This window comes from Thermobia domestica, chromosome 11 (genome assembly GCF_964235325.1).
Source record: "Thermobia domestica chromosome 11, izTheDome1.hap1.1, whole genome shotgun sequence".
Lineage (NCBI taxonomy): Eukaryota > Metazoa > Arthropoda > Insecta > Zygentoma > Lepismatidae > Thermobia > Thermobia domestica.
Genome location: NC_137464.1, coordinates 65,469,408 through 65,541,496, shown reverse-complemented (window position 1 = coordinate 65,541,496; position 72,089 = coordinate 65,469,408). Strand labels below are relative to the sequence as shown.

Sequence of the window (72,089 nt, the reverse complement as noted above, 5' to 3'; positions counted from 1 at the left end):
TTGTAAGGTTTTTATTCTCTCTTAAAAAATATATATAAGTCGTCATTCCATCCCAATCTTCTTCAGTATTCACATCAAAACTCCTCAGTTCACACAATGAGAGACAAAGTTGGCGTTTGAGATATCGTAAGTTTTCAATCTGGTTTGAACATGTGGAAACCAGTGCTTTAACCGTGAGACCACTACAAAGGTCGATAATTACCATTAAATAATGAGACTCGAGAGCAGCCGCGTAATTGGAAAAGAAACAAAATCAGTTATACATAATCCAGCATACACACTGAGTTTATGATACTTTATGCAACCAACGTATTGGTCATTCATAATACTTTGCCAACAGAATTTACAGATTATTATTATTATTTTTTTTTTTTTTTTTTTTTTTTTTTTTTTTGTTCTTCAACGTACTCATCGTACCTGTAGTTTATCTTCGTACACTCCAAGTTGTGATCAATTTAGTTGGCTTGGTGAAATAATAATAATAATAATAATAATAATAATAATAATAATAATAATAATAATAATAATAATAATAATAATAATAATAATAATAATAATAATAATAAATTATGATGGTGACTGGAAGCTTACTGAATCCGTTAAGAAACACCTCATGAAAGTTCTGTTAATCTATTAAATATTCCTGATTGTGAAAGTAGATGATAAACTTTGTATTTTTAAAGAAGCTAGGATATATGATGTGGACGTAGAGTGCTTTGAGTAGAGTTGCCTATAGGGTAGAGATGCAAGTTTGCTATAGTTTTGTCGTAACAACAAGGTATGGCACGAGCTTGCGTAGGCTGTTAGCGGAGGTCAAGAAGAAGGAAGAGACGTCATCAGTCACGTCGGTGAGTACGTTATGCAGTTGGTTCATGGTAAAATGTAGAAATTACCAATAAATTTACGCATGTTTTTGTTTGTGAATAAGTCATATTTTCTGCATGAGTTTGTAATACAATCTTATATATAAAAGAGAACGTACAAATCCTTTGTTCCCTCATCACGCTAATACGGCTGAACCAATTTCTTTCATTTTTGGGGGGTTATTAGGATTTGGACCCTAGATGGTTTTTATCATATCACTTTAATTTTTAATTACCAGTGTCTTGAGATAATTGACCATTCAAGTGTCCATAACGTACAAATCCTTTGTTAGTTCATCATAGGTAAAAATAAACGTATTTATATGCAACCCGCATGACCGTGTCACTCGGCGGGTTAACATAAATGACAGGCGATATAATGTTAACATTTACTGCAAGCATATTTCACGGGTATTAAACACATGAGATATGGAGTTGTGCATTTAAATTTTCATTTCAACCCAGCGAAGCGGGTAATATATGCTAGTTAATAATAACGCGAAATACTTAGTTGCTGTATAGAGAGGTTTGCAGTGTTAAAGTGCACGTGAGTCACAACATATCTTGTGGCAATTTTGGTGCGCAAATTCAGCTGGCATCTTTCCCCGACGTTTAGGAAAGTTGCTACATCAACATGTGTGTAAAGATGCATGTGTACATTTCCTCGGGTAAAGATGCAAGTTTAATTCTTGCCCGGGTAGTCACGAAGTTCTAACCTCGCGATTAATACCAAGAAAGTTGAAAATGAAAATATACAGAACTGTTATTCTCCCGGTAATATTTTAAAATTCTGAAGGAGCGAACGTTTGATATAGCGACTATGAGTTCCATAAGCCTTAGAGTTAGTTATCTTCGTATATAATGCACATACACTTCTATACATATTCCATAACACATCGTATGATCATTGTGTATTTATATTTTTCCAGGTTGTCTTGGTCATGAATATTTAAAATTGCTCTTTGCCTGCATATAGAAACTACGAAATGCAGGATGTGCTCCAACTGGACGAGAGATACGAACACTAGCATACAACTTCCCTCAACGTTATGGTGTGAAGCATAAATTTAACAAAGCGAATGGAATGGCTGCATAGGATTGGTTGTAGTCTTTCATGAGATTTCCTACGTTAGTAAGAAGGAAGTTACAGAATTTGTCTAGCGACCGAGCAGAAGCAATGAATCTTGAGAATGTTGGGAATTATTTTAAACTTCTTTTAGAAATCTGTGAGAAACACGATTTACTCAACAGAGCAGGTAGTATTTTTAATTGTGATGAAACAGGATTACAATTAAATTCTAGTAGCAGCAAAAGGTTATAAACAAGTTAGCAGAGTTAGCAGTAGTACTTTCGTCAGCGGAGAAAGGTGAAACAATTTCATTGATTGCTTATTTCAATGCAGAAAGCAATTTTCTGCCAATGTTATGTCACAGAGAAAAATAAGAGACCCGAGTGGGAAGATGTTCTTTCTAATGGTTCTAGAGAAGTAATGAATCCAAAACATGACTATGCAAATTCTGAAATCTTTATGAATTGGTTGCAAAAAACACTTTCTGAAGTGCAAACCCCCAGGAAAAGTCTTACTCATTCTGGACGGTCACTCTTCTCATTGCACTAATCCTAATATGCTGGACTTCGCAACAAAAAATTATATTATCATACTTTGCCTCCCCAGTCACTACACTCATTATTTGCAGCCATTAGATAAGAACTTCTTTCGTCCATTGAAGTATTGTTTCTACATAGCTGTGTCACAATGTCAGCAAACACAAACACATAGAAAATTATCTAGGTCACAATTTCTTACCTTGCATCGTCAAGCCTGGGATAAAGCTGCAACCCATAGAAACAGTACTTCAGGTTTCCCAGCATGTGGGATCGTGCCCTACGATCCTAATATCATCCCTGATAAAGCTTTTGCTATTTCAGATTTTAGTGTTGCTTCGACTAACGAACGAAATTCTGCTTCTCCCTCTCCATCAGAGGACAACACTCTTTCAGAACACCTTCCTCGAGATTCTGCAAGTCTTAGCTGCTCAAATGACTTTTCTCAATCTTCTATTCCTGGATCTTCCGTTAATATTGTTGGATCATCCTCCGTTGGATCATCCTCCTTGCTTCCGTTGGATCATCCTCCCTCCCTCAGAAAACACCTTTTGAAGACATATCTCCAATTCATCCCGTAGATAGCGAACAAACCCCAATTGGTAGGAGAGGGAAACCAAAAAGAGCAGCACATATTTTGAATGACACTGAACATACACTCTCAAAACGCATTAGGGATAAGCACCAAGTAAACGTTGAAGTAGCAACAATGGCCTCTTTCACTTTTGGAAGAAGTTTTGGTTGCAAATTGAAGAAACTTCCTAAGAGATCAGCTGCAAAAATAGGACTATGTCTAAATAACAGAAAGGATGTTCCCTTTAGTGACTTTACTGTATATGCGGTTGAAGTTATTACAATCCAGAAGGTCCAAACGTGGCATGGATCAGATATAGATCTGTAATATGTGGTTGCACGAAAATTGAACAATATTTTCTGATACATGTGTCGCATGCCAGAACTGAGTTCAAATGTTATAAATGTAAGTACTGATATGGTAGGAAATGCCGTTTTGATCATACTTTTTTCCCATGACTAGTAGATTTAATTTTGTTTGAGTTGTACGCGTATTTTCCAGTATTTTATACTAACTATCAGGTAAACATGAAGACTCAATATTGCATTGGAAAGTGAAATCTTTAAGTTTAACGTCCCACGCTTATGCCGGTTAGGCTAAAGGAGACGGTGATAATGAGAAATGAGTGAAGTGGTGGAATGAGAAAGTGGGAGGAAACGGGAGATCCCCGAGAAAACCCACGAGCACGGTGTCAATATTGCATTGGAATGTAGCTAATACTTATTCTACGGATATAAACTAATCCTATAAAACATATTAACCTTGAAGTCCCTACATAATATTGCTTTTATTTTAATTCATGAAGTTTCCTTTTGTATAAGAAGTACAATGTTTTCAAACTAACTATATTTATATTTCTATGTATTTCTCTATGCTACATATAACTGTGTTGGGTCATGACAATCTTGTTGTATATGTTTGTACTGAAATAAAAGCATTAACATATTTCTTTGTTAATTGTAACTACAATTTTAATATCGTGGCATTTTTCCCCGAAGCACTAGGCATCTCTATCCAATATATCGGGGTAAGATGGCAAATTTCATTAGTCATTTCTTCAATAAATTGTCAGTGCACCATAGAAGTTCAACATGAAATATTTACAGCAACCCTAACAACACAATTACATAGCAGGCATATGCCTATCATGTTCCCTCAAGTGCATGGGAATGTGTTCAGTATGTGCCTTATGTATCTCTGAAAGAGACATCACATGGATGATAGTCACAGTCTACGTCTGCCCTACGCACATGCTTGACATGTACCTGGGGAATGTGCCTAGTATGTTCTAGGTATGTTTCCCATGCCGTAAGCGTCAATAAACCACAAAATTACTCCTCCAAAATATGTTGAATCGCCTATATGTGTAACGTTTTTACATTAAGGTAAGTCTAAAAAACACTTTAAACAAGTAAGAAAAATATAGCCCAGCGTGGGCGCGAACCATCAACTCTTGGATTACCAGCCGGGTGCTCTTCCGACTTCGCCACGGAAGCAATGAAGAGAACGTCACTTGTAGAGGGATAAATTGTTGATGTCTTTTGAATTTGGCTAATCAGAGTGCTCCTTTAACCGCTTATATTCGACGATAACCGTTTAGGATCAGATAAAATCTGCTTGCCATGTAATTTTATAACAAAATGACGAGTGTCTAATTACTTTATTTCATGGCTCTTCCACATTCACTTTCAAATGATCGGCGACAGTTGCCATCTAATAAAGTTGATACGTTTATTGCTTCTAGTACACAATCGCTTAGAAAAAGAAGCAACAAATACATGAAATGAGGGAGATGAATTTAAAACACCTAAATGACGCATGCCTATCATATCTTGTACCGTTAGCAGTGTTGGGAAGTAACGTAACGCAAGTAACGTGTTACTTTTTAAGTAACGTTTCCTAGTAACGCGTTACATTTTTTCCAAAGTACTGTAACGGTAACGCGTTACAATTTTTTGAGTAACGTACATAGTTTGCGTTACTTTTTTCGCGTTACATTTCGGATGAGTAACTACAATATATGTATATTTTTTTTTCGGAAACAAATGTTTCTTTCCTGTAAGTGAATTTCTTAGAATGAAACAATCGAGCATGAACTACGTATGTCAGTGACCGACAGTCACATACACACAGAGAAACAGATAAGTTGGTAGTGCCACTTGCTGTTTTTTGAAGTTGAGGAAAGCTTTAGGGAAATCACGTGTACTGATTGCAAGCACCTGAGATTTTGTCGTACATTTTGACAGCTCCAAATCAATAAATTCAGTGAGTGAATTAGGAGTGCAATGATACCAGTAGTCTATTTCACTTTGATTGGTGTTGTTTTTATAAAGATGGAGCACGAAAATATTTTATCGTTCGAACATTCGAAAGAATACTTTTTTCTTAAGAGCTGAGGATGATGGTGGACAGAATTTAAAAGTAAAGTGTCTGAAGTGGCCCTGCGGAAAATATTTATCAACAACTAGGGTGCCATAATTAACGATTTCCAGTAAGGTCTTAATATGAATAAACTGTGTTCTGATGAGCAGGCCTACTTTATTACTAGAAAATAGTTTGCTGATGGTATGTAATATTGGATTTCTTTTAGATCAGTTTGCTTATCCTAGAGTCCCGTTAATTATAGAGTAGTGTAATGTTTCTCTATATTCTTTATTTTTAATTTTACATAACAACATTGTTATTATTATTATATAATTAGTTTAACAGAATAATAATAACCAACCATTTTTCCTAACGTATAGGGATGAGCACGAGTCAAGCTAAAGCTCGACTCGACTCGAATTCGAGTCGAGTTTCGATTCAAGTCAAGGGTAATATCCTCGAGTCGAGTTCCGAGCCGATTCAATTTTTCGCGTCGAGTTTCGAGTCCAGTCGAGTTTGATAAATGGCTCGTTCGTTTTAACTCGTCTTGAAATCATGGCCTGATTACACTGGAAACCGAAAGCCATGAGAAATGTAAGCTAAACAGTAATATGGAATACTTTTAGTGTCGCTCACGAGAGGGGACACGGCTCGCATCTCGTCTCGTCTCGATAGCGAGACCACAAGAAATTTTTTATAACAAGCTCAGCTCGGCTCGGCTCAACTGAGAAGATGGCTCGAGCAGGCTCACTTAGGGTGAACCATCGGCTCGATCTGGCTTGGTAGGGATGAGCTATTTGCTCGGTTCGGCTCAACTGAGCCGAGGGCTCTAGCCGAGTCGGTTGGGTGAGCTGTTGGCTCGGTTCACTTCTTGGTTCGGGTCGATAGTGAATGAGCTGTGAGCCGAGCTGCTCGAGTCGTTGACAATTCTAAACCCGGGCCGAGCAGTTTTGAAGATATTTGGCCAGTGCTCTCTAACTTTTAACAGTGTTTGGCTCGAGCCCGAATACTCAACTTAGACCCTCAACCCAAATTCAGAAGCTCGTGAACAATGTTCTTGACTCCTAGACTTCACGACTACCGAGGTTGGCAATCAACTAGTTTTTTAGTATTCAAATACAAACCGCCTATCTATCTTTTTATATACAGTGTTGTTATAATAATAATAATAATAATAATAATAATAATAATAATAATAATAATAATAATAATAATAATAATAATAATAATAATAATAAATATACGTTGTAGTAGTAGTAGTGTCATTGATAATAATTATACTGTCTATGTAATATACTTAAAGAATGTACTCGAAACTACACACCGGAATTGGCTCGAGTCGACTCGAAACTCGACCCCAATTCGAGTTGAGTTGGAGGAAATTTTTTGAGTCGAGTTCTCGGGTCGAGCTCAATGATGTCTGTTTCTAGTCGAATCGAGTGTCAAAGAAAACTCGCTCTAACTCGCTCGTCCATCCCTACGAGTAATGCAGTATGGCATTTTATCAATGTTACATTATATGAAAATGTTCATATATCAAGTAAAAATTTGTCCTTGCATTTACATAAAGCGATTCAGAACGTGCAATAATAATAATAATAATAATAATAATAATAATAATAATAATAATAATAATAATAATAATAATAATAATAATAATAATAATAATAATAATAATAATAATAATAATAGCGGTAGTAATGGTAGTACGGAAAATTGAAGTCATAATTTTTTTCACTTTGTTTAAAGTTTCGGACCTAAAAGTAACGCGTTAGTAACGCGTTACTTTCGAAGTAAAGTAACAGTTACTTTTGGGGGGTAAGTAACGCGTTACTAACGCGTTACATTTTAAGAGAAAGTAAAGTAACTTGTAACGCGTTACATTTTTACAAGTAACTTACCCAACACTGACCGTTAGGGTATCTGAAATAGTATGTACCTAAAGAATGTACCTAGAACATGACAGATATATATCCCAAGTGACGACATAAAAACAAATGACTGTTAGAATGCGAAACTGAGCCAGATATATAAATGCTATATTTGTGGTATAAGGTTGCAAATATCAATTAGGTGTAAGAAATGCCTAAAACTGTAGGTAGCTAAAGTACATAGAATACTTAGCACATGAATATCATATGTGAAAAATGTCGGGAACCTAAAAAGTAGTTGGGACACCTAAATTGCACATGTCTAGCACATCTTGTGATGTTAGTGAATTGTGCGTTAAACCTGTAGCTATTCATTGCAGTACAGTTTGTCTTTTATCATCGCATTATTCAAGAGTTACAGTCCTCAAAATGAAAAAGTATGGCGTCTTCCCCCGTTCTACTAAACAGCTTAACGTAGAATCCGAACGAACGTCATGAGCTTCCACCGAAAATCGAATAAGGGTCTCTCACGCCAAAGGCGCGTACGCTAACAGCTTAGCCACGAGGGAGCTCACTGATAGTTTTGACTGTAAGTCTCAAATATTTATTTCTGTCTGATTCATTATTTCCGTCTGATTCATGTATTTAAATTATAAGATATTACCATCTTTGATCAGAATATGGTTTGGAGATTTAAAAAAATATATATATATTTACTAGCAGAAATACCAATTCTTCACATAGAAGGGAACAAAATAAATGGAAAATATTTTTTTAAAAAAACATAAATTTCTAGTTTTAGGAAACTCGTTGCCCCAATTGTCCCAAGAGGAAACTCATCGAGCACCATGAATTACCCACACCCAGAGACTATAAATTGCCCGCTATGATGCGCTCATTTTGGGTCTTGAGTAAACCATCCCTATGGCGGTACTGACTTCGGATGAATATCTGAACAATGGTCAGGCCTGTAGCCAACCCAAAAATGTAGGGAGTGGTGGTAGAAGTTAGGGAGGGCCCTCCAGCCATATTATAGTTCATCACCAAATTATAGTTCATTTAGAAGCCTACCATGAAAATTTTAGTGGAGGGCAGTAAAATTTAGAGGGACGGTCCTCATGCCTCCCGTGGATACGGGTCTGACAGTGGTTAACATTCTCGAATTCCACTTTAAGCAGTAAGTGCCATCTCATATGGGATTGATGCTGAAAAGGCAAGTTCAACTTCAATCAGCTATCTGTGTCATCATCCATATGAAATTTGTGCACAGCCCATTACATATGCCCATCCTTTGGTACGAAAACACTCAGAATCAATAGTTACGAGCACATATAAGTGAAAAAACAACTCTGACAAATTTCATCTTATTCTGTCAACGGTTTCGAAGACAAATTCTATAATTTAAGGACGGAGGTAAAGTCAAAAATTGGAAAAGCATACAAAGAATTTGTAGTTAACTCCGAGAATTGCATAGCAGATGATCCAACAAACTTTTGGAATTTTATAAAAAACAAAACAAGGCATTTGACTAATGGTCCCCTTATGTATAATGGTGAAAGTCTACAGTTTAACAGGAATATTGCGGAGGCTTTTGCACATTATTTTAAGTCTGTTTACAATCATGAACCTGTGAGCTATAACACTGATGCTCTAATGTCACCAGAACCTAGAAGTATATCACTCGATATTTTCCAAATCACTGAAGTAACAATATCAGAAATAGAAAATACCATTAAAAGGTTGAAATCTAGAACAGCGTGTTACCCTGATGGTATCCCACCCTACATAATAAAGGGAACTATTGATATCATAAAACATCCTATACATATTCTATTAAACATATCCGTAAAATATAATGTTTTTTTCCAGACCGATGGAAAGAAAGCTTGATATGTCCTATTCCAAAAACTAGCAATGATAAAAATATAGAAAGCTTTAGACTAATTGCAATTCTATATAATACACAATCGCTTACTTAATCATGTTAGATCCAGCATCTCTGTATACCGACACGGATTTCTCAAGAATAGATCCACTTCAACTAATTTGAAAATTATAACAAACTTTATAGCTTCAGAACTAGACAAAGGAGGGCAGGTAGATGTAATGCTGTACAGACTTTCAGAAAGCGTTCGATTTAGTTAACCACGACATTTTACTTGAAAAACTAGCTCTTATGAATCTTTCTAAGCAAGCATTAGTACTTTTCACATCATACTTACGTGATCGTAAACAATCTGTAGCTTACAAAGGTCATATCTCCAACAATTTTAATGCTACATCGGGAGTACCGCAAGGATCAAACCTTAGACCTTTATTATTCCTCATCACTATCAATGACATAACTAAGCACATCAAGAAATCGCATACTTTACTCTTTGCAGATGACTTAAAATTATATACTCAAATTAAATCACTTGAAGACTGTATAAACCTCCAGGAAGACTTGGAAAATGTAAAACACTGGTGCCACGTGAATAAATTTAGTCTAAACATAACTAAATGTAAAGCTATTACATTTACTAGAAAAGACCGAAATGTAAATTATGATTATACTATTGACGGTATAAATCTTTGTAGGCCGGAAACCGTTAAAGACCTTGGTGTTACCTTCGACCCAAAACTGATTATCGCAAATCACATTGAAATTACAGGTATTGCAAACAATGCTTATAAGTCTTGGATTTGTTTGTAGTGTAAGTAGAGACTTCCGTAGCCACATGACAAATTTGAAACTATATTATTCGTATATCAGACACCAACTAGAATACGCTTCTGTTATTTTGACTTATCATAATGAAAAATATATCCAAATGATTGAAAGAGTACAGTGCAAGCTTTTGAGATTACTAATGTACAATATTAAAAAACTGGACTGTACCCAGGATACATATCATACCCAGAACTAACAAACAATTTCAATATACTGACATTAGAGCAACGTAGGTATGTTAATGATTTAGCTTTTCTACATAAAATAATAAATAATAAAATTGATTGCATAGAACTAAGTTCTATTATTTCTGCGTGTTCCGACATCTAGAACGAGGTTGAGCAATAGTAGTACCATGTACTGTAAGAAAGCACATACTGACATCCTGTATAAATCCCCTTTATGGAGAATGAGCTCTCACTACAATAATATTGAAGAAAAGTGTGAAATGATATACGTATTCAATATGTCTGAAAAAATGTTTAGGAATACAATTTGTAGTATGATGAGCTGAGTTAATTAATGAAACAATAAAAATTTCTGTGTTTTTCTTCTGTAAAAATAATGACATTTCACCATATATGTAAACAAACACTGTAAATGGGTAGAATGCCTGTTGTGTTGTTACAATAAATAAATAAATAATGATAAAAAAGATCAGTCAGTCGGTGGTGTTTCACTTTTTAAACCTTTGTGCCTTACTCAGTCAAAAATTTGCAGCCTCTATTCCCTCTCTCCCTTATCATCCACATATAATTTTTTAAAGTGAATGGTAGAGTCGTTTTCTGTGAAGAAAGACAAAATATGTACCTTTAATCTGTGGGTATTTGAGAATGCGTTTTCGAAGCGTTACCCCCTTGAGCGAACGCGACCAAGGTGGCTATTTGGTAACTTTACTTTCGCCAGAGTTATAAATCATACTGTGAGCCAGTCAGGGTTTCCAGGTATTTTTTGTCAAGCCCAGGTCTATATATAATAGCAGAGTTCCAGTACTCTGCAAAAAGAATCTTCAAAGCAGCTGTTTCTTTCTAAAATCCCCTTGCCTGGCAACACGTCTTTCCTTTTTGTCCTTCCTTTAGACATCTTTTAGACAGCAGGCGGTCTATTGTTCCGAAACGTCGAAACTGAGCTGACGTTTTCTCCGCGCTTTTTATTGTTTTCGCGTTTGTGATTAGCAATCCACATTTAAATACACGGTCAGCGTATTCCAAGAGTACACATGAGCAATAAAAATCGCTTTGCATACGCTACAAATAGCCGGGGACTTATACCGAAAAGACTAAAAGAAAAGTATAAAAATTATAAAACTATCCTTTCCCTAAACTTCGATGAAGAGTTTGCAGAAATTCTTGCGAGTGAATTAAATATTATACGTAACACTCAGGCAATGGCGGCGATTGGATGTTAAAGTGTGTGTGTGGAGGGAGAGGGGGGGGGCAAGACATGATCTGAATATTTGTGTATCAGTCTTAGTTTCTCTTGTTGTTTCTAACACTTTGTTTGCCGATAGGTTGTCTAACTAATAGGATACTACCTTTTTCAGTTAAAATACCGTATATCGTATTTCATATTTTATTAAGTAAATTGACAAGAGCAACAGAAGTAGATACTAGCTCTTTATTTTCTTAAACGACGAAGTGTAAAAAGAAATTTGATTCCTTGCTTATGAACATCTTAAAACTCTGTCTGGAAAATTGCGTGATCAGATTATTTAAGAAATTTGCAAAATAAATAAATAGAAAGGATAATATTAATCAGAGTAATGAATAATGAGGCTAGTTTTGTAGAAGTTACATTGAAACCGGGGATTAATGAACAACTTAATTTTTAATTCCATGCATGCTATTAAATGTATATTATTACTCTTAGAAAATGAAAGACAGTGAATACTTCAAGCTTTTACGCCCGATGGTTTAGAAGATGTGATAAGTGATTCAGTGGGTTTACTCTTCTATAGATAAAAATTAATGAATCATCTTAATCAGGGGTGGCGATTAGGGGGCAAGAGGGGGCAGCTACCCTCCACTTTTTTGAAGTGACCCCTTAATATATTATTTCATTTGGAAATGTGAAGTTTTGTGTGTATTACAGATTCATATAATATTTGCCGTTGCGTGAGTACGTATTGGTTATTTGTCTTTCCGTGGAGTTAAAACAGCTACAGGAGTTGCGTTTTAAAGATAGTGTCCTATTAGTTATGCAACCTTTCGTCAAACAAAGTGAAACTATGTAAAGTTAACTTTCGTCAAGTCAACTATGAAAACTAACATTGATATATAAATATTCAGAACATATCTTTTCCCCTCACTTTTAACGTTCACCACCGCCACTAATCTTAGCCAGTTCTCAGTTGAATAGTTACCACACACGCCTTTGGAGTACATAATCCTGCATTCGATCATGTGGAACACAAACCTTCGACGTAGACTCAATATTTGAAATTCTCGTTGTTTCGGATTTAGGATCCCGTTCAGCAGCGAACAGACTTTCATCTAGAAAATATTGTTCGGGAGTACAAAATCAAAATATGAGGGGCTGCACTGAGATACTATTTTGATATATTGGGAACTGCAATTTAATTTTTCTTAGCTGCGTGGGAGGGGGCACTTAACCTTAACCAATTCCGAGAGGCACAGCTTCTCCTAAAAGTATGCCTGGAAAAAACAGTGGCAGTGAGTTTAACGTGGGATCAGAACGACATAATTACCCGCCGTGAATCAAACCCGAAACTCTCGTGTCGAAGATGCTTACGCTAATCCTTGTGACGATTGGTAGTGCTAATTGAATAAAAGGGCATAGAACTCCGATCTAGCAAGCGAGAAAATACGAGGATGTGAGCCGATGTAATCAGCGGCGCAAATCTGTCTTCTCCATCGGAGGTGGGGGGACAGGTAAGACCGTTCCCATAATTTTTTTCGCGATGTCCAAAATATTTATGAAGTTGAAAAACAATGTTGTAGAGGATCAGAGGAGTAGAGTTGTCTTCAACGTTGAAAGGCGGGCAGATTAGAGGCTTAATTTCATCTCACGTTCCTTTGTGGCAATCGGACAAAAATCATCAAATTTATCCCCAAAAACACATTTCAAATCGGATTATTGGAGGAGACAGTCCCCCTCAGTTCCAAGATTGGGGGGACATGTCCCCATCATCCCCCGGATTTGCGCCAGTGGATGTAATGTAAAAGAGGTCTGAAAGATCATAATATTTCATGATCTATAAAGTCATGAAATTTAGTTTAATTTAGTATCGGCATTTATTATGATCCTCTTCCTCAGTCAAGAAGATCCATAACCTTTCATATATTTATGGAGCAAGTTTGCCACTGGTAACACATTTATTTCGACATTATTATTATTATTATTATTATTATTATTATTATTATTATTATTATTATTATTATTATTATTATTATTATTGCATAGCGTAGTCGTTAATGCTGTCGCCTTTGGTGCGAGAAGCTCCGAGTTCGATTCCCGGGTGGGGACACTCAGTCTGAAAGGTGTAAAAGTCTTTTCAGGCCAGTCATCCTATGTGAGGTTTATCCTGGGTTTTCCTCATTCACACAGGTAAATGCCGGGATAGTATCTAGCGTAAAGGTCCCAGGACGCTCTCTTCCTTCCCCACGTAACCAGGTAATGTGATCGCCGAGGGACATCATTCCTCGTACGTGATAGGTTATAATAGCTATAGATGTCAAAAGCCAATAAACATAATTTGCAAGTTATTAATATTATTTTGTCGTAATATGTAACCAATATTTGTAAATTCCGTACTAATATTATTAGTACGAATATGTAAATGGACCATGATTTTTTTTTTTAAAATCTCATGACTCTTTTCAGTCATCTCATGAGCCTGAATGAAAGTTCTGAATGCAGATTGAATTGCTACAATGTAAATGTAAAATAAAGCACATCTGTAACAGCAAATACGCCAAGAAAACAAATGAGTAACGAGCATCGCATCACTTCCTTCTCCTGTATGGAATCTTTACCGTCGACTGTCGTCAGAAGTGGAATGCAGCACGGTTCAACATGGCGGCGGATTCAGGAATGGATACGTGTCCGTCACCAGAAATGCCTGATTCTAGAAAAAGGCCGCTGGACGGCGATGTAGAAAACGGAGCAACAAAAAGATCGCACTATGCAGGAGGTAAATAATATTTTTTAAAACTATATACATATTTTCTTCAGAAATATAAGTATACCATAAGTTACGGTTAAGGTTACCAGGCTCTGCCCTTGCCTAAACTTCAGTCACGTATTTGTCTGATTATAATTACGGTGATTAGAAGTGTTAATGATGTGTGGAAGTGAGTGCATTTCGGATAGCAGAAACCTAAGGATCATAAATGACAGTATGTATAGAATGTAATAATATGTTGTCAAATGTGTTCAAGACCGTATTGCTTCAGCTGCACTAACAACAAGCTTACGTGACAACGTATATTTTCGTTATATATTTATAAAAGTATTTGGTATAAATGTTTTATATAACAGTACATTACCGAAGTTATACTTGTAAATTTAGCAGGAGATTATTTACTTGTCTTTATATGTTAATTATTTTTTAGCATGTTCATTCATAAATATTACTCATCAGTACTAAGTTTATTCAGTCTGCGTAAGATGAATTGTAAATCAAAGTGTGCCAATTTAGAGCAAATATTTTTGATATCATACTGTCATGTTTAGAAAGCTTTAGTACAAGCCTATTAAACCTCTCCTGATCTAAGAAAACCCGTGTGGATATATCCAAACTGGCCGTATTTTTTTCGAGGCAACAATTCCCGGTGTATACTGTGTTGTATAATTACAAAAGATGAAAATTATGACTCGAATGTGTGTCGAAAGTTATCAAAAGTCAATTAATAGCATTGTTCTGTGTTACTAATAAGATATATTATGTTGTCAAACATTTTGTCAAAAAAGAATATTAATTTAATACCTATTTACAATCATATGTTTAAGGTTCAGAACTTGTTTTGGGGACTCCCTTGTGTTCGTAGTGCGGCAGAGCCTTAGGTAAATTATGTACAAGTAAAATGAATTATTTGCCTAGTGACGTATCGAAGCACATATGACCTTGACGTAAAGCACGTCCTTCGTAATAGTATACGTGTACCGAAAGTTTTAAATGCTTGTAGGGTTGATGGTTTTTCTGATATTTGCATTTTCGTCCCGTCTTGTGTCATGTAATGTTTAGTAGTGGTATATTTATTTTCCTTTCTTTTAAACTTTCGTTTTAGGTACATGAACTACTGCCAGGTATTTTTATGGGGGGTTAAATTCCAAAGTTGGGCGTCCGTTTCCAGCAAAATTTTTAAAATTTACAGGAAAGATATGGATAATTTGATCGTTTGTGTGCTTGATAATATATAAGAGTCTCGAAAAATCTGTTTATTTGCTATATATATGCGGCTATAAACATGGGACTATACGGCGAGCGGAGGGAACTACTTGGCGCAAGGTAACCAAACAGTTGCATTGTGGGAAAGAAACGAGCATTTATGGTATCAACATGGCGAATGTACAAGGGCAATGAACTAACAGTTTTAACATTTGTGAAGCAATACGTTGATAAAAACAAAATCTTTTAAAAGTTTGTGAAAAGCACGGATTAATGAACCTAATAACAAATTACACAAATTGTGTAGAGAAGATAACAGCGAAAAAACGTGGTGAAAGCGGACGCCCAACTTTGGAATAAATGCCTTTATGGGTAGCGGGCGTAGCCCTGAGTTCCATTCGTATGGAGGCATGCCTTTGGTGCACGTGGTTCCGGGTTCGATTTCGGTGAGATAGCACAAACAAAAAATACCTAATTTCATCGCTCATCCGTCTTTAGCCTAACGGGCATAATAAGTGTTTCGTGAAAGTAAGATTTTTTTTTTGGGGGGGGGGAGTGGTCAACCAGGATTTGAGAAGTAGTTGGGGGAGTAGTTGAAATAAGATGTAGGGAACACTTAGGCTATATACAAAACGAAAAGTAATGACTATGTCCTAACTACATATTGTCCAATTAAAATTCTTGTGGTCAGTCATAATCCCTCGTTGGGCAAGGGTCTAGAACACAGGTCCCCCTACCCATTTAGCTGTAATAAGGACAGAAAACAACATGCCCTGCGGGGCTCTAACCGACCTTCACTCGCTTACGCTTACTCGGCAGTTACTATGTGAATTAAATATCAAACTTCGGTACAGAAAGGAACCAACCTGACTACTAACTTGTATGGGGAGGGAGGGACCTGTGTTCTAAAATTTTCCCCCTCGTTGGCTATAACTGTTTTAATCAGTGGCATTCATTGATACTTTAAAAATCAACAATGAGTGGTGCGTTGGCTCAGTGATAGAGCGCTCACCTCTTTATAGAAGGGTTCGTAGCTCGGTCTAAGACCATTTGATTTTATGGTCGATGATATCGTGTCAGTGGGGTTTGTCTTTTTTTTTTTTTCTCCAGTTTCCTTCCATACTCATTCCACCAATTCTTTCATATTCATTCACTTTGGTTAATTGTCTGTGCCCGTTAGCCGATAGGACACAACCGCTGGACGAAAAACGACAGATTTCATCTAAGTCTGATTACTTTATATCCGTTTTAATTTACAGTTCTTTCTGGATGAAAACAGTTCCGGTCTCAATTATCCTTCGTAATTCGTTAGTAAGTTCGTCTGCTTCGAATCTATGTACATGCTGTAAAAATGATTGGTTCTCTATCACTTGACAGAAATTACATCGAAGTTGCAGAAAATAATTTTTGATACGATGACAGTACCTAACATATAGGTAAGATTAGATTAGATTGATGAAATAGGAGGTCCAAGTAATGAATTCTTTGTAATGTCAACGAGTAGACTTGTAGTTTGGATTTCTGCTTTGCAGTTTTTTTAAAATTAATTAATGGTAATAGTATGAGAACCCCCTGATCTGCGTTTCTTCTGTGTCCTATTACCACTTCTACATGAAATACCATAAATTTTCTACGTAGTGCAATACTAAGAAGTATCCATGTGCACAAGACATGCGATATGCGTTAAATCCCCCCCCCCCCCCACACACACACATAGTCATAGATAAAGTACAAGGGCACTACACATGCAGATATAAAGTACAGGTACGTTCTTTTTTATTTTCGTATCAGTCGATAAGTAAATAAAAGTCGCTTTGAAGTTTGTACATATTCAATGAATAATCCCTGAAAGTATGAGCGTCCTGCTCCTTCGGGAACTGATGCATCTTCATGTATACTATATCCTAATTAATAATAATGAAATAAAATATAAATGAAAGGTGGATTCGAATAAGTTAGTTGAGTTTTGTTCTCGTTGTTTATTTTATCTTAGTGGCTAATAAGGTTGATTACAATATAGGCCAGGGGTCGGCAGCCTCTTTAGGTTTGAGAACAGCAGCAACGACCAACACACAATATGATACAGGTCACTGCGGGCTACCTCTCACTACTTATCAGTCGACGCCTTAGGCATCTCTGATATCGTACAAGTATTAGAATGACTTTTGGAACATTAGCTAGGGGTCACAGCCGTTCAGTGGTAGAGCGCTTATCTGGTGCATAGGGTCCCTGGTTCGATCCCCGGCAAAGTAAATATGGTGACAGACAACATCGTACTCCTTGGGGTACTCCTATATTCTCATTCAACCAATTGTTCCGTTGTCATTCACTTGCCTTAATCATCCGTCTCTCGTAGCCTAAAAGTTAAGCGGGAGGTTAAACTGAAAGAATTCATCTTTTTTTTTTTTTTAATTAATATTTGATTGCAATATTAAAGTTACGATTGGGTTTAGCTTGGTGTACTTTTGTTTCCCATTTACACTGTTTCAATAATGAATCTTCCCCGGCGGGAGCTCATGTGGTTCGGATTCCACGTTAATCAGTAGGTCGTCTCACATAGCCTCGCTGCTGAAAGGGACGCTAAACTGAAATTCAACTCAACTCAACTCAATAATGAATTTTCGTTGTGGCGTATACACATATTTTGGAAATCCCGCTTAGTAGTTCATAATCTATTAACTGCTCCTATTACTGTGATTTGCTTACGTGACTCTTCACGTGATCAAATCACTTTTAGTGGTAACATTGAATCGTTTGCTAAAAACTACCGTTATTGTTCCTCATTTCATTTCAATAAAAAGATAAAAATAGTAGTTAACAATAAGAACAGTTAACACATTCTTCCGTTACATCCCGAGACATTTTGTCACCCAGAAAGATTAAAAGTCTATGCTTCATGTTACTTTAAGCTGGCTTAGATATTTACTGTGCAGTTAACCAGTTTTACCATGTCATCGCGTGCATAAACCTTAAAATCGATTACTTTGTTCAAATAAATAATCTGTATTAATATATTGCATTGTGTTTAAAGAATTAGGCTTCTGTTTTTCTGATTAGTTTTCGAACATCGCATGCAATTTCTTCTGAAGTGCTCAGATTCAGGGTTGGCAAAAACCATGGTTTTTATTAAAAAAACCAAAAAAAACCTGTTTTTATGGTTTAAACCAGGTTTATTTGGTTTAAATAATTTGCTCTTTGTATTCATATCATATATGGACAGAAATAAATTTGTTTCGCCTTGATGTTATTATGTAACAGCCGGGTTATGCTGGAAGGGGTCACATAAGCTTAAAGCGGAATAAAAACTGCTTCTCGAGTTACATCCGAGAGAAATTGTCCTCCATTTGAACTCGGAACCAGGACTAATTGGCCACAAATGCGATACGTCTGCCGACTCACTCACGAAGAAATCCTGATAAAAAATACGTTGTACTGACCTTACATGCTTCTTAATATAACTGTCAAGAGTTATTTCAGGACAAAAAGATGAACAGTTGCACAAGTGAAACCATTATACAGAATTACATATGGACAATTTCAAAGTACTACAGAAGAACTAATTTAGTTCAAGTTAGTTAACAACGACTTTTATTGGTCCAAATTAAAGAAATACAACGACTTAATTTGCATATCAGTTAGGAAAGTGACTAAAGATACGAATTATTTGAGTCCACTTTGGCTCAGACTCATTTATACATAAATAGATACCAAAGATACTTCTCATTTCACTAAATGCCTCTCGTGGGGTCTGTATGACCCCCCCCCACACACAAAGTACGATGTATTTTATCAATAGTAAACATTGAAACAAAACAATATTTAGAATTTTTCTTTGATTGCAATTACACAACAATAATAACAGCTACAAAAAATCACAAAACGAACATTTATAAACTTATATAAAAAAGTTGCTTTTGTAGTATAATCTTTTTGAGTAATGAATGGGGAATTTAGGTCTGAATATAATACGAATAATGTACGGGAGTGAAAACTGATAACTCACAAATGTGTGTTCATCAAGATTTTACAAACACTTACACTTTTACGAACATTTTTCGTTTTTTGGTTTAAACCACCTTGGTTTAAACCAGCCAACCCTGCTCAGATTACATCGTCTTCTGTTTGGAGGGGAGAGGTTAGAGGTTCAGGATGAAAAAGAAATCTCAATTTATTTGACGGTTTAATGTCCCGCAATTATCACCCATGCTAAGGAGACTGTGATGGTGGAATGAAAAAAGTGAGAGAAAGCTAGCAAATCCCAAGAAAAGTCACGTACAGGGGTTATTTACCAGAAAGGCTACTTGATGGGAACTGGGATCGAACCCAGAAGTCCACATGTCAGAGGTGACCCACTGTAGCCCCTACTATCTCACTTATTTGTAGTCATCGATCAATTTGCAAAGACAAAAGCCCATTAATTGGGAATAAGATTTTTGGAAAAAGAAAGAAAGAAAGAAAAAAAAGGTACAAGTCACTGATCTTGATGCTTAAAGATTTTTTTTTAATGCTAACTGTACATTGCAGGGAACTGCTATCTAAGTTATGTACTTGGGACCGTGGTGCCTCAGTTGTAGAGGGTTCGATTCCAGCTCGAACCAAGAGGGCTTTGTGGTAGGAAAACAATGTGCGCGTTTGTTTTGTCGGAATTATTCCGTTTCCTCCCACTTTTTCATTCCACTATTTTATTTATTATCATTATCACCACTCCCTTAGGTTCGGTGCATAAACATGGGACGTTAAACTAAAAGAAAGTGGATTTTGATTATAATAATAGTTACCGTAATCGTCGTTTTGTAAGACCTTGAAGTATAAGGGTCAGTTCGATTTTGTAATGGTTTGAAGATACATTGGGTTAATCTTTTGTAAATAGGGAGTAGAAATTTCGGTCAAATAAAGGAAAACATAAAATGTGATCAAAAATATAATGACCAAAATAATAGAAAATATAATAGGCCTAACTGAAAGCAATCGAAAATGGAATATCTAATTCAAAATAGATATTCAAAATGGAATATCTATTGTGGGGGTGAATTTTGATAACAGTAGGTGGTTTAAATGATTGCGTAAGATCTGCTTTGATTAATTGGAAGATGAAAGAAACAAAGCAAATTTCTGTTTTAAAGAAGATACAGAGAAATGTATATATCGGAGCTGATACATTGTCGGACGTCGGGAACGTACCTTCGTCATAGGTACTGTAATAGTATAAGATGCAATCCGTGTGATGTAAAATCAGTTGGAAGAATATATGTAATAATCAGTAGGGAGCTTGCGTATAGAGAATTTGTTAGCAGATTCTAATATTAAACCATTTGAAGGATGAAGGCTAATCATAGATCGCTTGATATATGAAGTATTGTAGATGTCTTATGGTAACCGTTCGAATAGTGTTTTGGGTTGAGTATTTGCATTTGATGCTAAGAGACTTGCAGGTTTTTAGAACCTAACAAGTAACGACGAATTTTCGAGAAAAAACAGATGCAGATGCAAAGATGGCTACGGATTATATAGAGGTTTTCAGGATAGAAGAGGAGGCAGAGACGTATGTGAGAAGATTGTTAAGGTACTATCAGTCCTACAGAGTAAGACGAACGCATTTTCCTATATTTGCTGTCATTGGTCATCCGTATTTTTGAGTTATTAAAAGAATTGGTGATACCCAGTGACATGTTTTACATGGAATTTGATGAAATTAGACAAGTTTTCTTGGACATGTTCAGACCACGTTGAAGAAAGATACTGCTTGTACAATCAAAAACAACCACCTAGGCAGTTGATAAATCAATTGAAGAGGCAGCCTAACAGGTGCAAACTCGATGCACAGAGCTGGCCATCAGAGATAAGGTAATTTGTGATGCAAGGAGTGAAAGTGTGCAGAACATTCTACTGGATGTGTCAAATTTGACTTGGAGTTTTGTAGTCACGCATTAGATATGGTAAAGCATTGGGTACAGCAGGAACAGAGAAATTCAAGCAAGTCTTGTGATAATTTGCCAGTATCACGGTAACAGCAACGCCTTCAAATAGTTGTTTAGCTTGCGGCATTAGATATGCAGCTACCGTATGTTGGGCTAAGGGTGCTTGCTGTTTTTCTTGCGAATGGCTAACTCGTTACGCTAGATGTTGTCCAAATAAATTTTCTGTAAGAAATAGGTCAAGGTTTAACGAACAGAAGAGGGCGTACACCTCTCATCGCTTACCGTCTGGAGATGTTACAGATCATACTCACGTTCAACAGGAGGTACCACGCGAACCATAGGGAGTAATTGTACTATTGAGGAGGAATTTACTTTCTTCATATTCAATCCAGTCTGTATAATTAAATCAAGTGATAAGAGCACGATAATTCTGAGGATACCGATGAGGAACAATTCCACAAAAAAGATGGATCGAAGGTCGAATCCGTGGTGATAGTGTCAATGGTGATACTGTTATTTTTACTGAGACGACTGCAAGATGCAATGAGGAGATTGCTTGATAATAAGTCATAGTTGCTGTTCTATATGTCTGGTTTGAAGAACAAGGGATAAGTTCCAACACATTACGAAAATGAAGAAGAAACAAACTTATGATTTGCGGAATTGTTGTTTCTCTCTGTTCCCACTTACGTGGGGTTAACGTTTTGATGAAGTTTTCTCCATAAAACTCTGAACCTACTTCATATATATTTCACTTCATTTAATCGTTCTTCTTGTAGCCTTACTTCACCGTTTCCTTCTTCGTTAAACTCCAGACATTCCGTTTTCTTTCTAATTTTTAGGCCTTGATCTTCCAAAAGACTTGTCCAACTCTCTACTTTCCTTTCAACTTCTCTATTTCTATCCCATGGGCAACATTGTCGTCAAACTATACATCAAGGGGCTTATCCTTTATATCTTGATTAATATTCATGACAGTGTTGAAGTACGGGCCTAAGGCTAAGGTAATCCAGCCCTAACAGGGTTTTGACATGTTAGTCCCACACTATTTCTTCCTTGGGTCATAGCTCCTGTATACATATCTTGGATTATTATTACATATTTCTCTGGCAGTCCTTTCTTCCTTAGACATCTCTGTACTTCCTGATGTATCATTCTGTCGTAGGTCTTCTTGAAATCAATAAAAACCATATTCAATTCTTTTTATTTTTCGTCGTGCTTGTCCATAGTTCAAGTTAGTATAAAAATTGCAGCTGTTGTACTCTTTCTTAGCTTTCATTCAAATTGTTCGTCTTCTATGGATGTTTCTACTCGTAATTGCCCTTCTACAATTTTCTCCTAAATCGTCATCATATATGATATTAGTTCGATTTCTCTGTGGTTTCCACATCCTTCTGCATTTCCCTTCTTCTTGAAAATAGGTACAATAACCCTATTTCTCCATTGACTTGGCATTTTTTCATGTTCTTAGATGTTTTGCATCAGATCTCTTATAATACCTGTAGCTTCTAGCCGCAAACTCTTCCGTTCTTCTACTGTTATGCCGCCTGGTCCTATCGCTTTTCCCGTCTTCATTTTCTTTGACGGTTTCTCTACCTTTTCGTGGGTTCTAATGTTGCTCCCCGGATTTTCTTCACTTAAAGAGTCCATCTCTTTTTGATCCTAGCTTTGTTAGTAAGACCAATTTGGCTTCGTTTTTCACTTCTTAATATAAGTAGTATCCTTTGTTCCTTGTCTTTTTTGATAACTTGTATAATTCCTTCACTCCATCTGGTGTTTGTAGTTCTCCATACATTTCATGCCAGGATTGTACTCTTGCCCTGGCCACTGACCTCTTTGCTACCTTATTAGCCACCTTGAAGCTACGTTTATCCTCTTCTATTCCAGAAGCATCCCACTTTTTTCTTGCTTCTCTCTTTGCATTAAATCTTTGCTTCAAAAATATGATTTGCAGATTACGGAAATTAAATGTAAATATTCGTGGGACGTTATTAAATGTAAATGTATTAATTATAAACATCGGATGGAAGAAAACTAAGCACATGTTATGTTTAAAGGAAACCTAAAGGATGTATGTATATGTCGGAGCTAATATATAGTTGGATATCGGAGTATACCTTGGAGATGGATATCGTATTGATGTAAGATAAAATCCGTGTGACGTAAGTTCTGTTGGAAGAATATACAGATGGTGATCAGAAAAATGGAAACACCTGAACGAAATTGCAACTTACCAGATTCATATGGTGTCGGGCCACATTTCGCCTTCAGAGCAGCCTTGATGCAACGTGGAATGGAGGTCGTGAATGGTAGCAAGTGGAATTTTACACCATTCCTCGTGCAGGGCATCGGCCAGTTCTGTGAGAGAGGATGGAGGTGGAAATTGTCGCCGGAGTCGTGTTTCCAAGACGGACCACAGATGTTCAATTATGTTGAGATCTGGGGATTGGGCGGACCAGGGGAGGTGTTGAACTTCATCCCGATGTTCCTCAAACCACGCTGCAACAACGCCAGCTGTGTGAATGGATGCATTATCATCCTGGAAGATGGCGTCATTGTCCGGGAACAACATCCGGACCATAGGATGCAAGTGGTCTCCTAAATTTGCGACATAATCGTTGGCAGTGATTCGTCCGCTAAGTGTGACCACATGACCCAATGAAAACCATGATATGGCGGCCCACAGCATTACCGAGCCGCCGCCATGTTTCACAGTTGGGCGGAGACACTGCAGGTCATAAGCTTCTTTGGGCGTTCTCCACACATAAACACAGTCCGTGGTTGGGAATAGGGTGAAGGGTGACTCATCCGACCATATCACACGTTTCCAGTCCTCAACGGTCCAAGTTGCATGGTCGCGGTACCATTTGCGGCGTGCGAAAGCGTTATGGTCCCTAATGAGCGGTTTGGCCCGTGCAACACGACCCCGTAAGTTCATGTCATGTAATTCGCGGCAGACTGTGATTGTCGAAACAGGGTGAGGGAGGTGCTGATTGAGTTCCTCCGTCACTTGCTCTGCAGTGGCACGACGGTTCTGCGTGACATGTGCTTTAATACCCGGCGTGACCTGTCACTCATGATTTTCTTCCGCCCACTGTTCCGCTTCCTCGATGTGGTTTTCCCGTGTGTTGTGTAGGCCGTCATCACCTTCGACATTGTCCCACGCGACACACCTAACACAGTAGCCACTGCCGTCACACCCACCCCACATAACTGCGCACAAACAATTTGCCCTCTTTGAAAATCTGAGAGGTCTCCCATTTTACACTATTTCCGTCTGCTGCAGCCACTGGACACTGCTGTTCCACTGCGCCTGACGTAGTATGGAGACCGACCTAACACACCACCACCAGCGGTCCGGCGCTGCGGGCGCCACGACACCACTGCCAACCCATACATCTGACGTGTTGCCAACTACAGGTGTTTCCATTTTTCTGATCACCATCTGTATATATACAATAACATTAGTGAGCTTATATATAGAGAATTTACTAGCTTATTTTAGTATAAAGCCATTATGATGAAGGATGAAGACTAATTATGGATCGCTTGATATATGAATTATTGTAAATGTCTTACGGTTTAGCATTTGAATAGTGGTTTGCTTTGAATATTTGCAATTGATGCTAAAAAGACGTTCAACTTTTCGGGATCTAAAAACACCATCTACTGAAGCACATGAAAACCAACAAACTGAAAAGAGGAATATTGACTTGGACGATTTTTCTGTGAGTGTGAGGGCGCAGTGGATGAGTTAAGCATAATGTATTTCTGTCAGTCCTTCCAGCATAATTTGTTTCCGGAGGGGTCCCAAAACAACGAGCTACATATGAAACTTACAATGGTTATATTTATTATTGACTGATTAATATTATAATGGAAGAAAGAATTGCATTGCTCCTGAAATTTCTGAAAGAAAGTGATTTAAAGAGCAAACGGATCAGAAATAAGGAAGGTAAGAAAACCTATTTATAAGGAAATAAAGTGAAACACATACGCTAACGTATACTTTGTTCACTTGAACCAAAAATGTACCTTTTGGAACTTTGCACTTACGTTCACAGCGGGAGCTGCATGACAGAAGTATTTGATTCATTCATTGAAAGAATCCTGGGTCAAATTTTACTTTTCGTCACATGAATAATAATCGTCAGAATTAGTGGCTGATAGTTTCCAGGGAAAGAACTTTGAGAAAGTATGAATATTTTCTCGAGTCCTCAGAGTGAGCAGCGTAATTTTTAATGTGAAGTATTATGTACAAATATTTCCAGCTTCATGAATTATGAAGGAAGGTACACTCAAGTGTTCATGTTTTTAATGCTTTCCTCAATTTCCTTAAGAATGTTAAGGATAGATAAGAACAAAATCCAACAGTATTCCAAGTTGAAATGAATGGTGTGACTAAAGCAGAAGGAAGAATATTCATGCAAAATGATGATTTATGATTCTGATACTGGCTTATTCTTGTCTTCTCGTTCCAAGTTGTGCACATTTTCAAAAGAAAAAATCTCTATCAACAAGTTTCGGCTTTTCTAAGAATGCTTAAAGTAGAATGAAACAAATATACCTGTACAAAGTTAATATTTATTTATCTTTAAGTGTAATTTGTGATACTTCTTAAAATATATATATAAATATTTTAATGTTGGGATTTCTAAATATTGCTTGTTCCATAGAGAAAGGACGAAGGAAATGAAGAAATGTAGCTAACATAGCATTTGACATATTTTTATTAAATGAAAAGATTAAATTACAGTTCTATATATACAGTATAACCTCATTTATCCTTCCTAACTGGGACCAAAATCAATCCAGAAAATCAAAAATCGGATAAACCGGGTAATATGACTAATAAGCAAACAAATCCTTAAGTAAGCAGACTTACCGTTTATTTCGAAATTTTTCACATAATTTCATAACAAAGAATTGGTTCATTGTTTTCTGTTTCAAACACGTGTAGCGTTTGAATGAACAACTGAGGTGCTTTCTTAACTCGACAAAAAGCATTTTATTAACATGTACAGTATTACCATAATTTATTGTACAATCTGTGCAGGAACTCTACATTTGATCAAAATAAAAACCGAATGTTTGGCGTACTTATAGTTACATTCTTGCTATCATAGTTAAAAATTATTATCTATGTGAACATTAATTTTTTTTTAAAAAAGTCTACAGATTTGTTCCGGAGATCCGGATCAACGAGGGCTGGGTAAACGAAGTTGTAGTATTATAACCAAAACCATATCCACGAAGAAATTTGTTTTATTCATTTCGAATTTTTTGTCATCGCGAATTCTGTCAAGGAATTTGATGCTTAAAATATATAAAACGATAATCATGCCTGTTGTGCTTTTTTGGTCCTTGCTCTGCCTACTCTGAGGGAAGAACGCTGACTGAAAGTATTTGAAAGTAAGATACTGGGGCGAATATTCGGACTCAAAAGGAACGAGAATGGGAAATGGCGAAAATTTCATAATGAGGAACTGCTAAATTTATATCGTTTACCAAATATTGTTAGGGCCATCTAATCTAGGAAGCTTAGGTGGGCACGTCTTGTAGCCAGAGTGAAAGAAAGTAGGAAAGCTTTCAAAATTTTATCTGGAAATACAGTCGGAAGACTTAGGCGCAGATGGGAGGACAATATTAGGATTGATCTCGCAGAAGTAGGAATACAAAGTAGAAACTGGATCCAGTTGACTAAGGACAGAAGTTAGTGGAGAGTTTTCATGAAGTGACATTGAACCTCCAGGTTCCGGTATAGATAGACATGTGTACAATTATTGTGTTATTCATGGTTCCCGCTCGTCCTGGAAAACCTGGAAATGTCCTTGAAATTTACAGAAATATTGAAGTCAGATTTTTCATAATTATAATAAAGATTTTGATTGATTGCTATTTTTATTTGCTATTCCCGTTTTTATGCTGAGTAATAATTTGTCATGATCCTGCATGTGTGGGTGGTTAGTAGGCTTTCTTTCTCCCATCAGAGTGGTTCTCTGGGAGAACTATCCTCTCTTTGTTTCATCCACTAGTCTGTTAACTCATTCTTGGATGCTATCTTCACTAGCATTATCCTCCAGAAACTGTGCTTTGTACCAGTATCAATCCTCCATAATCAGTGTTATTTTCACCCAATGGGCTACACCCAAAGAATGTGATCAGCTGTTTGTTTTGTGTGGAAAATTTACTGAGCAGTTTAAAGATGCATTTGCTGGGTATAAGTTGGACCCTGAGAAGCTGGATTGTTTTTACGCAAAACTGTTGGATGGTTTGAAAGAATTTAAAAGATTTGTGTTTAATCATAAAGAAGTTTCAGGTTTTGTCTCATGGACAGGTTGCTGTTGAACGAGGCTACAGCATAAATAAAGATTGCTTGTTGAAAATATGAACGAGAAATCATTGGTCGGTTTGAGATTAGTGTATGATAATATTTCTCATACTGACCTTTCTTCAATCAGCAACACTATATGGCAGAAATGAAGAAAATAAGGAAATCAAGTGCAGAGCAAGAGGAAAGAGAGAAGTGAAAATGTACAGCAGCTGCAGAGAAAGAAAAGGAAATTGATGGAAACAAGTGAAGCTTTGGAGACTGAAGCAAACCAGCTTGCACATGAAGCAGAGCAGAAGTCTTGCTTTACCTTATTGACAAAGTCAAATGCTATGCATAAAGCAACTTCGCTAAAGAAAAAAGAAGTTGTGTCTGTAGATGAGGAGATCGCACAACTCCTTACACGGTTGAAAAACTTTTAATATAATTCCTTTTTTTCTTCTAACTATATCTTACACTATTACACAATGAAGATGCCATGTACGAAAAATAGATTTTTATTGTTTGTAAATTTGTTCGGTGCACAATTAAAATGTAATGTAGAAAGAATGAAAATATGTGTGCTGGATGTGGATGGATCGGGTAGCTATAAAAGGAGTTGGGAGAGAAATAAAAGCACATTACGCTCCGCTTTGTGTATTTAATTATTGTGTATTAATACTGTACTTGCATTAATATTCACTGCATAAGCTACTGTACTTTTCATTTCACTGTTGTGAGTTTTGAACCTACAATTGCAATCCTGTTATACCTTCCTGTGACGAAGTCCTGGAAAATTTGTGATTTGTCCAGAAATTGTTCTGGGAAAGAGAGTGGGAACCCTGGTTATTGTATATTGTATCTTATTGTACTTCTCGTTTTAGGTGCTGATGGAACGTATCATTTTAAGTTGCTTGTACCAAGTGTAGCTGCAGGTGCCATAATAGGAAAAGGAGGTGAAACAATTGCACAACTTCAAAAAGATTGTGGAGCTCGCGTGAAAATGTCTAAGGCAAACGATTTTTATCCAGGTAAGTGCAGTGAATTTCATATTTTCGTCCTAATACGTGGAAATGGAAATTTTACAAGGCGTTAAATTTTTTGAGTCAAAAGTAGAATTATTTGTCAATTTGACTCATCAGAAATTAGATTAGCTTAGTTAAACGTGCATAATAGACTTGTTCGATTTAGTTTAAAGAATAAGGTGTTGTATGACAAATTAGTACTCTTTCCGTATTGATTGATTAAATTGTGAAAAGTGGCTGTGCCTCGTTGTTTGGTCAGTCAGAAAGTAAGTCTCCTCAGACAAAGTAGCTTATCGTTGTGACAGTTTTTAATTGTTTTTTAATGTTGCATAGTATAGATGCAACGAGTAAATTAAAATAAAGGATCTTCAGATTAGAGGTGCTCGCCAATAATATGAGAAATAAGTCATAATTGTTTCTTCACATTGTTGGCTAATAGATGCAAGAATTGTGTAAATTTGAAATCGCTCACAAGAAACACATTTTAGATGTAATATAATCATTGTTCTTATTTATGTTGTAGTTATTTTTGAAATTTACTCACAGTAATTTCAGATGCTTGCTCTGCAGTCAGCGGCTGGTAAAGGGATTACGAGTTAACAAAATTCGTACTTTACAATACTTAGTATACATTGAAAGCATACACTTGGTTAAAACAAAAACAAATATTTGTTAATTCTTCAATGATTTTTTTTTTTTTTTTTTTTTTTTTTGCTAAATACTGTGGAATTCATGTTTGAAAGAAATCAACTAACATTGGCTTTGTTTTTACATAAGTGTGTCTTTTTAATGTTTAGTGTTGTTAAGTGAGTAAATTTCCTTAATTCGTAATCTCTTTAACACCTGAAGAACACATCAAAGCATGCAGCTGAAATTATTGTGAATGAATTTCAATGACTGGAAGGCAATTATATTAAGTGTTCAAAATTCATGTTGTTGTCTAGTAGGTGAATAACTGTGCGAAATTTGTGATTATCAAGTAAGATATTGATTCACTTGAAGGGAAGTAAATTAGAGTAGCGTGTGATGTAACCTGAAAAGAGGTTTACCAAAAATCAAATTGTGATAACTTCTTCTTTGTGTGTATATATATATATATATATATATAAAGGGGGTAGTTAAAATTAAAAAGTTACAGATGCTCTTGGATTCAGTGCACTCCGGATACTGGAATAGAAATTTGTTTGATCGTTAATGTCACTGAATTTAATGTATAGACTTCTAAAATGTGCTTTAAGGATTTATTAACAAAGGGACGAATTTCTGGAAGATTTAATATAATAAGAGAGTACGAATGATACATTCACTGGGAAGTAATTTCAGATGCGCAAAATCACTTGAGATATGATTGAATTGTATTCAGAACCACCCTACTCGTATTTCTCATGTTTCACTCCCAGGTCGGTTAGTGATCTCGGCTGCAGTGAAGAAGCCAGTTTTATTTCTTGGAGCTAACGGAAGAACAGAGACTTCTTTGAAGCTTTTTTGTTTTTTATCGAAAAGAATAATTGTTAGATTGCTTTGACCTATATTCCAATACAATATGTCGGAGGGAGGGAAACGTAGCTACTAGAGGATTGCCTCCTCCCTCTGGCGTCGTCACTGCTCAGCTTTGGTGCAGGAAACAAAAGTTCATTGTTTGGTATACGTACACGTTAAAATTATCAATCATCAACTAACATCACTAATGCTTTAGCTTTCTATTAACTACAGATCGTTTCCTTAAGGGTTTGTAGGTGGTAACTTTTCATCAAGACAGGAGCAAACATATTTATGTAACTGTGTCAAGTTAAGTTGTAAGATAAGAGGAGAGGGGGGAGGAGGGCAGGGTGTGTTTTTAACATAGACCACCCATTGTGTCAAGCACTGATTCCAAAGCACCATAGAAAAGAGGAAAACACAAAAAGAAAGAAAAGGTCAATTGTCACTTGGTTACGTTACGTGTTATATAACGTGACAAGGAAGGAAAATTTTAAAAATACTTGGGCGGGAGGATTAATAAATTTACTGAAGAACAAAAATGTATTTGTGTTTTTTCTGAAGGAGCTTGTAGAATTTGGTGTTGGAGAATATTTATGATCACAAGAAAATTTATGTAAAGGTGATAGAGTTTTTACGCTATTTGATTCAATAGGATGTATATTAAATAGTTATTAAAATTGTTTTTTAAAATAAATAAATAAAAAAAAACTATTTATTTAACTGGTACGTTTCGGCAAGTAGTTACTGCCATCCTGGGCAAAGCCCTTTTAGAAGACTACATTTGCGTGACGAACTACATCATCATTTCATTATCCTTTCCTATATTCGTAACTTACACACTTCCAATACTCTTTCAAGTAAATTCTCCTTGTACTTTCGTGACTTCTCTTTCTTTTCACTAACCGGTATCTTGTAAAACTGGCAATTTGTAATTAATAAAATCTTTCTCTAAAATTTTTACCGGTTTTTGGCCTTTACTGATAAACATAATATTGCAAAGAAAACTCACAAAATTTTAATTTTATCTAGAGAACCTTAGTACCATCTGACCTAAAATTTAAAGTCTGTATCGTTACTTTGGTGCACAATACACTTAACCTGAGTTTACCTGAGTTTTTTTTTTTTTTTTTTTTTTTTTTTTTTTTTTTTAACTTTGCTGTGTAGACCCTTATGTAATCAACCAATAAATTTTAAATCTTTGCCTTTACTACCTTGTTCTCGCTTTACCCTTCAGATCGTGGAAAGCTATTAAGAATGGTAATAACTATTTGCTGAAATGAACGCAAAAGGGTATTTTTCGTAAAGACAATTTTAATAAGTGTGGAGTTTTGGTGGTTACTGTGTTAGGTAAAAGAGGGTTCTGGACATTTCAGAAGCAGCGATAATTATTAAGTAACAGAAGACGACTTTGGGTTTCCTCAGTAGAAAAAATTGGATAGCTGCTGCATTTTGTTTTATGCATTTTATAGTATTTAAGAGGGTTGTCCCGTAAGATCCGAGCTTCACCCAAAAGAATTATAGAACCCGCAAGTGTGATCTATTTTCAATGAAGCCCCTTTCAGATCTATACACATTTACCAGTTCTTTGATCTCGATCTCGTAAAAACATTTATCAAGATCATTAAAATGTCGTCCACAACACTACTGATGCTATAATCACAGACAAAATACTTCTCAGTCAATTCACTTTTCCAGGTTGTGGAGGTATGGTAATCTAATGGTACAAGATTGGGCAGGTACGGCAGATGTTCCACAAGTTTTAAACCACATTCACGGGTAGTGGTGGTAACTGTCTCAAAAATAGTCGTGTTAATGGAAGATTATCTTAAAGAATAATTATTGGTCAAGCGAGTCTTTCCGCAGCGATTGACCTTAACGGAACAGCACAATGATCTCTGGGATAATGTAACCATCTGATTGATAGTCTACCAGCACTATGTTTTGTGCAGTCCAGAAAACTAACAACAACACTCCCAGCTAATAAAATGAACTTCACTTCATTGATACGGGAGAGTCAGTATTGTTTCACTAATTGGACTACTGTTTTTTCTTACGTGTATAGCGTTAGGTCCAGACCAAAAGTCACTCGTCGTCAGAGTTCGGTCATTGATCAAATGTTTTGGCATCCAACGTTCAAAATCATTGCTCATCTGCAAATGGTCTTGGACAGTTCATTTAACCGTTGTCTACCATAAACATCTTGTGCAATTTGTCTCCATTTTGTTCTATCACTGCACCGCCCTGTCATGGGGAAGCTCGTCATCAGTACTCTTGTTTCGCCCCTAAATGCACTTAGTCAACCTTTTGCTATAGCCTGGATCATCTCGTAATGCTGTCATTATGCCTTCGTGGATATTCCTGAGTTTTGTAGATGCGCAATAACTACTCAGCTTTTTCCTTTCTATTTTTCCGTCATACTTCCTTAGCACCACTCTAGTCTTTAAAAAGAAACATTAAATAACGAAAATCGGCACATTGTATCAAAAATATATATACTATAAATTTCTTGGGTCATTTTCAAACTGTAGCTGATTCTAGATCAAGCTCAATATTTACGGGACAGCCTTCTTCTTTCTTATATTCTTTCTCTCTCCGACCATGAATAATTATGGCTTGTAAACACTATGCTTGTATTTAGCACTTCCATTATAAATATGCATATGTTTATACATTTATTTAGATAGCTGATTATTAACAGTGTATAACTATGCTGCCAAATATTAAGCAGTATATTTATTTATGTTCCTTATTTCGTCCTAGGGACAACGGAGCGCGTATGTCTAATAACAGGTAGTGTAGAAGCTATAATGAATGTTTTAGTATTCATTATGGAGAAGATAAAAGAAAAACCCGACCCAAATGCGAAACCAGCAATAGATTTCGACAGTAAAACAGCTGCTGAACGTGAAAAGCAGGTACGTTAATCAAGCCAAGTCCAAATTTTTTTTTCGTAAGTATTGAGTGACAAATGGATCTCAAAGAACTTTGATGGTTTGTAGCACATTTAAGCCAGGAATACGGGGTTGCTAATGTTTAGTCCCAGGTTTCAGCAGATTATTTCCTCTAGATACTGTTATTTTTAGCAACGTTAGCATGATGTTCGTGATTTTTATCATTCATTTTTATTTCTAACCGTCACCAGTAGCCGTGTAAAAATTCTTGACGGTAATGAAAAGATTCAGTATGCGATTTTCATATTGTAGCTGTATAACAACGAATCGGAAATATATGTTCGCAGTGCTACGCAATCTTCATATAATTATAAAATATTGAATGGTCAGCGGAAGCAATAATATATGCCCATTGTACTGGAATTTAGTAGGAATACACGACATTATTCTTTATTGATGTGTCACCCAAGCTACACTTTGTTTCTTGGCATGCACGCATCTTAGGTTCAAAGGATTGAAGGTAATTCCTAGGCTATGTGAGCTTGTGCAAATTCTTGTCGGAGTTTTCTCATCTTCTATTTTTGTCATTTCATCAATTCTTATATTCATCACTTATTTACGTTTATCATCCGACTCTTTTCATGTTCCAACAGTTAAAATAGTGATTCCGGAATTGTCGTTTTCTGGAAACAGAACTAGTTTCCAGCATAAGGGAACCTTCGCCCTATTCATCTTTCTTATAAAGTTGGCGCCGTGTCACCATATGGAGGTAGGATTGGATTTTGTCATCTTCCATATGTTATATAATTGTGTGTGTGTTTTCACTACAGACTCCATAACATGAAAAGATTGTGTCTCCATTCTGATATGTTTTCAGGTAACTGTATGTATCAATTTTTAACAAAATTGCTCAGCACGTAATTGAAATAAAACACACCACAGAAATGAGTGACATCGTATCTTTCTTGTCCCCAAAGCGTTTAAGAGCAAGTGTTTTTTCCGAAGATCGGTTCTTTTAATCCAGAAAGACAATTTGATTAAACTTAGTCTCACCAAAAAGTTAGGCTACATTATATATATATATATATATATATATATATATATATATATATATATATATATATATATATATATTGGATTTGCAGCTAAATTTTACCTGTGACAAATAGATCCAAAAGATTTGTCTTTAGACCCTCATGTAAGTCAGAATCTTGATATTTTCGTGACTGCGGGGCACGATGGCGCAATGATATTGCGCCCACTTTTGGTGTAACGATACCTTGGTTCGATCGCGGGCCGTGGAAGGTTTTGAAGAACAATATCGTGTCCATGGGTTCTCTCGGGGTTTTCCCGTTTTCCTCATCATTTCATCAGTTATTTCACAATCATTCATTTTCATTAATCACTCATCTCCTGCAGTAGAAATTTCGTTTATATGACTTTCAAAACATTTTACAAAGAAATCCTTTTGGAATATAAAACGATAAAAGGTTTGTCTTCGTTAAATTCATATGATTCAGCATTGACATTCTAGGCGCTACTTTTAAGAATTATTTATATATATATATATGATTGAGATAGAATTGACTGTGTTTACATCAGGTTACTTGATGGCGAGTACAGATATCCATAAAAACAATTGAAATGTCAGTCTCGCAGGAAAATGCAGAGGTGAAAAGAATGCTTTTCAGTTAATAAATCCGTCATTGTCATTCCGATTCTGGCTTCCTGCAGAGGTATACGGATAAAATTTCGCGGCCGAAACATCGCCGCCCAAAATCTTACCTGGCCAGGACCTCGCTATAACAATCCTTTGAGAGTTTCTGGGGCCAAATAATAATAGTCTATGTATCCTAAACTCAGGTAATTGTCCTTCAACACCTCTGATCTAATCTATTGTAGTTAAATTGGTTAATGTGAATTGTGAATTCTAACGGCGGATCAGAAATTATGCCAAAGATTTAATATCCCAATAAGCTAACATTTATTTCAGCGTTTTCGAGAATTCGGCTTTCAGTGAGGAAATGGGCAATTTACACAGTTCTTTCACGGCATTCAAATTGACGTCGTTTACCTGATCACGGGAAAATAGACGAACGATTTGAAGTGAATTTTCTGTTTACTGTGCTCAGATTTATTTTCAAGTTGCCTTTTTTTTTTTTTTGTGTGTGTGTGTGTGTGTAACCATGCTTGATTTGAGAAGAGTTCCTATTCGTTATGAAAAAGTTACTAAATATTAGGGGGGGTGGGGAGCAAACGTCTGGGTCCGTATCTGAGGAATCTGTCTCGTAATAATACATATATTTTTTGTCGAGACAAAAAAAAAAAAAAAAAAAAAAATATGTCCGTATCATGGATGTCTGTTAATGGAGTTTATTTCTTTTTATTTTGTGAATAGAGTTACATACATACAATGATACGATACAGTACACACAACGATATTTTGTATATTCTACACTGAAGAAATCGCTGTCGCGAGATTTTGAACGACCGACGTTTTGGCCCGCAAGATTTTGAACAGCGAGATTGTGGTCCAAGAGGTTCTGGCTGGGAGATTTTTTTACTCGAACCTCCTGCAGTGTGTGTGTGAGGCCTCGAGAACTACATTTTTTAGCTCACTAATCATTTTCCAACTTCTATCTTTTTCACATCCTGACGTCTGGTCCTTGATTTTCCTTACTTTTTGTCATTTTCATGAGCAGAAATTTTGGAAAGTGTTCTTTGTGCATGTATATTCAAGAGTAGCATAGCTTTTAAAAATACTTTCTGGAACATCTCGTGATCTAATTTTTTCTTCTTGGGCCGCGGTGGCTCAGCGGTAAAGCGTTCACCTCTAGTGCTTGAGGTCCCTGGTTCGATCTCAGCTCGCGCCAAATGAGCTTTGTAGGGGACAAACACTGTGTGCGTGGGTTTTCTCTTGGGTTCTCCCTTTTCCTCCCACTTTCTTCATTCCACCATTTCATTCATTATTTCATCATCACCGTCTCCTTTAGTCTAGCCGGCATAACAGTGGGACGTAAAACTCAAAGATTTCATTTAATTTTTTCTAATTTCTTCTTCGATCTTTTCTTATGTTCCTGTGAATTCTTCGTCAGGAATCTCATCTGTATTGCTTGGATTCTGCTGTACGATCCTTTAGTCTTTCCATGCTTCCTCAGTATACGTTGTTACGAGTGTGAAGTACGTGTTGTAGTAGCATGTTAACTTCCTCAGGAATGTCCCAAACTCATATCAGATATACCACACATTAATTTTAAAAAAAGTTTTGCTGCTATTGTCTCCCACTAATTACTCCCGTCACACAGATTTGCCATTATTTTTGAACTCAGATATTTGAAGGTTTCTGCTGTTTACAGTGGTTTTCCTCTTAGTTTTATTTGCATGTCTCGGTGGTATTTGTTTCTTAAAATTTTGAGCGTTAGTTTTCTCTGCTGATTCGAAAGCTATATTTTGTTGTATACTTGTCTAAAGTCTGCATAACCTTTTTATTTGTCAAGGTTCTCTCCAAAGCATTATCACGTTTACGGAAGAAAATATATTTCTATCTGTTTTATATTCTTCTGTTTTAGTGTTGCTCTACTTAATAATAATGGGAGAGCTTAGTACCTTATTTAAGACTATACCTCTTTTAACATTTGTTCTTTTTTTCCATAGTTCGTTTGCACTTTACACGGTTAGTTTTCATAAATTTGAAATTCGAAGAGCAAAACATTGTTACCGGATCGATAGACGTAAAACTCAAAGATTTCATTTCATTTTTACCGGATCGATAAGCGAACTCCGGTTTCCGGCGTACCGTAATGGTAACCACTATTTAACCCTGACAGCCACAATTTTTCACTCTTGAGGTCTGTGCACATCCATTTTAGATCACATGAACTATGCTAGTGATTCCCAACCTTTTGTGATTGACATCATTTTACAGAACGCCCACAACATCGCAACATAGTTGTCTGATTTGTATTAATAGTAAAATAAATTACGATCATGTAAGACTAAAGTTTCTATAAAGTAGTAACTCTCTGCAACAACTGAACACTGTTGCTGTCACTGGAGGCATTGACTGGTACAACCTAATTTTAATTGAATCATTAAATGCTTCATGAGTTTTAAATTTTAAAATTTCGTGGCACCATATGGAACTGCGCGACACATCGTTGGAAAACCACTGAACTATACTATAACTCCTGGTTTGCTTGTCAACCTTATATCTTTATTAATGAACTTACAAATTGGTGGCTCAGTGGTAGAGCGCTCTTAACAGTGTAATACGTCCCTGTTCAACTTCCGTCCACGTTAGTTTGTGATGAATAACATTATGTCCTTGGAATTTTCTTTTTCTAAGCTTCCCCATTTTCTACCTCGTTGTCATTCCAATTCTTTCTTAATAATTCACTTATAGTACGTTAATGCAACCGCTTTGCCGTAGGCGTGTTTAATATTTTGCACAGTCTCGATCGCGCAGTACCCAAGTTGCTGGGACACTGTTGTTCGTAACTTTGTTCGCTCATTTCCATAACGTGACACAACTCACTTGAAAATACAAGCCCTTCCAGTTCACCTGTTAACACGACGGACTTGTCAATCACACTGAAGCTACATGAGTTGTTGATGTATGCGCGCTGTGTGTGTGGCAGAGGGAGGGGGAGACAATAGTATTGCCAATTCGTAAGTTCTGACACGTCTTATTAATTTTTATACACCTCGCTTGTCTTGCCGTTAATAGGAAAGTGAGTGAGAGCAACACGAAGAATGTTCCGTTGCCTTAAGTATTAGAGATAATGAAGTTTGAGAACTTGAACTTTCATCTAAAAATATTTTATTTATTTAACTACATTTTGAAAATAACCGGAGTAAAAAATATTGTCTGACTGTTTCGAGAAAGAACTAAATAATCTTTGTGCTGTTGTGTACTTCTAGGTGAAGGTTTTGGCATTTTTTACATTTATTGAATAAATTCGTATTGTAGCATCTTAGTGTCTGCAGTAGAACAGAAATGTAGTAAGAATAAATAAATAATACCAGAGCAAGGCTGAATATTAAAGTTGGGGGAAAATCTCAGTAGTTCGAAAATTGAGAACAAGGTTATTGAAGCGAAAAATGTGGACTTTTCAAGTGTCTAAACTTTAATGTATATTTTATTTTTAGCATGCGTTTAATGAAATTACTTAATTACTTAATATCAATTTTACAGTTTCCATATATTAACTAAACGTAGTCTCTATACAGAGAAGATTAAATTTTTCTATTTGCGTAAATTTATTTCATGTTATTTTGTACCATCTGTTAGAAGATGATTTACATGTTTATAAGGTTGTTGTCATTTTAGGTGAAAATTCTAGTTCCAAATAGTACTGCTGGGATGATCATAGGAAAAGGTGGTAATTATATTAAACAAATTAAGGAAGAGAGTGGTGCTTATGTTCAAATTTCCCAGAAAGCCAAGGACCAAACACTCCAGGAGAGGTGTATTACTGTGATAGGTGAGTAGCACAAATCGTAAACTTACTGAACAGAATTTTAACAAGAATTCTTAAGCAAACAATATCTTAAGTATTAGTTTAGACACTGAAAAACCACAAAAAAATACCCTAAACAATGCTCACAGAGTAGTAGTTTGTCCTACAAAATGATTACTTTTAATATAATAGTTCAAGATCAAGAACTGAAGTACATCAAAAGAATAAGAATGAACATGACACTTATAGATCATTTTTAGATCCTTTAGGAAGTGAAAAATTGGGGTCCAGCGATCAGGTCTTTCAATGTACGTTAGCATCCTTCTTATACACTGACAGGGTATTTACTAGTCAGGGACAGTGTTCACTTCTGGCAGGAGCGACGTGATGCGAGAAGGTGAATTTGCTTTACTATATAATTGTGTGTGCCCTTGCGCCATATATAAAATGCTGGAATGAAAACACAAACACTTTTAGTACTAGAAACAGTAAAGCAGTGTATATTGTTGAACATCATCTGAATAGTTTCAAGGAATCGATTTGTGAGCTTCATCTAGTAAGGTTCTTCAAAAATGGTCCTACGTCAACTTCTGACTTTCAAATTCACTGAAAGAGGGTGTGGAAGGTGGTATCAGCGTCGTTTAAAAGTGAAAGGTTGGTGAAAGTAAACATGTTCAGAAAAGAAAACTAGCTTTATCCTGTGAATGTAATGATTTACGGCGATTTGCTCCTAAAAGCCACAAGAATGAATGCACCATAGAGCTAAAATTTCGTGCAGCAGAATTCCGACAGTTGCGAGTATTCAGGAAGTCTATTCCCTAAAAAATGTGTTGACTGAAGAACTCCCTGTTTTGGATCTAGAAGTTAGCAAAGCCCGATTCCTAAGTTGAATTTAGAATTCGTTCAAATGAAAAGACACCAATCGTTTCCACATTTTCCCAAGACAAATACGTGGATGCCTCGTAGCACATATTTATTTCGTTGCAGTACCCCGTTCAGAATTAGAATTGTTCAAAGTCTGAAACAAAATTTACATAAAAAACTAATGGAAAGCGAACACAATGCGTTATATATATATATATATATATATATATATATATAATTTTGTTAAATTAGAATATAGATAGTAACATTTTAATTATAACATTAAAAATTATCGTGAAAACTCATTTATTTACCGGTATCCGAACTTGTAGTAATCACAGAGACTGAAAAAAAAGTATGGTTGCCTTTACGACTGTTTTAATGGCTAGCACATGTGTCTTTGGTGCACGAAGTCCCAGGTTCAATTCCCTGTGGGAGAGACTTAAAATTTGAATGCACTAAGGTGGCTCACAATTCCACCTTAAACTGAGGTTCACGTCTCGTATAGCCTCAATGCTGAATTGAACACTAAACTGCAATCCAACCAACCAACAGAAAGTATGCTCCTGTTGTCAGGCGTCTCTTTCCGGCTTTTTAGCTGAAGGGTGTTGGTTGCCGTTCTCTTTCTCCTGCGGAGGAAATCTTTCTAATGTTGTTGAGCTTTTTTGTTCGGGGTGGGGGGATACTTTAAAAATTACCCAGCACACTGTCGTTTAACAAGTTGATGTTTCTGGCTGCTACAGTCATATTTTTCCACAACAGTTTGTGTTCTGACCCCGAATAGATTTTAATTCTTTAAGGTCAGCATTAGAAATGCACTCCTTGTCGCCTTTCTCTTACACACAATCCTCGTAGTTGTTTATTTCCTGAAAGTTCTTAGAAAATTTTAAACTTCAAACACTAATAAACGCTTCCGTACGCTGTACGCATTTCAAACTCAGAAACTTGATTTGAATTCGAATAAAATTTTAACTCTTAAAATTTGGAACGTTATAAGTTAGAAACGTTCGAACTACGTGGCACTGTTTGATTTTGTGAACAAGTCTGTCTGTATTGAATCTGGATTTTGGTCCATAAAGATAGGTTGCTTCCCAATTGAACATTGACGTTACAGTAGATACACTTTCTTCATGTACAGTTTAGAAGGTTAAAGACTCAATCTTCCTTCCTTTGGAACCATAAACGAACACCTTTTAAACTCAAAAGTCAACAACGTACCTTCCTACCAACGTAACCTATCTGTCAGTGTCCTTCAGGACTATCTTAGGTCCAAAACTTCCCGGAGTTGTCCTTTGTGTTCGCTTCATCGGAAGGAAGAAAATAGGTTGCATAATTTCTGAGGCTCATTTCGACCCTACTATCCTCTTTCATTTTGTTAAATTTTCGTAATAGTAAAGTTAACATTAGTTTCCTTCCCTTCCTTCAGTGTTTATTAGAATATTTTAAGTTTCAGACTAAAAACAAGTGAAAGGATATAAAGTTCATACCTACACTTACGAACGGTAGAAATCAATGTATTCCCAAATAATGCCAATACAAAAAACAATTTTATTGGCTACCCTGCGACCACCATAAATAAGCTTGACGCTGAGTTTATTACATTCTGCGCCTCCTACAATGTAAATGTATACGAAAGAACCATATAGTATATATATATATATATATATATATATATATATATATATATATATATATATATATATATATATATATATATATATGTCTGTGATATATTATGCACAAACTATGTGTATCATGGAAGGAAAAAGCTATAAAAGCAGATAGAAATGAATGATTAGAACAAAAACGACCAACTAGAAGTAAAGAGCTGGAACTAAAAGGAATGCAGATTTTAAGATACGATTGAGCAACACTGTAAATAACTGATGACTTCAAGTGTGAAATGTGCAGTTGCTACTATTATTATTTCAGTTCTTATCGTGACCTTGTGGAATATTTGTAAAGCCTGAAGAAGTCAGTTTAATATATCGTCGTTGATACTGCAATATGTCTTTTGAAGAAGAAGAAGAAGAAGAAAAAAGGTACCTGTTTTCCATTGTCTTGCAATCCAAATTGCCGACAGCAACTTTCTGAAGGACGTCTCACCAGTAGCAAGTTATTTCCACACTATCAACACAACGAATGTCAGAGGGCGTCGGATTTTGTTACAATTATTTTTTTCCTCCCTCTCTCTTTCTCTCTCCTGAAAACTTGAGATATGGCATATTGCAGTAACAGTGACGATATAGATGTATGAAGAAGGGATTAACGAGTACAGCTACAACAATTGATTTCGTGTACATTTGAATTATAGTGTCAACAGTAGTCAAAATGTACACAACTCACTTCAGTAATTAAATATAATAATAAATGGTTGTTCAAAAGCTATGTAACCTTATGAGAAGACATTTCTTCTAAGTATTTTGTACATTTTCTACATTAAGTGCTTGAAGTGACTGCCGTTTTGTTCTAATTTTAGTGTATACAGTCATATGCACTAATAAAATACAGAGATACAACGTTGCTAGTATCATCTACTTACGAGTCTTAATATTTGGAAAGAAATGTATGACCTATCTGTGGTACATACTAGTCATCCTGATGGTTTCGATGCATGAGGAGACAAAAGCGCAAAATTATCAAGTTAAGGTCACTATTCAAGTTCCTGGACCAAGAGAGCATTGACTACATAGAAATACTACTCGAAGAAAGTTCACCATATTCCCTAGCAGAATCCATTGTTCAGGAAATGAGTGATGATGAAAACACGCACATCTAAACATAATCTTTACTCAGAAACTGGCTGATGCAACAGGCAGTTTGAATAGTGTTACTAATATCACAGATATAGAAGGTACTATGTGTATAAAAAGGAACTCTTATGATGTTGTACATATAATTAAATGTGATCTTGAAAGAGACGAGAAATCACCCAGAAGAATGAAAGAAATATTAAGGACAGAGTTTGATGTTATAGAAATTTATTATAAAAATATTTTTTTGCTTTCTCTTTTTGAATTGGAAAGTGCCATATATTTCAAATATTGTATGTGAAATTTATGAAATAGAATTGACATCAAAAGAAAATATACAAGTGTTATTAGTAATATTTGTACATAGGGACAGCCAGGAGAATGACATTTCCATTCATCTTTCCTCTCAAAATATATAAAATGATTACGAAACATGTAAAAAATACAGATTACCAGATTGATATATTTATAAATAATATGACTCTCGAAAAGAACTCATTTTTAAAAACTTTTTTTTTTAACTTTCTACTGAAAGACTTAAAAAGGCCAATCTGTTTGCAAACGACCCATATATATTTGGTCTAGGAATTAATTCGTGCGGTTGGTACGCACACATTGAAGCTGTAGTACAAACACAAAATACATAAATACCTTAAGAAAAATATTGTCTATCGCTAGCCACCACTTTCGCCCATCTGTCAGGCAATGTACGGATTCCGTGGCGAAAGAAGTCCTCATCCTTGGAAGCGATCCAGTCAGAGACCCATGTTTCGATATCTTCTGAAGAAGTAAACCGCTGTCCAATCAAATCGTTGTTCATGCAATCGAACAAGTAGTAGTCCGAAGGAGCAACGTCTGGTGAATACGGCGGGTGGGGTAAAACTTCCCATCCGACATTTTCTAAATAGGTTTTGACCGGTTTTGCGACATGTGGGCGAGCGTTATCATGTTGAACAATAAGTTTATCATGTCTGTTCTCCCATTCTGGTCGTGTTCTGGCCAGAGCTTGCTTCAAACGCATTAATTGTCGTCGATAACTTTCTCCATTCATAGTTTCACCCGGTTGCAGCAGCTCATAGTACATCACACCTTTCATATCCCACCATATGCACAGCATAACCTTTGCACAGTGAATATCTCGTTTTGGTTGTGATGGACCTGGTTCACCTGGTTTCACCCAGGCCTTTTTTCGTTTAGGGTTCTCGTAATGGATCCACTTCTCATCACCCGTAATAATTCGATGCAGAAACCCCTTTCTGCTCTGTCGTTGAAGCAGCAATTCGCAAATGGTTTTTCGTCTTTCAACGTCTCTGTCTTTCAATTCATGTGGAACCCAATGTGACATCTTTTGAATCATTCCCATGGCTTTCAAGCGTTTGGAGACTGTTGTTTGATCAACGCCTAATGCTGCTGCAAGTTGTTCCTGCGTTTGACACGAATCCTGCTCGAGCAATGCTGTCAATTCTTCGTCTTGAAATTTTTTTGGCTGTCCAGCTCGCTCTTGGTCTGCCAAGCCGAAATCACCACTTCTAAACCGTGCAAACCACTTCTGACACGTTCGCTCAGCTAGAGCATGGTCACCATACACTTCCACCAAAATACGATGACTTTCAGTCGCACTTTTCTGCATGTTAAAGTAATGCAGCAGGACACCCCGCAAAAACACTTTATCAGGCACAAATTGCGCCATGTTCACTTAACTACAAACTGGTGTTGTTGACGCTTTAATCCACTGCCCTATACTACGAACGATACGCGATGACAGGGGTTTGCAACACGTGTGTGGATACACGGAACTGTGGGACGCTCCGTTCGTTGCGCCATCTCTTGTCCACCCGCACGAATTAATTCCTAGACCAAATATATATATACCAGGTGTTTGAAAACAACACCGACACCGACAACGTTTGGGAGGTGATTCCTGACACCAAGATGCGACAAAGGTATGTCTCATCTTGGGTACACAAATGTTTCCTAGAGATCCTCTGTGGCTAAGCGGTTAGCGTTCGCGCCTTTGGCGTGGGAGACCCGAGTTCGATTTCCGGCGGGAGCTCATGTGGTTCGGATTCCACGTTAATCAGTAGGTCCACGTCTCATATAGCCTCGCTGCTGAACGGGACGTTAAACTCAAACACAACAACAACAACAACAAATGTTTCCTTTCGGAGTTATCGGCTGCCGAAAACAGGAAAATGTTCCATTTTTCAAGTTCCATCGCTCAAAAACTATTGGACCCATCGTAATCGGGTCAAGACTTTACTTCGGAAGTAATATGTGCGCTATTGAAAAATCCATGTTTCAGAATCCTAAGGTACTCACGTAACATTTCTCATACAGGGAGTTTGATACGAGCATATAATTTGAAGTACTCACCAACTACCTCTATAAAAACTGTTGCGGAAGTACCGCAGGATTTTGAAACTTACACACACACATATATATATAGGATAGGGCACATACTAGTTCCTAAGTGAAGTCTTGACCCGATTACGGTGGGTCCCATGAGGAAGGTTGAAAGTTTCGGTGGGCAATGATGGTTCCCGAAGCGGCCGGTAGAGTTCGCGCGGCAATAGGCCACTATTCGTTTCTTAGCGCTGAATAGGTCGCAGGGGAAATGAAGACCTCGCTTTACACTTCTGGCCACCGAGATCTCCTGATCTCACCCCATGTTACTACTTGTTATAGGGTTATGTTAAAGAAGCTGTTTACGTCCCACCTCTACCAATAACTCTGGACGATCTGCGGAACCTATAGCTGCCGTGCACTCAGTAACAGTAGGTACACTTGCTCGTGTGTGGGACGAGTTCAGCTACCGCATAGATGTTTGCCTTGCAGCAAACGGTGGACACATTGAACATTTATAGTGTATTGCAAAAAAACTTTGAAACTTTCACTTTCCATTGGTGTAAAGATTGTTCATTTTGGATTTGTACTTTAATAAATACACATCTTTAAAAATGGGTCCATCATTTATAATAACCCTATATATATATATTGGCGGATCCAGGATATGATCAAGGGACGGATTAAACCATAGTTTGGAACTTTATTCAGTGTAAAGCAGGATTGAAGCCCATTTTATCCAGTGTATACCTGAGCATCAAGGGGGGGCGGGGGGCTATAGTCCCTATAACTCCCCTTGGATATATATAAACCATATGTGTTGTGAGAGTTCTTCTAACGTGACTAACCTAAAAAAAAACAAAAGAATACGTACATCAAAAACCATTCTCTTGTAAAAATTTTGCAAAATGCTTCTAATTGCGTAACTTACAAATTCATGAAAAAATTCATATGGGACCGAAACTTCTATTTTGTACCAGTTGTTGGGAAAGTTTGTGTTCTTGGATACAAGCAGTTCTGACGAATTATTGCTTCCTAAAATCCTATATTTGGTTTGGTTTCACTTTGTGGTGGACAAACACCGTGTGCATGGGTTTCCTCGGAGTTTGTTCCGTTTCCCCCCATTTTTCTTCATTCCACCATTTCATTCATTTCTCATCATCACCGTCTCCTTTAGCCTAGCCGGCATAACCGTGGGACGTGGATTTAATTTAATTTCGTTATTTATTTTGGTTTCAGTTGGTCTATATAGGAAGGGCATATAACACACTGGCAAAAACGTTATATCAGTATGATAACAGACTAAACCATACATATTAGATTTATTTTGTTTAACTAACTCACTCACTCTACGGTCTATGGAACCCGGAGGTTCAATGCCGTGTTCACAAAAGCTCTCCACTGACTTCTATCCTTAGCTAACTGCATCCAGTTTCTACTTTGTATTCCAATCTCTACGAGATCCATCTTTATTGTCCTCCCATCTGCGCCTAGGTCTTCCTAATGGTCGTTTTCCAATTGGTCTTCCAGTCAAGACTTTGAAAGCGTTTCTATTTTCTTCCATTCTAGCTACACCTGCCCATCAAGCCTCCTACACTTGATGACCCTAACAATGTTGGGTAAACCGTATAAATTATGTAATTCCTCGTTATGAAGTTTCCGCCATTCCCCATTCCCGTTCCTCTTGGGTCCGAATATTCGTCTCAGGATCTTGTTCTCAAATACTTTCAGTCTATGTTCTTCCCTCAGAGTAAGAGACCATGTTTTGCAACCATACAGAACAACAGGCATGATTATCGTTTTATATATTTTAAGCTTCAAATTCCTCAACAGAATTTGCGACGACAAGAGATTTTGAACCGAATAGTAACACGAATTCCCTGCTTTTAGTCGACATTTAATTTCTTTGTGAATATGATTTTCGTATGTTAACATTGATCCTAGATATTTGAAACTATCCACTTTATCAAAAGTATTATTTAATATTTTAACGCATCCATAATTTGCAGTATTACGGTCCCGACGCACTTCCATTTATTTAGTTTTCTCTGCATTTACTTCTAAACCCATGTCCGTGCAAGCGTTTAATAAGATCTCTGCATTTCTTTCTATTGTTCTCCTATCATCCCCTATTAAATTTACATCATCAACATATGCCATAACCTGGTGAATACCGTTCAACGCTAGGCCCTGGTTGCTATCTTTGATTTTCCTTATAGCGTATTCCAGAACAAAGTTAAATAATAATGGCGACAACGCATCTCCTTGTCTCAGGCCAGTTTTGACGTGAAAGCTCGTGGACAAAAATTTTCCTACCCGGACTTTACTTTGGGATTCATTTAAACATATCTTAATTAATCTAATTAGCTTTCTCGGTATTTCAAGTTCTGTAAGAACGTTGTATAATGTTTCTCTCCTAACCGAGTTGTACGCCTTTCTAAAATCAATAAATAGTTGATGTACCGGGGTATTGTATTCCCACTTTTTTCGAGTATTTGGCGAATGGTAAATATTTGGTCGATAGTTGATCGATTTCGTCTAAATCCGCACTGATAATCTCCAATAATTTCATCTGCGTATGGGGTCAATCTTGCTAATAGAATATTTGAAAGTATTTTATAGGATGTTGACAGAAGAGAAATGCCTCGATAATTATTACAGGCAGGTTTGTCGCCTTTCTTGTGAATTGGAACAATGATTGATTCTTTCCACTCTTGTGGCTATTCTTCCTTGTTCCAAATAAGGAGAATGAGTTTGTGTATCTTGTTCCACAATTTTTCGCCTCCAGCTAAAGGTAACTCAGCTGGAATTTCATCTACACCTGGAGATTTGTGTTTCTTTAATTTCTTTATAGCGGTTTCTATCCATTTCCTTGATTAGTAGTCATTAACTATTTTGTAATAGACATATATATTCTATGCAATCTTTAAGACTGGTTTCCCGAAAGTTGTCATTTTGTGAATGTACTTTTTGTAGTTAATTGAATTAAAACCTGTCAATTACATTATGAAAGAAACAGGAATAATACAGTACGTAGTATTAAGAAAAAATCTAATTTATTATTTTTTTCTTGTTTTTAGGTGAAATGGAATATAACAGGACTGCATGTCTAATGATTTTAGCGAAAGTAGTTGAGGATCCTCAGAGTGGTAGCTGTCTGAATGTGAGCTATGCCGATGTCACGGGTCCAGTAGCCAATTTTAATCCCACGGGTTCTCCATATGCTAGTACAGGTGGTAATCAGCAAAACGCCATTCAAAATAGCGCTGCTTATAGTTCGACAGGTAGCTTGAATACTGCCATTTCCCCAGGTAGGCGCTTGCTTGTTAGTGTATTGTTTTGCTTGTATTGTAACTAAAAGTACTCTAAGATATACAAGGTTTGACAGTAAAGTTCCAATACTGATGCATGACGTTCCATTCTGTAACAGCTAATAACAGAGTTTACATATCATGTAAGATTAATGCTATAATAAGCTTATTTTACAGAACATGTGGCGATTTTGTAAAGAGAGCATCTGTACCATTCTAAACATCGGTCATCGAACGCACCCGGATTTCCGTTGTCATGGACGCTTACATGCAACAAAGGGCGATCATTGAGTTTTGCTCTAATGGCCTATCTTGTGGTAGTATGCTTGAATAGTAGGCCCTGACGGAAGTTACCTTTTGGGATCATCAGAAACGTCTTCACCTCCACTGTCGAGTATTCTCGCGGTAAAGATTTTTGATAATCTGTTAAGTCTCTGTTGTTAGTTTCCCTAACTTTCAGCAGATGTAATGTTCGCACGTTGTTCCATGCAAGAATGAATGATAATGGGAGCCAATATGTCTTCGATGACTGATGTGTAGAAAAACCAGGGTTTGCCCAAGTGGGCCCAACCCGAAAAAACCCGCCGGGTTTTTTCGGGTTGGACCCACCTGAAAAAACCCACTTTAAAACCCACCTGGGTTTTTGACCTTTTTGTTAGTATATTATTAGTACAACTAAGGGGATCACATTGAAATTGATTTTTATCAGATCTTGGACTTTCCTTGGATGAATTTAGTGATGAGCAAATGCAAGACCAAGACCGGGGTGGTCTTGGTCTTAGTCTTGCACACCCAGTCTTGGTCTTGGTCTTGCTTGCAAGAGTCTTGCAAGTCTTGCTTTTAACAAATCTTATGCTTTTCAAAGGCAAATTATACTCTGGATATAAGAGATAATAAATTCTATAATGTGCCAATAGTAACGGAAATACAACGTTTGTTTCTAAATATAATATAGTTTACCTTCTAGTAAGTATGATGACAGTGTACAACATAGGCGACGACCTTTACTTTTTTTCAATGGATGCCCACGCTTCATTACTTATAAGACAAATCACAATGTTTCCATGAAACACTCCACTGGTTCCCAAACTGGGGAGGCTACCCCTGAGACGCACAAAAGAGAATCAAGACGGAACAGATTAGTGAAATACCATGAATTGCAAAATTATTTTTACACTCTAAAGGAGTCAGATATTTTCTTTTCAACCACGATTAGCTAATCTTTGTATGGAACAAATTTCTAATTGTTTTATTGATTCTAATATGTACTCTATGGGGCAGACATATGGACATTACGCAAAAGTGAGAAAAAAATGGAGGCTTTTGAAACATGTACATGAAGAAAAAAGGAGAGAATTAACTGGGTTGAAGGAAAAACGAATGAGAAGGTATTAGAAATAGTAAAAGTAGGAGAGAAAAGAAGGATTTTAGTTGTAATTAAGAGGAGGAAAAGGAACTGGTTGGACATTTGCTGAGGAGAAACTGTATTATGGGAGACGTGTTAGAATGTATGGTGGAAGGAAAGAGAGGGAGAGGTGAAGGAGACTGTATTTGGAGGAAGATAGTAAAACAGAAAATTGCTACCGTCAAGACGAAGAGACTAGTTTAATGCCACCATAGATCGAAGCTTTTCAGTTCCAGCAAGTAACCTGCCAATAATGGCAGAATAGCTATGATGATGATATTTTTTAGAAATATTGGCCAAAAAAGAGAGAGAGAAAATTAAAATAATAATGATTATTAATCAAACGTCTTAATATTTTAGAATAACTTGAGTGAGACCTGAAAACGACTCAACTGCCTGTCTTTTGTGTAAACTCAATTTATATCAATACTTTTGACCTACATTAGAAATACAAAATAACGGCATCAAACTCCAAGTTATTTGAAGTAATTGTACAAAATCTCACTCACTTGTGAATATGGGTTATTTATTGTTGCATAATGTTATATCGCTCAATCCTCGATGTGCCGTATACCTAAGGAGGCTAAACGTTATACTGATAAACCATTATTCAACGTATAAGCATCCGACCATGAAATCAAACTTGTGGTCACATGCTCTAAGTTTTTGTCAATGTCATGAAAATGTTATTTCGATATTAAGCACAATTCGATATGAGCACACATTAAAAATTTCTTACGTATGCTTACGCCTCGGAGCCAAGGCCATACTCATGTAGTCGGCACCTGTGTTGTACGGAATTACTGATGTTCAATACTACATTTCTCTATAGTTTTGGAAGAGGAACACCACGAACGTGTTTTGAAATTAAACAATATATCTAAAGCCTGTGACAAACATCTTGACATTTCAGCTAAACAAATAAAACGCAAGCTTTGACTCGACGTTGCCGAGTGCTAAGAGGTGTAGCTATGGCTAAGCAGACGAACTACAGCACGATCAGGTGCCAGAGGTTAGACGTGGATGTGTACGAAATAAACGTGGCAATACCGCTGGCCTCTCATTTGTTAGCAGCATTTAAAGGGAACTTGGAGCGCCGCCTTCAAATGCCAAGATGTTTATCACGCCGTTTAGTTTAAAGTCCCAAGATTTTGCACCGAGGCTAAGGGAGACGGTGATTATGAGAAATGAATAAAATGGTGGAATGAAGAGAGTAGGATGAAACGGGAGAACTCGAGAAAACCCACGTGCACGGTGTTTGTCCACCAAAAAGCTGACATGGCGCAATATAGGATCGAACAAGGGACCCCGTACACAAGAGGCAAACGCTCTACCACTGACCCGCTGCGGCCATAACATGTTTTAGTTTACTTTTTGCTTATCCGCTTCTTATGGACACAAATATTCGTATGATTTCCCAAAATCCAATCATGGGCTGCCGTAAATGAATCAAATGATGACCAAAGTAAATCAGACACTGAAGTTCTTATACGTTGTAACAATTCATATTATGCTCCCGGTCATCTTCTAAACGCAGGAATGCGTCGTAATTGAGCACCAATGATATATTTCTTTGTGTGCAACAAGCTTTGATTAGAATGACACCTGTGTAGTTTGATAACGAGTAATAACTACAGAAAACGGGAACAACCAATTCAGGAAAAGAAAAAAAAAAAACATACCGGACCTATATACTACAGGGGCAGCTCTACTCACATGGATAGCATTGCTACTGGGAACACATTCACTCTAGCAAAATTTTTACTGAGGCCAAAAAAAATTCAAGTAATGATTTTTTACCTTCCGTTTTACATCTATCTAAAAAAGTAAGTAGTATCAGTACTTGTGCAAGACTCTTGCGTAAGAGTCTTAGTCTTGCAGGTATGGTCTTGGTCTTGCATCGGGATTCCTGGTCTTGGTCTTGGTCTTGCATGCAAGACTCTTGCAAAAACTGCAAGACGAAGACTTTTGCCACCAAAGTGCTCATCACTAGGCGAATTAGATGCTTTCATGTTAAAGTATACAAAAACATTCAACGTTATACCTATATAAAGTTCTGAATGCATTGAACGGATAAAAAAATCTTACTTTAGGTTGAGATAATTACAGAACAAATTAATGTATGGATTGTGTTTATAGCCTACTTGAAGTAAAATATGCAATTTTATATTTTAGAAAATACTTTCCGTGAATAGTGTGCTCGCCAACTCGGCGACGCCGGGGGGATGTTATCCCCCATACATTTGACAAGTTTAAGGCCTGTACCAGCAGTAAATATGCAAATACATTTGTATTATTTCATACATTTGATGGTAACACAAGTATTCTTACGTAAAATTTTGTTTTCCAACAACAGTAGTGTAGTTCCGTCATTACTTGCTACTCTTCAAATAGGCATTCTGTAGAATCAACACCAGCAATAGCGTAAAAAATTCTTTGCAGATTTATGAAGCTTAATGCTCGGAGTTCCGAAGACACTGTAGCCCTACTATTTCAAGTGCTGAATTCAAACTTCCGTACTAATGGAAGTGTCGATGTACAGTAAAGAAAGCTACATTTTCGGGGAAAACACGTCGTGAAAGAAGTGCTCGGGAAATTCCCGCAACTGAATGCACAAAGCATCGGAACTGAATACTTCAACAATAAAACTATTTATTTTAAGCTGGAAGATATTTAATTTCATTTAAGGCAGTTTGAAACACTTACTTTATAAAATGTGAATTATCTCTGTGTTAATTGTTTTAAATTCATTTTCAGGAAAGAACCGTCTTGGTAGTACTAGGAAAATTCCCGTAATTGAACGCGCAAAGTATCGAAAGTGAACTTCAAAAACATAACCATTTATTTTACGCTGTAAAATATTTGCCATGAATCATATCTTTGTTTTAATATATTCGATATTCATATTTGGCGAACGTTACTAAGGCTCCTGGGATGACTTGATCTACACTTGTTCGTTTGTCTGCTTGTACCACACACACATTACAGGGTAAACTTTCGGTCTTAAATTTTCAGGGTACAAGCACGAGACACATTAAATTTCCTGTATAGATTTTGGCGGTATACCAATGTAAAATTTCAAAAATGTCGGCAATTTTGTTTTCAAAATAGCGGGTATCCACACTACAAGGCACAAGTTTGGGTCTTTTGAATATACATTTTCAGAGTAGAAGCACGAGACACTCTAAATTAACTGTATATATATTTTGGCGGCCATCCAACGTAAAATTTCAAAATGGCGGCCATTTTTCAGCTAGAGGGTATCTACGCTACAGGATGCAATTTTCGGATTTTTAAGTTTAAATTTTGAGTATAGAAGCAAGACGTTCTAAATTTGCCGTGTAGATTTTCTCGGCGATTCAATGTAAAATTTCAAAATGGCGCCCAGTTTTTCAAAACAGTAGTGAACAGAATGTTGTTGCAAGTTGCGACAATGACAATCTTGAAATACAAATAAAATTTTAACACTTTTACCCCAAAGACATTGAAATATTTCGAAAAAACCCAATTAAACCCGAAAAAACCCAATTAAACCCGAAAATACCCGAAAAAACCCATATGGGCCCAGGTGGGTTGGGCTTTTTCAAAAATACCCGGGTTTTTTCAAACCCTGAGAAAAACACACACGCTCTTTTTACCAAATCTTCACATATGCAAACTAAGTGTATCACAGCATTATGAACAGCACGATAAATAGTCATTGGCAGTTATCGAGTAACAGCATCAATCCCGGAACTTCATTGCCAAGCCTTATATATGTTAATTGTAGTGAGAGGATTAAGTTACCAGTGGTATTATCATCTTGAATTTGCGCACATGATAGCCAATTTTAGATAAAAGGAAATAAAATGACTTTAGTTCCATTATAGGCTATCATAATCAGTCAGTATATTTCAAGCCTTAGCTGCGGTCTCATTAAGACAAAGCAAAACAGTTATAATAGGGACTATGTATGACAAGAACTCAAAATATTAAAAACTATTGAACTTGGTCATTGATTAACTTGTTATATTCCAAATGATACACATTAGTTAATCAAGGCGTTCAATAGTCATGTTCATACATTACGGATTGGTTGATGTTTTCAGGATTGATTTTTTAAGTATACTGTTTTATGTCTGCTTTGTAAAACTTCACTTGTATCGCCTTCAGTTGCTGTTATGTGTGAGAAAGAGCCTGTAAACTGAAATAAGGTAGTACTTTTTGTATCAGTAAGTATAGGCTAAACATGTAGGCTTATGTATCGAATTGGATACTGCTACATCTATTTTTCAGAGCTTGGCTCCTATGTCTTTTAGTTCAGGTGTATCTGATACAGCCCGCGCGCCACTAGAACACTCTGTACAGAGGGATGACGGGGTAAAAAGTGACAAGAAGGACAACTGTTTTAAGAATCCGGGGGGAAGGGAGTAAAAATGGTTTAAGCTTGACCTTTCCGTGCAGGAGGGATCAAGTATCGAGGGTTGGCAGCATGGTGCAGTGAGTTTATAGTACATGGACCTTCGAAAATTTTAACAAGAGAATTACCAATTGGGAAGCGCAATCATATTTTCAAGTAATGAGTTAGTGTTTGTTGCATACAGTGCTCTTTATTTATGTAATTAAGAAACTGTGCATAACTGAAGTAAGTGAACATAATAATTGAAATCAATTGTTGTTGAAAAATAAATAATTCGGTACACCAAATCTCGTGCAGTTGTTTACTCTCGCAGTAAGTTGTTAGTTAAACATTTTAGTGATAGTGGTGTGTCGGTTGCGGAATTGTTATTCTAGTTTGTGTTCGTGTTTTTGTTATTGTTGATATACTATCGTGCTGATTTTGTTAAATAATTTGCGTGTGTTAGGAATCATTGCAAGAACATGGGAGAAAGAGGTAAAAAAGCAAAACAATACACATTGAAGGGAGAGAAATCATTAGTTAAGGTTATCGACTTCAGTGACCAAGAAACTAAAAGTAAGGAATGTATTGTCCCTATCACTCGTGCCAACAAACGTAGAGCAATTGCAGCAGGTACTTCTTTGTTTACAATTAACAAAATTCGCAAAGAATCAGAGGAAGGAATTGGGAGGTCACTAGAAGAAACTGTTCTCTTGGAAAACATACGAAAAGTAATGTCTTTCAGGAGGTTTGGTTCGGAGATACTACCCCAGACGGCGAGATTCCCTCCCCCCAGAATTTTTTAAAGACATGGAATCAACATGTGTAACACATCAGTTTTTCCTCTAATATACACCTCCACCCCCAACAAGGCGTTTTTTGCAAGTAACCGTAAAAGTAGTAATTTTTTTTCAAGTTGACTTGTAAGCATGCATCAGTGAAAGTCTCGCCAAATTGTATTCATTGGTTCTAGGTTAAGTGCAGTATTATTGCAACTTGTATGCTTTCTTTATCCAAATCTTAACAGTTGCTTATAACGTGTCAACCCTGAATCTGTTTTTGAGTACAGCATGTTCATCATACGATATCTTGTGCCCGAATGAAACGACCTCCCCGTGCCAGTGAAATCGACAGCGTGATACATGAGTTTTTTTTTTTTTTCTTTCGTGGTGGGCGGGCAGTAGCTTTACGTTGTTCTGAAGCAGAATAATATCTTCGATTCACACGCACTGAGTTCATGGTACCACTGGTGCGCTGGAGGCCCTGGTTCGATAATCCCCGGCCAAGTAAGTTTGTGGTGGACAACTTAGTGTACGTGGGTTTTCTCAGGGTACTCCCGTTTTTTCATACATTCTCATTCCACCGATTTTATCATCATCATTCACTTGCCTTAATCACCCTTAGCCTAACGGGCATATTCGTGGGACATTAAACTGAAAGATTTCATTTCATTGAGAGTCCATGGTTTTCAGTTTTTCATGGAACGTTCCTGTTATATGGAAAAGACAGTATAGGTCATTCTGGGATGAGTTGGTATGACAAAGCTGTGTTTGTTGATATTCAGTTCTAGTTGTGTCTGTGAACGTAGCGAATGAGTACCCTTTATCCGATAGTTTGAGTAGTGTCCTGGGAATCATCTATCAGATGTATATTATAATTAAAGTTCTTTATGAACAGAGTTGACCTTTCGAAGTAGGATGTATTATTGTGGTATAGGTGTACCACAATAAACAAGTTAAGCAAGCTTTGATGCTAGTTTTAATTGGTTGTTCGCAAACCTTGCAGTATTTAACAAGATTCTGATCCCATTTGACATCCTGTTTGACAACACCAAATCTATATAAAAATGAAAGTGACTATGTGACTTCATAGCTTTTGAACCAGCCGACCGATCTCGGTCAAATTTTCAACATAGATGAGGTTCGAGCCTGGAATGGTTATCATCATTTCACTTTGATGGTGCAACTTAAGGGATATATATATATAAAATAGAGAATGACCGATATTAGTATCGAATACATAGTTTTCGTAGTCGCTGGGATGAACAGTGACATTTCCGACGCCGTTTCAATCCAAATTCAGCCTCGCAACTTGGGTGAGAAGGAGTGGGATATATAAAAATGATCGAAAATGACTGGTATTAGTGTCGAATCCATAGTTTTCGGGGTCGCTGAGACGAACAGTGACACTTTCGATGCCGTTTCAATCCAAATTCAGCCCTCGTTTTAGTATTCTTTCCGTGCGAAGAACGGTCATTTTGCTAGTTTCATATATAAATAAGGAAAAAGGAAAGTATACAAAATAAAGTTTCAACACTGTAATACAGGGTGGCCCAAAAGTAGGTATTCTGTACCGTACTGATCAGCTCACTGCATTTTATATCATTTTTTATTGTTATCCATCAAATAGACTTAGTTTCTTTATTATTTGTTCTTAATGTGTTTTTACTTACATCTTTAACTCGGAAGAGCCGAAGCAAATAAACCCATACTCTAGAATGTTATACTTGATCAATGCAGGGGTGGATACCTACTTTTCACCCTGTATTTATCAAAGTAACATAGTTAATACATCACCCTCTTCAGAATGAAACAAGCTTTCGAATGGTACCATGCACATGTGTTCATAATGTACGAGAAAAAGGAAATTTCTCTCTCATAAAAGGGGAGAGAGAGACTTGGCGCTCCCTAGAGCGGTTCCGGCTACAGGTACCCAAGTATAATCTACCTTGAAAAATACTATGGCCTATACGTAATGCGTATGCCAAGTTTCGATTTAATATTAGAATAGTTACGAGGGAAAAATATACTATCGGAGAATCGAACCCAGTAACAACGCTGTTATTCTTCTAATATACCAGGTATTAACACAAATTACACCAGCCAATTACCATTCGTTAATAAAAATGCAACAAACCCACATAAACAGCATCTAAAACAACACTCACTTCCTTATTTGGTTCAAAACTAAATCGTATAAAGTGTTTCGGGATGTAAGGAAGAGAAGGGTTAAGATGCTATAATGTTCATTTCTTAATATATGCACATGAGCTGTGAGCCTTAAGTACTGACAAACAAAACAGATCAACCTTCCTTCCTGTTCCTACCTCAAAACATGTTGCTTCGTTTCAAGCGCAAACTTCAAGGGACATTATCACCTTATATCATCGAACGAAAAGAGCAGAAAATGTGTTTCGTTATAACGTTTTAACCTCTGAACGTAAGACAAAAGAATCATTTTGAAACAAGCTTGTAGTTCTAGGGGATGATAATTGATGATACATGTGCATAACACCGTGTTTGTACCGAAGCTTGGAATTATAAAGTTGCTTTCTTTCATTTGTGGCTCTTGACTTGAGGTAGTTTCCTAGTTTATTCCTGATACGTTTTGAAGGAAGTTAAAGAAATTTTAAGTCAGGACGGTTAGCTTTCGCATCCTGAGTGTAATAGGGAATTTTATTTCTATTCTATATTATATAGGTAGAATACCTACCTCTTCGTTAATATACAAAATTGTCTTTTTACTTCCTCCTTTCTAGAAATCGAAATATAAGCGAGTGCCTAGTGTAAAATGTGTCCCACGAAACGCGGCTGGGTCTTCACGGATTTCCTTTGTGCGACTGGGGAGTTCCATAGTTTCATTCTAAATGTGTATAATAGAACATGAAGACTTAAGTGATATTTTAAGTAGGAATACGGCTTTAAATGTACGTACACAATTTAATAAAACCCAATTTTACCCAATAAACCTACTAGGCTTTTTTAACCGTGGGTTTTTTACAACCTTGGATATAAATGGATACATGTACAAACGGCGTTAGAAGTACTTACCTATCTTATTAGTTTCCAGAGTTAATCTTTTTGGAATAAATAAACTAACTTAGGGTGTGTGAAGTGTTTTAACATGTACAAGCAAGATGTAAGTTAATGTTAGATAAGTTGTTCAAGATTTTCGTTTATGCATGTGCGTATGTATTATTATTATTATTATTATTATTATTATTATTATTATTATTATTATTATTATTATTATTATTATTATTATTAAGTTGTATATGCAGCAGATCATCATTTAGTTCATAGTCACAAGGCTTTTGAGTTTGACACTTGTCATATATAAAAATGGGAGACTTACAACATGTAATTAAAGCTCCACATTCTTGCACTGGACTGATTACACGAAATGCTTGTTTTCTTTGGTTTAACACAACAGTCGACGAGTATTGACTTTTAAACAAGACTGTGATAGAATTCGGACACATACTTCAAATCCATTGTTTTCTGTAATAAAAATAAATTTCGAAGACTTATCTGGAATCCATGTTAAGCCAATAAGTAAGATTTTATTTTTAAGAGGGGAAGAATAAGGGTAATTACTGATATACGAAAAGTTACAATAAATATATAAATGAAACAGGCGCCTCCAAATTATCAGTAGCTTGAAAATAAATTTAAAAACGAAGAAACAAGCCAAGTATTAAAAAAAAATAATAATAAAAAAAAACTGTTCAGTACTAGAAACAGAGGAAGTTACCGTTGTTGTTTGGAAAAGTATCAGCGATGTTTCGTAATTTAAAGTGTTCTTGAGTGATGAACATGTCATATGATTCGAATGTGTATCTTTCCATAGAGATTGTGGTTTATGTAATGTTGGGTACACTTTTTCAATTTTGTGTTTTGTTTTATTAAATCACGACAGTATCTGTTGAAAGAAATATATTTAAATCAGCGTCCGTGCGATGAGTTTATTACTATATACTGGTAAAAGCAACTTAATTTCTTAAAGATACCAGTAACTTCATTTCCGTTCAGGTACGAGACTTTTTTTTTTTACTTGGCAGTGGTATTCAAGATATATATTTTTCAGTTGTTTTTAACTGTTAATACAATTTGGAATAGTTTACTACAAATTTGTTTGTTGTAATGTTTAAATCATTAATTCAGTTCTTCGCTGTCATTTACCTTAAAAATCCTCCGTTCCATTTCTCCCTTAACTGCCACAACAAAGGTGATTGAATAAGGCTTTTGACATATAGTCCTCATAAGAAAGTACTGGATGTTTGTAAAAAAATAATGAATTTTATCCAGTGCATTGTGACTAAATTACAAAAAGAGATTGTAATATTTTTCCAGTCAGTTATTTCATATAAAAAAAATCACAAGTGCCCAGCAAAATGTGTTGTGGCTACCGTTCTCGGCAACAAATAGAATTTATGTTTTTTGTACTTTAAAAAAAAAGAAAGAAAAAAAGTTGCAGAGCTGCTGACAATAGAGCATGTAGAGAGCGAATGTGTACATTTATTAATACAATTATGAAGAATAACTTATTTTATATTGTTTAAAGGTATTATGATAATGTATTGTTATTGATATTTGTTATTGATATTTAATAACAAATATATCATTGTTACGTTACAAGTATATCATTGTTACTAATAGCAGTAATCATTAGTTTTTACATAATTAATGATCAAAAATGACTAATGTTTCTCTTTTGTTTTTATTTACAGTGAATAATATGGGCGGAGTAATGGGACCAGCAAGCATTGCTTTGAATAGCCATGCAAGCCTCAATCTTAGTTTAAATCTAAATGCACCGACAGCAGCTAACAATCCTTCAATAACAGCCCAACTTCTGGAGCATATCAAGGTTACATTACGTGGAAGCGGATACTCCGAACAGGCTACGAATGAAATCACAGCTGCCATGAGCACACTAGCTACGTATGGAATCCTCGGTATGGGATTAGGCTTGACAGGGACGGGAGGTCTAGGCTCCGGTCCTCCTGTTGGAAATATGAATAGTGTTCCTCCGGGTGCATCACCTAACATGGCACAGCAGGCCAATAATAGTTTTAGGAGTGGGGCAAGCCTTAGTGTGTCCCCTATGGATTCGGCACCCTCACATCAAACACCAAATGGTGTTGGCAACAATGGGGTGTTCGGTCCAATCGGAACAGTATCCGGCTCAGGGCTAGGTTCAGGACTTGGGAATACGTCCCCAACTCAGAGATCAGTCGATAGATATGGAGGTTTGCAAAATGAAGGGCCTGGATTTGACCCGTTTAGGCATCAACCTAGTCCAACAAATTTAGGTTCTCCAATTGCTCCTCCACCGTTACCTCTTAATAATAATTCCTTTGGTCTTGGAACCCAACAGCCAATGGCTGGGTTGTGTAAAAGCCCCACGCCTTCGTCGGATATAAAAGCAGGAGATATGAAAAAAGTTGACGTCGAGGTTGGGGAAAATATTGTTGGTGCTATTCTTGGGCCAGGGGGGAAGTCACTGGTAGAAATTCAACATCTTAGTGGAGCCAATATTCAAATCTCCAAGAAAGGAACATTTGCTCCTGGTACTCGGAATCGAATTGTTTCGATTTCCGGAACACCGAATGCAATTAGTACCGCTCAATATCTCATTGAGCAACGTATTAGTGAGGAAGAGGCCAAAAGAGCACGACACAGTGTTCTAGCGGTCTTGCAGTAATTATAAAACCTTATGTGCATTTACTTCATCTCAATCTGTCTTCAATTTTATGTTCATCATTAGCGCTACTTCCAGCACATACTCATTAAGTCATGTTTTCCAAATCATAATACAAGAAATGATTGTAGCAGCGTCATGACATAGTTAACCATGCATGAATTATTGTCACAAACAACCATTGTGTATATATATAAATATATATATTTGACTTGTGCAGTTCATCACTCTCTTATTCTTTTGTCACTTCAGGGGGAAACTGGATTAATTATATGTGCATAATTCATTAATAAATAAGATAAATGGTCACCCTACATGCTTCACAGTGACTCTTGGTAATATTTCCTTCTTTAACATTTGTGGTCATCCGTGTATTTGCAAATATTACATAATGTATAATACTTCTTAAATCTCATGTAACATTTTTTTTTTCCTAATTGAAAGGAAATTTTATCATGTTTCATAACTGTATGTGTGTGAATGCCCTTACATTCAGTTGCCTTGTATCCATCATTACTTGTTCTGTGATATACGGTCTGCTGGTATGACAACATTCGAATTTATCCTATTCATAAGATTATATATACATATATATATATAAATACGTATATAAATATACACTTCACTCATAATTGTTGTGTTTGTGCTGTGTGGAAAGTTGATGGTCTGTATTATAAGAAAACTAGTCTTTCAGAACACTGGAGTATATATAAATATATATATATTACATATTTAGATATATATATATATATTAAAAAGAAGGTAGTTTTCGTATGAGGGGGTGAGTTCGTTTTGGTAACAAGAAAATCCAGGTGAACAATGCCAGAATCTTGCTAGCATGTTTCTGGAGATTATGTTCACTATCAGTGGATATAGGGTTCCTCATAACATTTCATTGGTGGCATGTGATATTGTTATCTAATGGTTTCTACTATAATTGTTTACAAAGTTACCAGTGCACTTATTTGTGCTGCCATAAATAAATACATTTACTAAGAGACATAATCTCCCAGGGAAATTGCACTAAACGGTATTGAGAGAGGAGGAAGGATAAGAAAATCTTTAGTTGCGGTGAGGGGGTCATTACGAAATATAGAAAGTTAATTTGTTCCTAGCTAATCATAAGGAAAAACAATCTCGTTTTGTTTCTGTTTTGATGGATTTGGACACAACCCAGAAAGAAAGAAAGAAAAATAAGTATTACGATCTTGCGATTGTATCTTTTTAAGAGAACAAATGCATATATGTAAATCATTGGAGAGTCCATTGTTCATGTTAATGTGATTGTATAGTTTAAAAAAAACTAAAACAGAAAAATCAATCAATCCTTTCCTTAATCTTATATTTAAAAAAAAAAAAAAGAAACTTGCTAATGTTTATAGTGAATTTCTGTAAGTTTGTACAGTATATATATATAAAAAATATATATAAATATATATATATATATTTACGAGTAAATTGCTTGTTGGCCAAGCAGTTATAATATGAAGATCGGATCGCTCAAAAGATTTTTTTCTGTGACATGGCATTGCGTTGCTAGTGTTGTCCGTACTAAGGGCAATATGCATTTGTGTGTATATGTCACGTTTCCCGACTCAAATTGAGTTAAAATGATTCATGATAGGACACATTACGGCTGTCCCCTGTGTTCAAACACATGGAGAAAATAATGTAATAATTATTTAAATAATTATAATAATAATAATAATAAAAAAGAAAATGTAAATGGTTGTTGAGTTATGCTCCACACAGGCGTGATTCTAAGTTATTTTTTTCTCTGCCATGAACTTGGAAAAAGACTGCTTTCTTGTTTATTTTTTCTTTCTTTTAATGGCAGCATTGTAAATGTATTTTTTCTTATCTTTTGCGAATGAATCTGTTGTTAATATATCTAATCAAAGTAAGATATTGTATATTTATACTGTTAACTACAGCAACTGTTAACTGTCGCAGTAATATTGTTCTTTTTTTCCTTGTCCCTACTAGAAAAAGAGTTTAGAAGAAAAATAATGCGTGTGTAATTAACTCAGTTGTTCCATGCATCACATTCAATTGAAGATCTTGTTTCATTCCTGTATATTAGACTTGAAAAAAGTTTTTTTCAAATTATTTTTTTATTATTTTTCACAGGGTTAATTTTTTTACAAGTTTGTCTGCTCTTCCCTGTAATATTGTCCATTTTTCCAACCCAGTAAGAGTTTACTTTAGTGTTTTTACTGATTAGAATAAGAAAAGCATCCTAATTTTCTTCGTTGTTTCCCATTATGTGTTAGATTGGACCAGTTGAATGTTAATCTATTTCTTTTGCACAATCTGACGAGAAGCACTTTAACTCAGCGGAAGGACAGACAGGCCTGGCCTAATGCTTTACTAGTGTTGGTTATTACAGCAACATGTGTACCATCGTGATTCATTCTCAATAAATCCATGGCATAGCATCGAGTTTTGTTTTTCTATATAAGGAAGTTGTGCTGTATCCCCAAAACATTTTCCTTCAAAGAAAAAAAAAAAACAATGTTGACTACAGGAAAAAACTACTTTCTGTTCTCCTAACTTCCCATCCACACTCTTTTCCACCAAATGTAATTCTTTCTGCGATTGACTAAAATATTCTTGTAGGCCAGTGGTTTTGATGGAAATGTAAATTGACTTAAATACTTTGAGAAAATAAGATTTCTGTTGCGAACTCTTATATAGTTGATGTTCTACTTTTGGTATAGGAAACTCGAGTTTGATATCCGGTGGAAATACATGTTCGAGTCCCACATAACTAGAACTATAGGTCTATACCTCATACTCTTGCTGCTGAAAAGAAAAGCTTAATTCTCAGCTGATCGAAATTGTTGTGTTTTTAAGACTAACGGCAGATTTCACGAATTGTACTTAAATATGTATCGTAAAGTAAGGCGACTGTGGCCAGGTTTTGAAGTTTCTGACTAAAACATTTCAAAATTAATTTAAACACGTACCTTTCAAATGACTGTTATGTTTTGCGATCCGAATTTAAGGGAGGGGGGCGCGGTGGCTCAGTGGTAGAGCGTTCACCTCCGGTGCTTGGGGTCCCTGGTTCGATCCCAGCTCGCGCCGTGTGGACTTTGTGGTGGACAAACATCGTGCTCGTGGGTTTTCTCGGGGTTCTCCCGTTTCCTCCCACTTTCTTCATTCCACCATATCACTCATTTCTCATTATCACCGTCTCCTTTAGCCTAACCGGCATAACCGTGGGACGTAAAACTTAAAGATTTCATTTCATTTCCGAATTTAAGGGAAGTTTTGTATACCGGTCCAAAATGGTTCAACAAAATGAACGAAGTCAGAGGCTATTGTGTATTTGGCATCAGTCGCAGTTTGGGTATATATATTGAATAATTACAATAATAGAATTATACAATCTATCTGTCTACCTAATTGTTACCTTGGAAATGGCACCAGTTCCACGGTTTAAAAAAAAAAAAAAAAAAAAAAAAAGTAAAGTTTTGCGACTTCTGCGAAATAGAAAGCAATTCCTTCGCAGGTTCCGGGGTTTAAATTCCTCCAACCTATGACTGGAGCTTCTCGGACTTCTCATCATTTATAGGAAAGTGAAATTCTTTGTAAGTGATCTTACACATGCAAGGATTTGATTAAGACATACAAGTCAATTGTTCACTGATGCAAAATGTAGAGACTCGTACTTAATATTAGCGTGTCAATAACAACCTCTAGATACTTTACATTCCGTTTGATTACCAGTTCGGATTTTTCCGGGTCGACCATGCTGTTTGTGAATTTTGTCCATGATAGTTGAGCGCGGTACATACTTTCCTCGGTCTTCCGCATTCTCATTATAGTGAAGATAGAAGAGTCTGAGAACCGTTTTAGTAGAGTTTCTAAGCATGGCCGAAGTTTCATACCTAGTAGCGAAATTATATATTTTGTATTATATTCCCAAAAAACATTAAACAATGAAAAGTTCAAAAATTATTAAACGTGCATACAATCAGTGACGTCTCCTTTATGAAGAAAAAATAACAATTTAATCTATCTATAGAAAATCAAAACAGCACTTTCAAGGTGACTATTTTGGAAGAAAGTAAAAACACATATTTTCTCATTATCAAAAAATCACACAAAGTGCCTTTCTAAATTCCAAAACAGTTTTGTGACAATATAAAAACTAGTGTTTTAAGCAAAAGATCATTCTACCTACATCTGACAACTGTGAGTTAGGTGTATCGAATTCACGTCGCGCAGGAACTGAGAACGCAGAAAATTCCAAGATGTGGCTACCAGGATTGGCATCCATTACAGGACGTTTGTGAGTATGCTTTGTGTAATCGAATATTACATGACTTAATTTGAGTGAAGGAAGGACCACAAAACATTAAAGGACACACACGAGAGAACCAAGGACTTCCCCTTGGTGCTTTTCTTTCCACTATATTACTTTGTTATATATTATTATCCTGTATATATCATTCGTTTTTATATCAATATCTTCTTAGGTGATGGTTCTAATAAATATTACAAAATGGAAGACATTTTCCTTCTAATTGCCCTTTTAATATAACTAGTAGCATAGCGTGACAATTTACAAGCATCTTTAAGCTCTTGAAGCTACAGCAACATATTATGGCTCCCCCAGAGGAATCTCTCTCGTGTGGTTCTTAGTGTTTGTGTTCCTCTTTTCACACATATAAGGCACTTTTTTGCTTTGTTAACTCCATTGTGGTCATTTCATTTCTCACATTCTCTTGTCATGCCCACGACTCGCAGTCAGGCTTCTTTCATTCCCTTAAACACACCTCAAGTTCAAAATTCAAACAATATGGCAGGCATTTCCTCCATCATTCCCGATATATACAGTGCGTCCAAGGAACAAAGCGCGGATTTATTTTTACAAAATTTCTTGAAGATCGCACTGGTCAATAACTGGGATGACTCAAAATGCATAAAGATTTTCGAAAAGTCCCTTTCTGGACCCGCTCAACATTGGTTCTCCACCCAAAATCTCTCTACCCTTCCCTGGTCAACCGTCCAACAAAAATTCCTAAAACAATTTGGCGACGAGCAGGTTCCACGATCTCGCATTCAGCGGTATAGGGCTCGAGTTCAACTCCCCAATGAACCACTTTCTCATTACGTTTTCGCAAAGAAATTTCTGGCAGATCAGGCATACACGCAATTAGATTTTCAGGAGTTTCTTTTAGAATGCGTGTCGAGCATGACACCCGAGAACATACGTTGGTTTGGCACTCGCACCATATCTGACTATCCCACATTTATTGATGAGGTTACAACCTTAGAACGCACTCAGCTCATGGCCCAAAAGCGAGAAACGGACTCTTCCTTTTCACGCCAAACTTCAGATGTCCCAACTTCTAGCGCCATTCAAGAACTGACTCATCAAGTCTCACAGTTACAGCTTCACCTCAACACCCTTTCAAATTCTCAACCTACCTCTGTTCATTTCGCTCCTACCCGTTCTCGTTCTCATAACTAGTAGCATAGCGTGACAATTTACAAGCATCTTTAAGCTCTTGAAGCTACAGCAACATATTATTTGTGAACTAATCGTAATAGTCAAACTCTTACACTTCAGACGAAACGTATACTAGGTTTAATCTTCCAGTCCGTGACACTGATTTCTAACGATAAAGCATTTCATGTGCGGAACAATAAGCTGTGCTGATATTTTAAAATCGACAATGAACCATTGCTATTTGTTCTGTTCCTTGAAGATTTAAATTTACATGCGATGGTCTGCTTTATGTACTTACCACCAATATAATATGTAATCGGCCCGGTCACCCTACTCTACGGTACTTACGTAAGAGAAGGCAAGTTATTTAACAACTGCTAGAACAAACACTGTGTTAAATATGTTATTTCAGTAACATATAGATAGTAAACTATTTTAATTTGTGTTAATAGCTAAGCAAAGTATATTACTCCTTAAAATATGGTGGGCACGGTTGTTCAATGGTAGAGCACTTATGTCTGGTGCGTGGGGTCCCTGGTTCGATCTCCGACTAAGTAAGTTGATGGTGGACGTCGTGTCGGTGTGTTTTGTCGAGGAGTTCCCGTTTCCTTCCATCATTCACTTGCCTTAATCGTCCGTCTCCCTTAGCCTAAAGGGCATATTCACGGGACGTTAAACTGAGATTTGTATTACATTAAAAAAAAAAAAAAAAAAAAAAAAAAATACATGTGTTTTCTCATTGGACAGTACAACGGAAACGTGTTTCTTGCATTACCTTCTCTTTTCTATGTTGTAAAACAACTTGATCGATTATACTGCACCATCTTAACGCGTGTGGGCTGGTATCTATGATCCTACTACTACCCTGCCATTTTCCGGTATCCCGCCGTTGAAAAACATTCACTATTTGATATTTACCCGCTACTACTAGCTCATTCTTTGTTCTAAATGCTTTATTTAACGATGTATCACTGGGTGCATAAGGAAGACTACGAACTACTGAACAAGAGTTGAAATGTATCTGCTGTGTCACCGTTGGAATAACAACCAATGTGTGTATCTCAAAAATTATGAGTGAGAGCAACGTTACCCTATGTGACTTTACGAAATTTACTAATCACTCAGTTTTCTCATCAATTTGATATATCAGAAATGAAGCTTCCGTCGCTTATGATTTTTTCAACGATCGGTGGACTTCGTAAAATCAAATAAAGGGCATTTATTCCGAAGTTGGGCGTCCGCTTTCTCCACCTTTTTTCGATGTTATCTCCTTTGCACACTTTCTACAATTTGTTGTTAGGTTCATTAATCCGTGCTCTTCACAAATGTTAAAACTGTTAGTTCATTGCCCTTGTACATTCGCCATGTTAACATAAATGCTCGTTTCTTTCTCACAATGCGCCTTCGGTTATCTTGCGCCAAGTAGTTCTCTCCGCTCGCCGTATAGTCCCATGTTTATAACCGCTTATATATAACACACAAACAGATTTTTCGAGACTCTTATATATTATCAAGCACACAAACGATCAAATTATCCATATCTTTCCTGTAAATTTTAAAAATTTTGCTGGAAACGGATGCCCAACTTTGGAACTTAACCCAAATAAAGTACCGGTGTTAACTCAAGATCGCAATGTGTGAGATACGCCTATTCGTTTTCAACGAAGGTGTATACGTTGAAGACAATATAATTTCTAAACATTGTTGTCATTTTAGGTGTAATAACAAGCGGACTCTGATTTACCTTAAATGTCGCTTTAATTCAAAAATGAAATTTACTTTCAACTTAAGATTCACCAAAACCTTAAAGCAAACACTAATTTATTAAAATACAGTTATTAAAAGTACATTAAATACTAAAATTAACACACTCGTATTTCGAGCAGCAAGGGTCTTAGCTTTAGACTGTTTTCCTAGTTTTTACTTTTTAAGCTATTTAATTCTTCCTTAAGGCCTTAAAGCGGTACATTAAATCGACGTCTTGCACGTTTAACTTTCGACCAAGTTTACTTTTAACTTGAGAAATAAAAATATTCAAATTCCTTCGACTGGAACTACAAGAATGTTTCGAGGGAAAATCGAAAAGTCTGAGCTTTTTTGAGCGGTAATGCAAATTAATACAAAATCGAGATATACGAGTGATGCGATAGGCTTTTCTTGGAACGACGGTCTTAGTGTAACTTCGATTTCCTCCACCAGGGTGTCTATCGGTCACGAAAGTCACGAAATCAGAAAACGGTCATGAAAGTCACGAAATTTAGCTTTTGGGTCACGATTTTTTTTAACTGTACAAATATAAGTACTGATTGAAAAAAAAATGTCCTATAAAACGTCAAAGTTCAATACCAAAAATGTCTATCGTCGGCTTTAGACGCTACTCGCAAGCAAAGTACGTTTCTATCGCATGGATGAAAATTCGGCCTAATTCGCACTCAAATTCGCTCTTGAAAATAGGAAATTTTATGATTTGGTAAAGAAAAGATCACGAAAAAGTTACGAAATTTCGTTTTGGAATTTTAGTAGACACCCTGTCCACCCACGTCATTGTTACTAGTTGCCAAAAATGGGCGGAGTGCTCAGCTCGTCGACGCCATATCAGCAGCGAAATTTTATTCGTTTTCTATGGTGCAAGGGATACAGCCACACATATCAACAGGGGAAACTGAGCCAGTATTTGGAGACAAGTGTTTAGCAGTGAAGTGTGCAGTGATGGTGAAAGTGAAAATGAACAAGAAAATGTCCAGGACAATTAGCGATGTGCCCGATTCCATTCCTCGTTGACATCGAACAACATTACGCTTGTAGACGAAATGGTGAAAGTGGATCGACTTATTCATCTGAAGGATATTGTCAGGAAGCTTGATATTTCCAATGGTAGTGTTTATAACATTGTCTACGAGGTATCATGTCGGTGAGCTCCTAAGCTTCTTAATGATGATAACAAGAGCAAGCGAATGGTAATGTCACTGATCCATTTGCAGCGTTACTTCGAGAAGGGCGATGGTTTCCTGAACCTCATTGTCACTGACAATGGAATTTGTATACTGCGTTACACTTTCGAGTCAAAACAGCAGAGCATGGTATGAAAACATCCCAGCTCGTCTTTAACGAGGGAATTTCGAACACCACTATCGATCGGTAAACTGATGCTCACAGGGTTCTAAGAGAGTCGGGGACCATTCCTATTGGATTTCCTGCCAAGAGGTGAAACCGTCAACGCAGAATGTTACTGTCGCAGTCTCTCCCAGCCACGAGGAAAAGGCGTCAGGATATTTGGAATGTTGACGATGTACTTTTCCTCCATGACAATGCAAAACCGCACGTGGCGAACAAAGCAACTAAACTTCACTCTTGAAAGTAAGAGATTATGAAGCATCCGCTTTACAGTCCAGTGATAACCATCTTTTTGATCCATTGAAGTAGTTCTTGGCAGGACAGAGGTTCACGAACGATACCGAAAAGCAGAACGTTGTTCATCATTCGTTCTGTAATCAGCCGGCCGCCTTCTACGCAGCAGGCATCGACAAACTTGTGAGGCAAGTGCCTCAACAGATGTGATTATGCATTTAATAATAATAATAATGAAAAAAAACGTAAATATTGAATATAACTTGTTTATTCATTTATGGTTTGTAATCTGGCAGTAAATCTGTAGGCGCAAAGACACTTCGATTTTTCCTTGTATTTCATAAATCAAATTCTCAGTTCGTAGATATACCTAATGGCGACATGCATTTATAGCAACCAATCTCGTATTGGTAATCTTAGTCCTTTTGTAGAAATGAATTGCTTGATACAGATGTATGTTTTATATTTCATTTTGTCTTTCAGTGAACATTTTGGAAACGTAGCGTTTGGTTTGGTGTAGTGAATTTGTGTACAAGGAACATACTTTTCTCACCCACCTGCTGTTAATGATGTAGATGGCTTCCCTCTTATGAACCTGGAAACGGTTCGTCGTATATCGATGAATGAGATAACACGAAGTCCACTGGATGCATTATTTCTCCAATAGAACTTGGAATGAGGATAGATGGTAATTGAGAATGTTCTCATAAGACATGTTGAGTTCGGAGTTAGCGTTTCGGACTCGGCTTTTTACAGAGGTTGTTCAGCCTACGTTTGGCCGATTTCGTTCCTTCCCCCTCCCGGGCAGAATGGACTCACCCAACCTGGCTCGTGGCGTCCTGCAGTGTTGTGTAGTAGCTTCCTGGGAACGGGGTTGTTTTTCCGCGCGGACGGCAATAACGCACAAAACAGGACAATTGTTGTGAGTGTTGTGTTAAATTTGTTTCCAAGTGTGTGGGTTTCCGCTCTGTGACCAAAATGCCGCCCAAACTAAGCCGGTTTTGGGAAGGCTGTGTTGCGGCTCTTTATGACGCCCACTGTCATTAGAAAACAGCGCAAGAAGAATTGTTGCAACAGCAGTTTAAGTGGAATAAAAAATGTTATTAAAAAGTACAAGGGCAACGAAGCTCCACCATTTGGATCCCCAACGAAGTTGCCTAGGAAGCGGGAATGCACCAAGGCCACCTCCACCATGCACAGGAAACTTCGCAAAATGGCAATGCAAGAAAATCCGCCAACACAAAGGTGTATGACTAATCGTCTTGACGTGTCTTTGGGGACTGTGAGCCGGACGTTACACCATCAACTCAAGCTGGAAAAAGTCATGAAAGCTAGCGGCCATCTTCTCACGGATGCCCACCAAAAGGAACGAAAGTGTAACGCCCGGAAGCTGTACGAACGGCATCTGGCAAAACAAAGGTGGATGTACGTCATAACGCTCGATAAAGCATGGATTTACCTTTCCGACTGCGGCAAACCGAGAGCCATCATGTACCGAGAGAAAGGCACCAAGAACTTCAGAAGGTGGGTCCGTGTCTATAAAGAATCCTTCCCAAAAGGGTTCATGGTCGTTACTGGCTACTGTTACCGAGGTAAACTGAAGATTCGTAGGGTGGCGAAGAACTGCAAAATAAATTTGCAGTATTTTCAGGAGCAGATCATGCGGCCGATCTACGAGCATGAGATTCCAACAATGTACGGATATGAGGCCAATCTGGTGCGCATTCACATGGACAAGGCCTCATCACATACCTCACGATCGTCCCTCGCATTCTACAGAGAGATGGAGGAGACAAGTGGTATACAGGTGATACCTTTCAATGAGGTACCTGTTAAAACTCCAGATGCAAGTCCTATGGACTATTGTGGATTTGGATTGCTGAAGCGGGCTTTGGGAAAACGGCGTGTGACAACTGTGGAAGAACTTTGGAAAGCTGTGCAAAGGGAATGGGACAAGATTCCCTCCCAGTTCTTCAGAAAAGCCTATTACAGTGGAAATTACGCTGTCGGACTATTGTTAGGAACCAAGGGAAACACATCGAGCATTTACGGACTTGGCGCCATGGATTCTTCTAAATTTTTAGGTAAGTCGAAATTGGCCAAATGTAGACTGAACAACCTCTGTATTTCTAAAAGATTAAGATGTTGGTCTGCTAGTTGCAGGTAACTATACTCAAGACCGAATCAATGAAACAAGGAAGTCATCAGTTATATACCACGGGAGAGAAAGAACTAAAACGCAGAAAAATACTACCTGTGGTGTGTCGAGTCCAAAATCCAAAATGTCAATTTGAGAGAAATACGTTCATCAGGATTACGTAACTAGGAAGTTCTTAATTTGTTGCATAGAAAGGTTTACATGACATGGAAGTTATACAATGGAGACAAACAACATAATTCACATATGTAGACATAAGGCTATACTTCTCCGGTTTGTCTGGACTGTTGAAGAAGCGGATAGAAAAAATAAAACTATCAAATCGTGAAATAAACAAAGATTTCGATAAAATATTGATTTCCACTTTACTTTCTAAGTCCATACTAAGTTTCAGCTGCAATACCTTGGTGTGTCACAACCATTTCCCTGCTGCAAATGACGCAAAAACGCTTCGGGATATCTTTTACCGTTTTTCCTCTATGGAAAATAGTAATGGGACAGCATGTAATTTAAACCACTTCCGGTTTTAGTAGTTTGCAGTTACGATATCTTACCTTGGGACGCTGAATCGTTTGGAGAAAACAGTTTCTCGTTGTTCCCTTTTTCGTTTTATAACGGAGCTCCTTCGTGGCTAAGCGGTTAGCGTACGCGCCTTTGGCGTGGGAGATCCGGGTTCGATTCCCGGCGGGAGCTCAGGTGGTTCGGATTCCACGTTAATCTGTAGGTCCACGTCTCATATAGCCTCGCTGCTGAACGGGACGTTAAACTCAAAATCAACTCAACTCGTTTTATAACGATAAACGTCGAAACCGAAAATGGCTAATTTGAACCATTTCCGGTTGAATAGAAGGTTAACGGAGGAGATTGAACGTATTCATTGGGACGCTGTATCGATTAAAAAAAAAAAAAAAAAAGACATAGCCATTCTATAAGACTTCCGACACTTCTGCACACCAGTTTTGAAGTCTAAAATTAAAGTTCAGAAAAGCACCTTAGTGCATATTCAGTAACACCCTTTCAAACCTGGCACTTCTTAGTCTTCTATTTCGGCTTGATCAGCTGAGTGGGTACTCTTTGCTGCAGACAAATGCAGCTGTTACATTCGTCATTTTCCTGGATAGATTTTACTTGAGTCGAATCAACAAGTAAATTATTCATTG

At 36.7% G+C, this 72,089-nt stretch overlaps 1 protein-coding gene across 1 annotated transcript; it reads left to right on the top strand.

The window, feature by feature from the left end:
• The first annotated feature begins 13,959 nt into the window (after positions 1–13,959).
• ps (RNA-binding protein Nova-1-like protein passilla) lies at positions 13,960–62,400 on the top strand. The gene is made up of 6 exons (XM_081730512.1): positions 13,960–14,143; positions 28,453–28,599; positions 32,836–32,990; positions 38,296–38,449; positions 47,466–47,696; positions 58,989–62,400. Exons 1-6 carry the CDS (start codon positions 14,026–14,028, stop codon positions 59,963–59,965), a joined length of 1,782 nt encoding a protein of 593 aa, XP_081586638.1. The 5' UTR covers positions 13,960–14,025; the 3' UTR covers positions 59,966–62,400.
• The last annotated feature ends 9,689 nt before the right edge of the window (positions 62,401–72,089 follow it).

What these genes read in the sequence shown, in the direction of transcription:
- ps (XM_081730512.1), top strand. Translation starts at nt 14,026, where the DNA reads ATGGCGGCGGATTCAGGAATGGATACGTGTCCGTCACCAGAAATGCCT. An exon ending in AAGATCGCACTATGCAGGAG is followed by an intron (nt 14,144 to 28,452) that starts GTAAATAATATT and finishes TTCTCGTTTTAG; the next exon opens with GTGCTGATGGAACGTATCAT. An exon ending in GGCAAACGATTTTTATCCAG is followed by an intron (nt 28,600 to 32,835) that starts GTAAGTGCAGTG and finishes ATTTCGTCCTAG; the next exon opens with GGACAACGGAGCGCGTATGT.